The sequence below is a fragment of the Rhamphochromis longiceps genome, linkage group LG17 (assembly GCF_057381845.1).
Source record: "Rhamphochromis longiceps isolate RC_006_pf linkage group LG17, R_longiceps_female_GT1.1, whole genome shotgun sequence".
NCBI lineage: Eukaryota > Metazoa > Chordata > Actinopteri > Cichliformes > Cichlidae > Rhamphochromis > Rhamphochromis longiceps.
In genome coordinates, this window is record NC_140573.1 from 23,706,821 (window position 1) to 23,778,909 (window position 72,089).

Sequence of the window (72,089 nt, forward strand, 5' to 3'; positions counted from 1 at the left end):
CAATATCACAGCTAAGTGGTGCAGCGGGGTTGTGGGTGATCGGAGGAGGGGGGCTGAGGTGGAGGGATGGAGGATATCTAAGACGAATTAGAGAGACATGATGAATGACGCAATATTTTCATGCCAGAGGGAAACTATTGCACTTCAAATTAGAGGGGGTGACAGAGAGAGGGAAGGAGGCAGAGGAGGAATGAAATAAATCCGCAGGAATAAAGGGCTAATGAGAGGGGAGAGCATTTTTACTGCTGGTGGGGGAAATAAAAGGGGTTGGGAAATCAGAGTAATAGCAGTTTACTAATACAAATATTGGCCTTTTACTGAAATGTAACGTTTTTTGTGAATATTTTCAGTTTCATTGTCAATATGACAGACAAGACATAGCTTGACTGACAGGAGAGGTATTAGACTTATTTGAGGGCTGGACAGTTGGACAGGTAGAGTAGTGATTGGCCAAAGCCATTTTCCATCTTGGATGAAAAAAAAAAAAACAGTATCTGGGGCCACTTATTATTTTTGTTATGTGTGCAAGTACAGGGTTAGACGTGCACTTATCATTAATAATAAGAGACCTGACCTTGTATGGTCGATGTTAAGAATTGTAGGAAGCACCAATATGGAAGTCTCTAATCCCCTTGACAGCAGATTTCTGAGCTAACAATCTATCCTGGTGTCATTGTCTTCCTTGTCCTCCAGGTGCCTCTTGTTCCTCTCTGTCTTTTTCCTCTATCAGTGTATATGAAGGCATGAGCGGCATTAACCAGTCCAGCCATTCTCAAAGTCAAAAGTACTGCAGCTCACTTAAAAACCAAACAATCCCGTGGGGCTCACCCGATCTTAAATCTTCAATCTAACCCAAACACAAGAGTAAGTGATGTGTTTCCTTAAAATTTGCATTCAAAAAACATCAACAACACAGGTTGTTGGCTATAAATTGTTAATGCTACTACTTATATGCAAAGTGTTCAGGGCAGTGTGTGATCAACCTTAAACTGGGACACAAAGATCAATACAAAAACAGGAAATTTAAGACAGGATAATGATTAATAGTAAGTAACTAATCAAGCCACCTTTAATATAAATAAAGAAACCTACAGTACTTTCACAGCCCGCCAGGGGGCCTGGCCCACACTTTGGGAGTCAATTGACCAGTCTGTTGCAGTGGTGGACATGGCCTTGGGGAATTTTCAGAAGGCACACCTTCTCTGTCTTTGGTCAGTGCAGTACTCAAATCTGACTTCCACCATCAAATTCTTTGTAGGTTTTACATGTCGCCTGTTTGCGGACTCGGTTAATCCTTCCTAATCTCTAAGTACGTGCATATTTATCATGCTTTCTCCATTTAGATCAAACAATGTTTATATTGAACAAATATAGGTTAAGTAAATATGCAAGTTTTTAAATTGATGTATTTATGACGTATTTATGCGAACTTGTCTGGCCTGTGTGAAAGAGTGTAAAACTAACACAGCGTTTCTTAAAAAGGACATCATAGTCAAACATGGTGGTGGTGGTGGTGTGATGGCCCGGGCTGCTTCACTGTTTCAGGGACCCGATAACTGTAACTGATGGAACCATGAATTTTGCTCTCTACCAGAAAATCCTGAAGGTTTGTGTTCTGAAGCTCAAGAGTAATTGGGGTATGCAGCAGGAAAACGATTTGAAGCAAACCTCTAAATGGCTCAAAATAAGAAAATGTAGTTTTTGCAGTGGTCTTTCAAAAATCAGATTGAGAATTAGATCGAGATGCTTTACCATGGCCTCAAACAGACCGTTCATACTTGAAAATCCTCAGATGTTGCTGAATCAAAACAATTCTGCAAAGAAGAGTGTAACAAAATTCCTCGACATTGATGTGAAAAACTCGTTGGCGGTTATCACAAATACTTGATTGCAGTTGTTGCTGCCAAGGTTGACACAACAAGTTATTAGGTTTAGAGGGCAATTACTTTTTCACACAGAGCAGGTAGGTTTGAAAATGAAATCATTTAAGTGATACTTTTTGCATTTACTCGGGTTGTCTTTGTCTAATGCAAACATTTGTTTGTCTGAAACATGTCAATGTGACAAATTAGCAAAAAAACCTAAGAAATCAAGTTTTTATGGCACTGTACCTGAGCATCGCTCTAGCCTATGATCGTGCCTTAGATAGTTGCCTGAAAATACTACCCGATCTCAGCTCCTGCAGAAATATTTACTATGATGGAATTAGGTATTTTCTGTTCTGCAGTTTGCCCTCTAGTGGTTGTTTTGTGTATTTTACTCTGCAAGATCTAGCCTGGGGCAGTTTCACCTGTGTTAATCTGTTGCCGTCCATGCCTTCACAAGTTGATAAACAGCATCATCTCATAATACTGTTTGTTATCATTGAAACGACTTGTGTACATTATTATTTGTTAGTTTATATATAGTTTGTAGTTTGAGTCTAATTTGAATGGGTGTTAGCTCATATGCCATGTGGTTTCTTTAAAATTTTGATCATAAGCATGATTTCATTTGATGTTTTATTCTGGGACTCGCTAAGCAAATAAATATTGTGCTCATATTTTTGAACATGTGACTTACTGCTGTGTTTGTTTAATTGTATATTAATGCAACATTTTTATTGGTTTATTTCTGGTTTTGTCAACAGTTTTACACTATTTCCTTATTAAATCATCCGACTCAACACATCGGCCTGTTCCTTGGATTTTGATTAGGAGAGTATTTAGCTGTCTGTATAGCTGAGTCTACTTTCATGAGGACAACACTTAGTGAGGACAGAACATTTACTGTGACATACATTGTTGTTCATCCTGAAAATCCTTTTCAACTTTGTCCTTCATTTTGAGTCCCTCAGGTTAACCTTGCCACAAAATATCGTCCAATGTATTGAATTCAAATTGATTTATATAGTGCCAAATTGTTACATCAAGGTGCTTTATACTGTAAAGGTAAACCTGTCAATAATAAAAGTAAATCCCCAGCAGTCAGAAATGTCCGTCTGCCAAATCCAAAATGGGAGCTGATACCACAGCAAAGAAGCCTGAAAGCTGGAGGTTCCACCTCCCACTTTTATGCTTTACTTCCCCATATGGAAAAGATATATATAAATCTTATAAAGTTTGTATCTGTCTTGTGTGAAACTTGTATGAAAAGCATATAAGAGTGAAAACAGATATAAGATCCCTTGAAAAATTATATAATGAAACTTGTATGTTTTGGATACTTCCCAAAACAATATATGAAAGTAATGAGAAAGTGGCCACTTTCATGAGTAAATCTTGGGTCAATAAATACTAAACATACATGTGTGGTGTGTTTATAGCCTTTCAACTTGAAAAACAAAATAGAGGTGTATTTTGGAAGGAGCTATTTCTCAGGACAAACAGTTCCTTAAGCAATACTTCTTGTTCCCAACCAGCAGTGTAGATCCACAGTTAAGGCCAGCGGTTCTTAAACAAAAATAAACTAGAGTTTGCTGAAGCTATCGTGCTTTGATAAATATCCATTTTGGTCGTTTTTCTTGTTAATGATAAGAATTGTGACGTGGGAACCTTGATCTCCTTGGAGTGGAATGTGTTAGAAAACAATTGAGACCTAGTTTAAGCTTAAATCACCATGAAATTCCAAACCGAATCATCAGTCCAAAAGATTAACAGCTGTGTTATAAAATGTCCAGTTCTTTAAAAGGTATAAGTCTCTGCAAAAAGAAAAAATGGGCCATTAGCAACAACCAAAGCTGAAAATCATGCTGCTGAGCATTCTGACAGTTCAATCCGTAACACAAACCAGCAACTGGTAATTGTGTTTTGTGATTGTCCAATGTAGCACCTATAGAATAATATGATTTCCAGCACACCACCTGCAGTTTCATCAGTTTGTCTTCAGCTAATGCTGCTCTCAGGAAATACCTGGAAAGTTTGGGCATTTTTATGAGATATTATTCCATTTGACAAAATGCAGTTGGATCATTTTTCAATAAAACCTCCTACCGTCTTTTATGTATTTTTTTTATTTTTCCAGCCTGTACTACTTCTTGTAACTTTTATGAAACTCTGAACAAGCCCCCCCAAAAATAAAAACCCTTTTCTACCTTAAAACAATTCCAACTAAGATTCATCTCCAGTCTGGCAAAGATGACCTTTTTTCACCAATGGTCCTTCACACCAGCAATTTTCATCCAAATCAAACAGAAACAAACAGACAACTATATACTGTAACACAGGTGGAGAGGTGTGACGGGTAAAAAGCAACTGAAGAAGATGGGCATGCGAACGAAGATGAAGAGAAAGCTGTCAGACATAAGCACACACACAGACACACAGAGGTCTCGCTTACACATGCTAAGATTAAAGTACTCCTCAAGATGAGCTGTGCTGTGGATTATTCAAGCTTCCGGACCGCTGATCAGCCAGTCCAGGGGTCCAATCAGACTGACAGCCAACAGTCCATTTCTCCCTTGCTCTCCCCCTTCTCACTTCACTGGTTTGATTGCACACACATGGATATAGACAGATGGATGAGTAATAAATTAAAGGGATTTAATAAAGGGAAGGGACACTATTCTTTCAAAAGACGGTTTTTCAAGATGCTGGTAGAGCGCCCTGTCTAATATGCAATCTCTCACAGATAAAACACATCAAAACATTTTCATAGTCATTAAACCATTCAGTGCCCACCTCTGTTCACTTAAGGATGGGGGCATTGTCATTCTTGAAAAGACCACTTATATCAGGACAAAAGTGTTGCATCATAGCACAAGTTTTTAATGATATTTTATTAGCTACAGACTCTGTGGATTCTGTTATTTTAATGCTTTTAGGTGCTTTTGATACTGTTGACCACAATATTCTTATTTCTCGCATTAAGCACTGTGTGGAGATAGCAGGCACAGCTTTAGAATGGTTCAGGTCATACTTGTCAGAAAAAAGTCTTATGGTCAGTTTTGGACGCATAAATTCTGCTTCTGCACTGCACCTATGTGGAGTTCCACAAGGTTCTATTCTGGAGCTCTATTCTTTTCTCTTTATATTTACTTCCTCTAGGATCAATTCTGAAAAGATACGGCATCTCATTCCACTTCTATGCTGATGATTCCCAAATCTATTTGTTCCTGAAAGGAAATGACGGCAGCTCATTAAAGTTTTATTAGAATTAGTGCTGTCAGCGTTAATCTCGTTAAAGCCATAACCGCATTAATGCAGCAAATCTCCGTTAGCGAGTGAGCGGATCGCCCCATGCGTGGGGCTGCACAGTGTCAATGCGTTAGTGTGGTTAGCTCGTTAACGCGTTAGCATCATCCACGGAGATTTGCTGCGTTAATGCGGTTATGGTGTTAATGTCATTTTAACGAGATTAACGCCGACAGCACTAATTAGAATGTTTTCATGACATCAAAGCCTCAATGGCCTTGAATTGTTTTAAACTTTATTGAGAGCCAGACTGAGGTCATGATACACAGACCCAGTTGTTCCAGCAGTGCTCCAAAATTGGATCTGGGCCCAGTGGATACTTATGTAAATAACCCTAGTGTAAAAATGGGCTGTGACTTAAATATGGACAAGCAGATTAATTCTGTTGTGAAGTCAGGTTTTTACCAAACAAGGCTTCTTTCTAAGGTCAAGCCCTCCTTATCTTTTAATAATTTTGATAGAGTTATGCATACTTTTATTTCAACCTGACTTGACTCTTATAATGCCCTTTACGTTGGTATAAATCAGGCCTGTTCTAAAATCCTGCAGCTCGCCTTCATAGCAAAATCCATTTGTAAAAGATGTAAAGGAAATAGAAATTGAATGAAAATATGAACTGATATGTTTTGATAATAATGACCAGCTAGAAATAGGAACTGAATCTCTGATTTCAATGAAAAGAGACTAATTGCAGACTAGTAATCAAAAACTAAAGAAGAGTAGACGCAGTTAAAAGAATGAATCATCCCTTGAAAGTTTTATAAAGTGACCTGATTTGGGAGAAAAAGAGAATTGGGTAGGAAAAGATTTTGTCGGCTTGTTAAAATGTGGCACCTTGTCAAAAATTACCCTTAAGTGAGAAGAAGAGGAAGTCAAGACCTGACGAACACGTTTCTTCCCCAAACTGTCTCTGTCTTTCTTATCAGTGCTTCACCTTCCATTTCACCTACCTGACTGACATCACAAACCAAGACAAGGCTCCAATTGATGTTTGAACCCAATGTACCACGTTTCACTTCCCCATCCATTTCACTTGTAAGATGGATGGTAAAGCTCAGGCCCATTACCTCCAAAACTGTCCCCCAGGACAAGCCTGAATGGTCCGTGGAGATCAAGTTTTTACTTAGGTGACCAAAACATCTATTTTCTGTTGGGTTAAAGAGCATGATTCTTTTTTTTACATTTTGTAAAGAAACTATGAATAGAAATCACTGAAGCAAATACACACTCATGATGAGTCCTGAACAAATGTGGCATGACCTGCAAACTGCAGTTGGTGGATTGGGGTTTCTGTTCCCTCCCAAGACAATTCTTGTTTGTCTGCACAAGTCTTTTCCTTCCGTTTTACCTGCAAGAGCCAGGTCAGCATCTGTTTTCCCATGGTGAACGTCTTGTTTCCAGTGTGGTGGGAAAGAGAGAGGAGAGGGAGAGTTTTTGATGCAAGACAGAAATGGGAACAAAATGTAAACACGGCAAACGCCCATTTCCCCCTGGGAAATCAGGCCTTGTGAAGACGGGGTGTCAGAACATATTCAAACGTGGTGTATTGCTTGCCTTGGTGTGCCTGCTTTAACTTGTAAAACATAACAGCAGGAAGAAGGGGAAAAAGAAAATAAATTGGAGATATACTCAAGAAATAGAGGAGGAAGACTCAGTTGTACAAAACAAACAGATGGAGAGCCAAACAAAAGCAAAAACCTCATCAAGTTTTAAAGTGAATGTCAGTAGCAAGGCGCAGGCATTTAGTGCTTGTGACAGCACCTTGAGGTTTTATTTTCTCACCAAATGCTGTTGTGCACGTTGAAGAACTTTTGCTGTTGCTTTAATACCAGCCATGTGCACATTTTCCTTCTCACACTGTAGCAGCGCTTACAAGAAAGAATTTACAGCTATCAGCGTATTTTTAAAAGCCAAAATCTGCAGGCGTTTTATTAAAAAATTAGCATGTTATTATTATTTCAATTTGTAATGTGCAACAGTAATGGTGCTTTAGTTTAGAGCAGGGCTATCAAACATAAGGCCCAGGGACCAGAATCGGCCTGGTAAAGACTCTAATCTGACCCACTGGAAAATGTATAGGAGGGCACAGACTAGGACTGGGCGATATATCGGGTTTTTTTAAAAATATTGATATATTTTCATACGAGATATAAGATGTGACAATATCGTTTATATCGATATAGTCTATGTTACATTATAATTATACTTGTGGAGCCGCAAGTTTGACTCTTTTTCGTCCACTTTTGTCGTCACTACGCAACGTTACTCTGTCTCGCCTCTCCTTCACTGAACACAACTCCCCCTCCCCCATAGCTTCACCTGCAGGCAATGACAAGATGGACACGGCAAATCTCCGTTAACGAGTTACCGCGGATCGCCCCGTGCGTGAGGCTGGACGGCATCAACGTGTTAGTGAGCTAACCGCGCTAACGAGCTGACCGCGCTAACGACATGACGTTCCTTTCATTTTCTCAAAAATCGACAGTGCGCCTTATGTATGAATTCTGGTTGTGCTTAATGACCGCGAACCGATTTTATGTGGTACACAGTGCTCAGAAATCTGTCAATAAATATTTTAGTATGACTTTGGTAAGCTACGGAGCTGCACCGCTTGATGGATTGTCGGAGCATTAAGGCTACCGTAGTCAGGAGCCTTGCGGAGTAATACGCACTGTGCTTCAACGTAATATTACCGTATTGTGTGTGTATAAGGACCATAAATGGCACCTGTTAAGAGACATGGTTACGAAGCGGATTTCAAACTCCAGGCTATCAGTCACACAGTAGAACTTGGGAACAGAGCAGCTGCAAAATCTGTCTGTCTTTGTTATTATGCTCGCCGTCTTTTAGTTTACATTTTGACTGCACAATTGTGAGCTTTTTGTTATGCACAAAAACAAGATTGTTTTCTTTTATTTATGGAGCATTATTATTTAATAAATGCTGATAATTTATTTTTGAGTAATTTCTTCATGCACATCTACGCTGTATGTTAATAAAAGTGCCTGTGTGACATCTGGGATACAGCTTTGACTAAAAACTCTCTTTTTGCTCTTACTTTATGGCTTTAAAAAAATATATCGAGATATATATCGTATATCGCCATCCAGCTAAAAAACATCGAGATATGAATTTTGGGTCATATCGCCCAGTCCTAGCACAGACTTGTTAAAAGGAGAATGAAGCTTGATGTTTTACAGTTTTTCCTATATGGAACCTCCCCTATTGTCATTCACACCAAAGTAATTAATTAAAAGGTAAACAATAACAACTGAAAAAACAGTTTTTTTCCCCACTATCTAATGCAGATATCGATATTTCTTACAATAGGCCCATATTTCATGGATCTGTAATTTTAGACATGCTGAGAAATGTCTTCCATTTACTACAGCAGCATTTCTTTATCATTTAGAAAAACTGAATAGGATTAAAGGTGTAGTTAAACGTCTTTACTCTGACAGAATGAGTTTTGGCCCACTTTAGATAAAAGTGTGGGCTGTCATCAAAAGAGAATCTTTATATACACAGTAATACTATTGTTGAGCAGTGTTTGTCCCATGATCATGTTTGTGTGCGCTCATGCCGAACCATATATCCAGTATATGTTACGTTTCTCTCCATAATTATCTCAGCGTAAATGAAAGCCACCTGCAAAGCTGAATCAAATAAATTACAGTGTACCCAATTTTTTGATAAAGCAGATGTTTGTAACAGTTGGATCACTTATTCATGATACCACTTTTGCTCTGTCATGTAACATTTCTGCTCATTTTCCTTTAAACTTAATATATTTCATAAAAGTGTTACACTTTCTGCTTAAATTGATCCCGTAGTGTAGTGACGGAGAGGCAAAGGTGACTTTGCCTGAAAGTCAAATCAAATAACCTGGAAGAAACCGTGTGAAAGGAATGGAGGATAGAAGGAGGATTTCAGTAGGTGCGAATGGCAAGGTTTACAAGATGGTAGTGTGACTATGATGTTGTGATGTATGGCTTGGGCATGGTGGGACTCATTGGGAGTGAGCAGGATGGACAACATTAGATATAAGTATATCAGAGGGACAGCTCAAGCTGAGCGCTTTGGAGACATAGCCAGAGAAGGACACTGGATATGTAGGCCAAAGGATGCTAAAGATGGACACATCTACTCAGGATTTATTGTAATCAACAGTTTGTTAGATTCTGCTACTCTCTCTCAGTTTTGGCTTATCCACCGTTAGCTACAGTTAAAGAAGCATTTTGAGTTTATAGTGCAGGGAAAGTGGTTACAATGACCAAAATTGTCTATATATATTATTATAGATAAGGTAAACCTTTTAGAATTCAAGTTTAAAAGTCTAAAATTACTCCGATTTTTTTAAATAACTTGGTAACAACGGTGTAAGGTTTTAGCAGTGCAGATAATACTTTTGGTTTCGCTCACATCTTGTGGCTGGACCCATTACACTCCTCACTAGTTATCCACTTCTTCCCCTCCAAAAGGTAATTTATTTTTCGCTTGGGATTTAAAGCGGGTTATCTACTTTTTAGAAGGTTGGTGGTTGGATTACTTGCTCCTCAACTCCATATGTTAAAGTGTTCTTGGGAAAGATACCCACCTACCCCAGATTCATCCATGTGGGTATGCCTCTGTGCATTGAAAGTGTATCTGTGGATGCCACTTGCAGTTTAAAAAGTGCTTTGAGTGTGAGGTGAGAGTTAAAAAGTGATATATAAATAACAGTCCATTTAACATCGACTAAACTTGGAGAGGGTAGCACCCAGACAATAAACAAAGGGAAATAAATTCTCAAAGAAGATTAAACACAGGTGATCACTGCTGTGAAACTCAGCTTGAGGCTTATTGATGGAGTATTTAGATCAGTTACATGATTAAGCCAATAAAACAAATAAATGGGCAGCACAGGCTGGTGCAATGATCGCCTTGTAGAAAGCAGGCTCTAGGTTTGAACCTACACAAACAACTGCTGGTCAGGTTAATAGGTCAGTGTAAAGTGGGTGTTTATGTTATGGTCTGGGGTGTACTCCATATCTCCCATGAATTGGATGAGAACTGGCAGCTAAGAGAGCTGAGCCAAGGTTACAGGAGCCTTCATTTATGAAATACTTGAAATTTGTGAAGATGGACCTGAATAAATTGTCCCTGTAAGAATGTCTGAACAAGCGCTATTAAAGGGGTCAAAGGGTAATCTCTTACAGACCACTCTACTACTGGACTGGACTACTGGAGGAACATGTGACATATGTCATTGCAATTATCCTAAAGATGCTCAAAAGAAGTTTAAGTTATAAGTGTAACTTAGTTATACTTAAAAAAAACTATTTAAAAAGTAAAATCTCTATAATTTATTCAGTGGTTTAAATTATGCAATAAAACAGCTGTTTCCTGAGATGGAAATGATGGCCATATTGAAAAACTTTGAGAACTCGGGGAAACTCAAAATAATGGCTCCAGAGGGACAAACATACATTTTTTTATACTTATATCCACTTTGGAAAGATTGCTTCAGTTCAGTTATGCCAATCTTGCAAGGATGTATTTGGGTCCAAAACCTGTGTTTCAAGACACGGATGAAAGGACCCCACAGAAAACATGAAAGACTTCTGAGGTGTGGTGTTTTTATTAGGTGTAGAGTCAATACTGTACTGATTGAACATGGTTATTTAATACTTTAAATCCATCCATCTTTAAATCCATGTGACCAAAGCTATTAGGTCGGTCACCTAAAAGCCATTGCCGGCTTATTTTTAACCAACTTGCCAAATTAATTTAATTGGAACCAAACCAAACACCCCTTCACCTGGGTTGGATTTAGGGCAGCAGAACCACTGCCAAACGTACATTTTGATTTATTTGCTAACAGAAAACGTATAAAATAATCATGGTTGTTCTTTAAAATATATTATATTCTGTATTTTACAATGATCTAAATTAAAAACTGAAGTAGCAAAGTATGAAACCCAAAATTTGTGTACTGCCAAAACATTTAAGCACATCTACAGCCTGGCCAAAAAGACTGAGCATTTGACATCTGCCTCTGATATTCTTCTCTGTTACTGCTTTAAATGCACTGTAACCATTGCATTCATATAAAAAACTATTTCAATCTGAAGTTTTTTGCTGACTTTTGTGTTGTATTAAACAGATTGGACAAAGACTCTGGACTGATAATAACCAGATCTTTTTTAGATTTGAGGGTACTTGATTATGATTCAGCACTACAAAACACATCTTCGGCACCTCACCTTTCATAACTTTAAACATGCGCCAAACCTGAATGTGTGCCAGCTGGGTCGTGATTTCTTTGAGACACTGAAGGACACCAAATATACTCTGACAAGTTACAGTGGGGCAAAAAAGTATTTAGTCAGCCACCGATTGTGCAAGTTCCCCCACTTAAAATGATGACAGAGGTCAGTAATTTGCACCAAAGGTACACTTCAACTGTGAGAGACAGAATGTGAAAAAAAATCCATGAATTCACATGGTAGGATTTGTAAAGAATTTATTCGTAAATTAGGGTGAAAAATAAGTATTTGGTCACCTCAAACAAGGAAAATCTCTGGCTCTCACAGACCTGTAACGTCTTCTGTAAGAAGCTTTTCTGTCCCCCACTCGTTACCTGTATGAATGGCACCTGTTTGAACTCATCATCTGTATAAAAGACACCTGTCCACAGCCTCAAACAGTCAGACTCCAAACTCCGCCATGGCCAAGACCAAAGAGCTTTCGAAGGACACCAGGAAAAGTATTGTAGACCTGCACCAGACTGGGAAGAGTGAATCTACAATAGGCAAGCAGCTTGGTGTGAAAAAATCAACTGTGGGAGCAATCATCAGAAAATGGAAGACATACAAGACCACTGATAATCTCCCTCGATCTGGGGCTCCACACAAGATCTCATCCCGTGGGGTCAAAATGATCATGAGAACGGTGAGCAAAGATCCCAGAACCACACGGGGGGACCTGGTGAGCTGGGACCAAAGTAACAAAGGTCACCATCAGTAACACACTACAACGGCAGGGAATCAAATCCCGCAGTGCCAGACGTGTTCCGCTGCTGAAGCCAGTGCATGTCCAGGCCCGTCTGAAGTTTGCCAGAGAGCACATGGATGATACAGCAGAGGATTGGGAGAATGTCATGTGGTCAGATGAAACCAAAGTAGAACTTTTTGGTATAAACTCAACTCGTCGTGTTTGGAGGAAGAAGAATACTGAGTTGCATCCCAAGAACACCATACCTACTGTGAAGCATGGGGGTGGAAACATCATGCTATGGGGCTGTTTTTCTGCCAAGGGGACAGGACGACTGATCCGTGTTAAGGACAGAATGAATGGGGCCATGTATCGTGAGATTTTGAGCCAAAACCTCCTTCCATCAGTGAGAACTTTGAAGATGAAACGAGGCTGGGTCTTCCAACATGACAATGATCCAAAACACACCGCCCGGGCAACAAAGGAGTGGCTCCGTAAGAAGCATTTGAAAGTCCTGGAGTGGCCTAGCCAGTCTCCAGACCTCAACCCCATAGAAAATCTGTGGCGGGAGTTGAAAGTCCGTGTTGCTCGGCGACAGCCCCAAAACATCACTGCTCTCGAGAAGATCTGCATGGAGGAATGGGCCAAAATACCAGCTACTGTGTGTGCAAACCTGGTAAAGACCTATAGTAAACGTTTGACCTCTGTTATTGCCAACAAAGGTTATGTTACAAAGTATTGAGTTGTATTTTTGTTATTGACCAAATACTTATTTTCCACCCTGATTTACGAATAAATTCTTTACAAATCCGAATTTATTTTTTTTTTTTCACATTCTGTCTCTCACAGTTGAAGTGTACCTCTGGTGCAAATTACTGACCTCTGTCATCATTTTAGGTGGGGGAACTTGCACAATCGGTGGCTGATTAAATACTTTTTTGCCCCACTGTATATGATTACTCTGCACACTCTGCCTTCTTTAGCGCTTCTTTGTGGCTTTGTGTTGGAGGCAGTCAGGCCCAAAGAGGAGGCAGGCCTGTCACCACTCGACTAATTGCTTACAAAGCGCCCACTTAGCTCCCCGGCCGGTGTGGCATGTTTAGGTTTGTTTCTGGGTTTAATTTCCTTTTGTTAAAAGATTTAGTCAGTGTATATTTTCAGTTTAATTAAACTAACTACCCGTGCGGCATGTCATAGAACACCACTGGTCTATGTGTTTCTGCTAAGGGTTTAGCAGATTTTCACAAGGGGATGCGTGGAGCGAGGCATATATTGATAGTATTAGTAACAACGCTGGTATTGGAGTGATACTAGCATGATGGGATCTATACTTTGGATTATCGTATGTTTCTCCTGCTCATGAGCAATTAGACATGTCTGCGTAAACACTGCTCATCTCATCCAGGCATACTTTAGATGTCTTGAAGTGACATAACTCAGTGCAGAGCAGAGCATCGGGTGGAGGTACTGTGAAGCTGTAATTGAAAACACTGCAAACAGAGATCCTTCTTGGCAAAAATGTTGGTAAAAACTTTACCCCGGAACGAGCAGCAAGAGAAATGAAGAGGGGAGGAAGGGAATCCCTGAGATGGAACCAGGCCACAAATGTTTCAGAAAATGTGGTGTTTTGTTTGTTTTTTAAAATTTCAGATATTGTATAACAAGACAAAACTGAGAACGTGAATGCATTCCCCCCCCTCACTCTTAACTGAAGCCTTTCATTGAACTACAAATTGGTACTTTCTTTCTGGTCAGACATGCGGCAGCACTTCTGCTATCATTTTGTTTGTATTTTTAAAAAATAAAAATGCAGACATAAGTGTACACATTAGTTTTTGACTGCTAGTGAAAACTGTTTTCTTTACAAATAACTCTCACTGAACTACCAACGCCAGTCCCTCAACATGTTTGTACTCTCTGCTCATATTTCCTTCACATTAAATTGTCAGGGCTCTGTGTGCGGGCAGGCGGAGAGGAGGATCCAAGCGCAGGACTCGAACACAGAATTGTGAATCAGAACCTCAGCTTTATTGTTGACATGAAAACCAAAAATTGAAGTGACCACTGAAACCGGAGACCAGGAACACACAGGCATAATCTGAGGGTACGACGCGACACCGAGCATGGGAAAACACAGGGCTTGAATACACAGGGTAGTAATGAGGGAATGGGCCACAGAAGGGAGATCAGGGCTAACGAGACGGGGGAAACAAAGCTGCACACACTAACATAAGACAGACTTTCACAATAAAACAGGAAACATGAATCACAACTCAGAGACACGGACTCAACACAGAGAGACAGAAAATGACACATGGAACTGAACTATACATGAACCCACAATTCCTAAAATATGGATAACAGAAACATGAAACTCTAATAATAATAATAATAATAATAATCACCACAACCAAAAGAGAACAAGAAAACAATCCATGATGCAAAATTACACCAAAACATAATAAACTCAAAATACTGGGTCCAACGGACCCAGAACCGTGACATAAATAACTTTTTGCTTTTTAAAGAACTTATTTGAACATTGCTCTCAACAACAAAAAATCCTCCCTAACCAAAAAGTTACTTAAAAATACACAAAAAACAACAAAGTTTTTTGTTGTTGTGGAAAGTAAAAATCACACATATGTAGTGGTCATTAACCCTTTAAGACCTACCATAGAACCAAGTCCGCCAGAGCTTATATTATATTTTTACATGGTGTGGTGCCATTTTTGGGAGCATTTCAAGTTGCTATACATCAATACAACAATTATAGCCCAGATTTTAATAATATGTATTCATTAAGTGCATAGTAATTACATAAATTGCAAAAAAGTGCAATAAACTACAAAAAAAATCATTTTTGCTTTTTTAACATATATTTCTAGTGAGAGAAATTTAAGAGGCTTATCCCTCAAAACTGTAAATACAAAAAAGTTGCACAAAATAGTTTCCTACCACAGGAAATTTATTTTGAGTGTCTTCATAGTTTTATTTTTGAAATACAAAATTTTTATATACTGCAGGAAAAACGAAAATAAATATTATACTGCAAATTTGCAAAAAAGCAGCATATGCATCAAAATAAACTATTTCCAGCAGTGCAATATGAGTCCTAAGCATCCCAGAAACGACACAGAAAGTCAAAAAGTCAAACATAACTTTTAAAAAGAGCAGTATAGGCCCTGAGGCCCTGATGGTAAAAAAAAAACTACATTTCCGCGAAAATGACGTCACTTCCGGTTTCGGGCAGGTAATGGCGGACATGCAAAAGTTCGCGCTGACGTTTATTCCAACGTAGGAAGTGTTATGAACAGCTGATCGGATCGGCAAAGCGTGTTTCTGGAATATTATGTTTTTGTTGCTGCAAGTGCTTTTTATGCAGTTTTTGCAAAGCTATATGTGGAAGGAAACCGTGACCTAGGACAAGCTGATGGCATAACATGTAAGTACAACTCCTCTGGTTTCATATGCAAAAAAAATTATTGCGCTAGCTTACGTGGTTGCAGAGCTACCGGGATTTAAAAATAGTTACGCAAAACAGAGCGTGCCCACTCTGACCAGCTCTAAAGGGTTAAATTACTCAGATTTGGGAAATTGATAAGTCATCTGATAATGACACACTCCTCTCTCCTACATTAGCTGCTCCTCATGTTCCACTGTCATACAGCTCCTTTCCTCATGGTGATACAGACCGGTGGACTCTCACAGCCCCTCTTGCATACTGGTTCATCATCATCTCTCGCCTCTTTGTGGAAAATGCTTTTTGAAAGTTTGTAAACTTTCACCTGGACTAACTCTCACCTCTCCCCGTTTAGCCTGGTCCTCTCCTTGATCTTTGCGTTACTCAGATCCCGCACGCTTCCCCACTGCACCACAAATCCTCTAAGTGTGAAAATAAAGACTTTTGAAACATCGCCATTCTCTGTCGCTCTGGTTTGGTTTCTGCACTTGAATTCACTTGTCACCAATTTTGCTGGTTTGTGTGATGGTCTCCCAATTTTGTCTGACCTTTAAGCCCGTTCATGACAAAACACCCTTTTTCTCAGACTTTTTCTCAGCTGATGGAGCACAAAACAATGAACTATTGAGTCAGCTGTTTAACTGTAAGATTGCCTTGACAACTGATTAAAATTGCATTTTCTTTTCAAATACACAAAAATCATTACCTGGATCAACATATCATTAACAGTTCAAGTCCCCTTGGCAGTGGTCAATAATGTACCTACCCAGCAAGAAGACAACATGGAACACAGCCGGCACCAGTTCAGGGCGTTATTCTAAACAAACTGCTCATGATTAATGCAATGGATCACCACAAGAATGGGAATTATCATTCTGCAGAGCTGGGCAGCTGATTGGAGTAATGATTAGGGTGGAGAGACAGAAGGGGGTATGTGCGGGTGGGATTGGAGGTGAGGGGGGACACGCCAACGCCATGGTCCTGATTTCTTTCTAGCAGGGGGCCACTGCTCCAGTAGCGTGGCACTGAGCCAAACACACTGGATTTAGTTTGTTATTGAGGGAAGGCAAAGCAATCAATCTGGAGGCTGGAAGGAAAGGAGAGTGAAGAATTATTTTTGATAAGTCGTCTGAGGAAAACATAATCACGGCTGTGCGGTGTGAGCTTGTGATGGGCATTAAAAAAAAGAAAAATGATTTTTGTTCCCTCCATAGCTTTTCAGTTCTTTATTTTTTTCTTTCTTTTAGTACGGTGTGTGCTGAAATTTTCTGCACTTGTGTGAAAGCCTGAAAGGTGTTCCTTCCTCAGCTAGTGACAGATGTGTCAAAGCATGAGACAACATGAAGATCTCGAGGGACTTCTTTAAGTGTCACTGAGTAGCTTTACCGCACAGACACACACACTCACACTCACACACACATATATATATATACACACACACAACATTTTTTTCATCAGAAGTGCTGAATAATAGTGCTGTACTAAGCAGACTGGGCCAATTAGGCCCGCTGGGACTGGGAACAGGCACCAGCCTATTCGTATGTATGTGTAAGTGTTGCATGTGCGCACGTGGACTTTCCTTGAGTCGTACGCAGACAGCAGGAGTGGATGTTAGAATATTGTCATCTGCCTGCTACTACACACACACATGCACACATATACCTACATATCACAACAGCAGGGGAGGAAGACTGAAAAAGAATGGCAGGAGCACTGGAACAAATGAATGTTTAGACATGCTGCTGTGTAGACAAGCTTGTGAGGATGTGACCCAGCAGCTGTAGAGTCAGCACGCTGTTGCATATGTTTTCTAACTTCCCACACATGGTCTAACAAGGAGCTGTGAGTGATTTGTATAAAATCTGAGACTGTATAGAAAATATGTTTTATTATAGACAATATAATAGCTTAAAGGAAAACCTGAACACCGAGAGTGAGAGGATCCAAGGGCTCGTCATGCTGGTATGGGTTCCCTTAGAGGAAAAGGGTCATTGATGAAATGCCAACGGCACCAGTATATATCAAGTGCTGAAAGTGCTTTTTACACTACATACAGCTTTACTTTAAGTGCTTATCTATCATGCACATACACGGATGGATAAATCAGCCACAATTTGGAGTTCGGTATATTGCCCTTGGTTGCTTTGACACACAGACTGAAGGAACAGGGTAATGAAATCACTGAACGGTTGATTAGCAGGCAACCCGCTCAGTCTCCTGAGCAATGATGGGAGTGGTCTCCTCACGCCCCTGGAGTATGTCCCGAGGGTTTGCTGAATAGTTTGATGAAGATGAAAATGATATGAATCATGTGCTATCACAGTCAGCAGATCTCAACCCAACCTGTTGGATGTTTTGGACCTGCACAACATCAAAACACCAAATGAGGGAAAAGCTTCAACGCAGCAAAATCTCCAGTGTTAAATTAACACTAGAGAGTGTCTATATGGGTCCACACCTCTGAGTGTTAAATACAACACTGTTGAGTGTTAAATTAACACTTTTGACAGTGTTATATGTTTAAAAGTAACCTAGTCAGTTTTGAAGATTAACAATGGCTAACACTGAGCAGTGCTGATTTTCTAACACTGGAATATTTATATAACATTTTGAGTTATTTTCCAGTTTCCATTTCTAGATTAATTTTTATATTTCTTGGAGTGATTGGTGGCTCTTGTCAGATTTAAATGTATGCCACGACTCCCAAGCCTGGAGAACCAATGTCTAGATGTGGCCTTGGTTAACTGTTATTTTAAATATTTGTTAATTTTTTTTTGAATTGGAGCTTTTTACTACATATTGCATACTTCTAATCAAAATGACATGGCTGCAGGTTTTAGATCCCTGTGTTCATGTGCCTGTCTGATTCATATTGGACTTCCTGCAGTGTGTCATAATAGTCTTTTATGCTGATTGTCAGGACACAAATAAAGTCACATGGATGCAAATCTGGTGAATAGCAGGTGGAAAGAACAAATGTGTCAGTGCGGGCACTTGGATTTTCAAAGTGATCTCCGGTGGAGCACAATGGCAGTAAAGCACATACATCATTGTTCTGTGGGGAAATCTCTTTTCTTGCAGTAGAAGTTTGCATTGAAAGCCTCACCCGCAGGATGAACCCTTGGTGCACAACACTCTGAATCTTGCTGGTTTGGTGTCTGCCATGATGCCATCACTGCTTTCAGGTTTGTAAAATATAAATGCTTGATTTGTAAACTGTTTGCTTGGTTGTAGCAGAAATCCAGCCACCACCATTACTGATTCTCTACATGAAATTCATGTCACTTTGAAAGAGAGAAGTTGGTGTGTGCAAATTTGAAGTGAGTGGTGATATTGCTCATACCTGATGCAAGAAAATCAGCAGGAGTGACGTGGGGATAGAAGGAGAGAGAGCGGAGGATAAGAAATGAATGACGAGAATCTGTCAATGAAGTAAAATGGAAGGTAAACGTAGAAAGAAGTATCTAAAAAGTGGGACAAACATGGGAAAGGTTTGTCCAGAATGATTAGTGTTAGTGGACTGTTACGACAGTCCAGTCATATACAACATTTATGTTTCTGTTTATTATGCTGCACTGAGCTGTGCTCACCACCAGCCACTCGCCTCCAGAATCCCGTACCTGTAAGGACTTACATTTCTTTAGTTTCACACTGTCTCCTTGCTGAAAACTGGTTGCTTTTTAATAAAAAGCCAAAGCCAAAGTGTCCTGAGTCTGAATCTAGAGTCCAACTTTGACATTAATATGACTGTATTGGCTCAGTGATGACTTCTGTCATTTCCTGCTCTGTGTTATGTGCTGCATGGATTGTGGGTGCCAGCTAGAAACACCAGGACCCTGTGCTCACAGTCTTTAACACTTAAACTATTGCTGGTACTCTTTCTCTCACTGTCCTGCCCAGGAACCAACTGTAGTTACACCTTAGTTATTTCTATGCTTTGATTTTATTGCCTTGCTTCTCATGCACATCCTACAGTGTTGATTCTACTGATCGTCACGCTCCATTTGCTTTGTCCTTTAAATAATCTCTGTATGTTTTATGAATTATTTTTGCTTGACTGTTGAAAATGGCTTCTCTTCCCCAGATTTATAAGCTTCTTGTAAGGAATTCACATTTTCTGTTTTTTTAAATAAGCGTCACATACAGAAAAGAGGGATTTAAAAAATCAAGGGTAAGATTAAACAAAAAAAAAAGTAGATAGCATTGACTGGCTAGAACGAAGGAGATTAAGGATAAAATATATGGAGAGCTGCTACAAGCAAACCAACAGGAGGAATGGAAGGATAGAAGGAAAGAGAATTATTGGAAGTGGGGGGAGGAAAAAATAAATGACGAGAATCTGGCAATGAACTAAAATGGAAGGTAAAAGTAGAAAGAAACAGAAGTATCTAAAAAGTTGGGGACACATGGGAAATCATGGCTCTCATGGAAGGTTTACCCAAAATGATTAGTGTTTATTAATAAGCTCTGGAAGGCGCAGTTGCCTGTTGCTACAGTCCAGTCATATATGAGGTTTTCCTCCAACACTCCAGAAGGTTCCACCTACACAACACACACCGCCTCACACATCTACGAAGGCCCGTCTGTGAGGATGCACACGAGCATACAATACGCTCACAGACACACATATATTGGACAGGCTTCTCTGCAAATCCATTCAAAATAGACTTCAGGGGGAAAACAGTGTGTTCTTTCACACATTGCAACTCATTCTGAAGTACACCTGTCTGCTCTGTCGCTGAAGGACGGCAACTTGTCTATGATCACAACATCCTGATATTTACAGTCTATGGCCAATAACAGTTTTTCACAATTCTTAAGATACATTTCCCGAAGCCTTCTCTCTTTTTCCCTCAAAGCTGTAAACACCAACCCCAATGGATAAAAGTACATTCGCCAAACCTCTGACTCTTCTGGTTTTAGCTCTGCTCAGAACCAAACTGTTTTTCAAATCAAATTTAGTATAGGATATTTTATACCCTCCATCCCAGAATTTCCATGTTCATTCAGACATACCATAACATGAAGACCTCTGTCCGGGTAGTATTTCATTCATTCATTTCAAATTCATTTTGTTTTCTTTGCTCTTTTTAAATGTGCTTTAAGAATTTTTTTGGTTCAGTCAAAACAAGCGCAGAGTGAAGACTTTTGTTATTTTCCCTGTTCTGACCCTGTTCTGAATGTACTTGACATGATTTTGAGGACAATTATTGTTTTTTGGGGGTTTTTTCATGTGCCTGTACCATGTACCATTTATTTCACTGAATAGTGAAATTCTTTTAAATGTTAGTAATGAAAGTGAAAAAAAGTTTTGGATTACAATGTTAGTTGTTATTTTTTTAAATGAAATAAAATAATTATTCAACATATTTTACATAATGGGTATCAAACTCTTCCGTATTTAAACAGTTATAAGCTGTTACTGTTATGTACATGACAACTCATAATAAAATGATAATAAAATTTTATTTTTACATTTTATTTTGTAATAATATTTAGAATCCCATATATTATTACCTAGCTTTATATTCTGTTGTTCTCATTTTGACCATCAGCTCAATCTATCAAACTTAAAGGAGAGGTCAGAGGTCAAATGTGACATGATATTTGGTATTTTTCTACACACAGCATCCTACCAAACACTACCAAAAACATACCCTACTTGGCGTAGGCAAATATAACTGATGGTGTAAATGTTAAATATGACTTAATACAATGTTTTGAATTTTTATCAGCAGCCTATGTTGACACTACAGCTGAACGTTGAAAACTCTGCCGCTGTAATAACGTCTGCTTCCTTTCAAGTTTTTGCCTTATGTGAAGAACATAGATGTAGCTCCCTCTACGTCAGCATGCAGCAGTTATATATAATGTTGCACTGCCAGCATTTAGGATTATGATTATATTATTTTTTGCATCAGGCCAGATGGGCTCCATGTTTCCTCCCAACCATCTGTGTGAGCACCACCCTGGATGGATGGAGGGAATTTTAATTCAGGCATAGAAAGCCGTAACAGATAAGAGGAAATGAGTCACTTTGGCTCATCTCTCCAGCATAAGGAATGAGAAAACAAGATTTGTTTTGCTTTGTAGCTTGTATGCTCATTTTTCTTTAAAATTCCAAACGTAATAGTAAAATGAAGTTTTTTATAAAACGTGCTTATGATTCATATGACCTACATGAACCAACCTGGTAAGAAGACAGCAGACCGAAGTAAGATGTGAATTTTGTCGTCTGTGATCTGGACATTGTAGCTTCAATATCGCAGAAATCCGCCATCAAATTTTATTAAGGATCCTAAAAAAGTCCTTATGAATGGTCCTTGACACCTTTCCAAAACTGTTAATACACATGTGTGATTGGACACAAGTGAAAACAGATACACGCTGCTGAGAAAGTATTGAGTGTGGAGCAGACAATCACAGAAAAGGAAAAACAAAGGAAGCGAAGCAACCAGAGATGCATGAAGATAGCAGTTACTGAAATAAAAATAAGAAATTTGTAACAGAGAAACAAAGTAAACAGATAAAGATGAGGAAATAGAAGAAGCGTGAGGAAAAGACAAACACTAAGAAATGCAAGAAAGGATACTTAATGAAGACAAAAGCCAAAGCTCAAACTTCACACTAAACCTGATACAAGGAAAAATGATGAAAACATGTTTTATATGCCTTTTGCAACTTATGCCTCAGTTGTGAGCAAATGAGCCATAAGTGGTACAAGTTTCATATATTTCTTTCGCAACTTAATTATACGACTTAATTATAATTAAATTATTTATTTTCTATACTCAAAATGGTCAGTTTCTGCAGTAAATCTCATCAGATAATGTCAAAAGACAAATGCAAATGAAATGAAGATATTTATCAATGGAAATGTCAGTAAATTGCTATTTTTCTCGAACTCTTTTCCACATACTGTCGGTTTTCATATCGTGAGAAAGAACATAGCCTATCACAGGTGATTAAATTTCAGTAAAAGAGATCTTCCAATAAGCTTTGGTTCATAGGATTTTCTGTTTTAGTGTATTAGATAAGCTCCAACAAGAGCCTGTATAGAAGGCTCTTCACAAGAGAGATTCTTCCTCTTGACCCATGTTCAATAAAATTATATGTCTTTATGACAATCAGGAATGTGTCAAGAGGACTGAACTGGATTTGTTCTTCACTAGTCTTTCACATGTGTGGTCTGACCTCTGTATAATAGAAATCAGGCAAGTGTGGGGCACAATTTAAGAAAAGAGGACCTTTAAAACCATTTAAATAATAAAGGCCTCCATTAGCAAGTCTTAATTGGTTTTGGTTCATCTCTGGTTCCAGAAAACAACACAAAGTACCACCTTTTAAAAACACTTTCTTGCCTTTTCCCTCCAATCTCTCTCTTTATGCCTCTTCCTCTCCTTTTCTTCTCTCCATCTCCATTCTCAGTCAGCCAGCTTCCCTATGAGATTGTTAATCTAATGCCACTAGCACAGGAGTTGATGCTGCTCATCTGATACCACAAAGTCTCAGATGACACACTCGCACTCAGGTACAATCAGATGGGGACAGGCCCAGGAGCCCTGCAGCTTCACTAACGTTTTTTAGCACTTTCGGAAGCCTTGGTCCCAGAGTGGATCATTAAACTGGAGAATACCAGTTGCAGATGAACCAAAGGCGCAAGAGCTTGTTGGATCATTCCCAAAACCGAGTTGGAGAAGAAAAGGAAGCAAAGAATGGGATGAGAAGAAAGTTCTCCCTTCGTCTAAACACCGCTCATTAGCAGAAACAGGTATGTCGCCGAATGAATGATAGTGTGAATGGTTTAAAGAAAAAAAAATGTCATGGGAAGTTGGAAGAAAGACGCAGGGGTGCTGACAATGAGGAAATGACAGTTTCATGCTGAATAGGCAGGAGTGTCTAATCTATTGTTAGACATCCGCATCAAAAAATGTCTCTACTCCAACAACTGTTCCGCTTCCTGTCAATTAGGCGCCAGGAAATTGCACGCACATTTGTCCAAGCGGCAAAACACACACACACACACACGCGTACCCACTGCATAGTTGAAAGCATATGCACACACACCCCTGCATGCAACACACACCTCATCAAGCTGCAACGAGCGCGCCATGATTAGTCTATCCGGGGCCCAGCATGCAGCGCGTGTGGCTATGCATTTGCTTGACAGAATGTGTGCGTGACACAACTATTCTCTATAATTTGTTTGACAAATAGAAAGCGAAGGCACGGAAACCATAATTACACTTCTCGAGGTCGGAGTGAATTTTGAAAAAGTAAAAGGAAATAAAGGTTAGGAAGCAGCAAAAGTGAGGCCTTTAGACGGGGACGCGGAGGACCAATGTTACCAGAATATTGATGACAAGCTGAAATTATCAGGCATACAGAGTCGAACCAAGTGGAGAACTACCATGAGCTGGCAATTAGTACCCACCATTCAACAACACATGCTGCTAGCCTACTTTCATGCCATTCTTGTCCCCAAAAAAAATTGGCCATGACATGTGAGATTCTGCTGCTGGTGTCATTTTCCGAATTAAACCTCATTAAGTTAATTCTGGCAGAGGCAGACTTCAGGTACATTGCACGTATTTTGATGGCAATTATATCAGTGTGTGCTGGAGTTTGTCGCTGCCCTTTGCTACCTCCTCAGCCCTAAACACCAATCTGCCATGTTGTACTTAGCCATAACAAGCTCACTGAGAAATGCTGCAACTTTTCTGCCACTTACCTCTCTCCTGCGACATTTTTTTAATGAGGTAAAGGGTCAGTGTCCGATTTTTACCTCAGGATGTTTGTATACCACAGAAATGATATTTGTATAGGAATGCTGTAGCACAAGGAGCCAGAGAGGCAGACGTGATGGAGAATGATGTCAGAGGCAGGCGGGGGGAGGATTTGCAGACTTTTTTCTGCATGAGCTGACTGGTTGCGGCAGTAGAAGGGTAGACGCTGTTTATTTCATTGGGCGCATGTTAAGCGCAATGTGTTGGATAGTCTGTTCTCACCGCCTGGCTGCTCTGATCTCATCCCCTCACAGAGGGGTTTTATATAAGCCTCAACATCAACATAGCTCTCAGTGATGATTACTTCAATGAAGAGAGGAGCAGGAGGAGAGGAGCAAGAAAAAAGCGTGACTTGTGTAAGAGAAGAGGGGCAGTGATGACAGGAGGCGAAGGGGTAAATGGAAAAATATAGGGGCAGAGAAGAAAGGTGGAGAAGGGAAAGGGAGGTAGGATGAAAAATAAGAGGAAAGAAGAGAGGGGAAATACGCAAGGAGTGGAGCAAAGAGAGTGAAAAGGAAGGAAATGAGCATGATAAAGAAAGAGCAGTGAGTGAGGTGAGGAAGTAAAGAAACTTTACTAAATTAGGGGAGAAATGCGAGTGAAGATTAGACCAACAAGAAGTTGAAGAGTGTTATGGCCCGTCTAGACGTGGCCAGACCATAACATAAGGGTGATCCATCCCAGTCCGACCCCAGGCAGCACATCACACAACTAATCCGGTTTTATGGTAGTTTATTTACAAAGAACAAATGTAAAATAAAGGAAGGGAGGAAATTAAAACTTCGGGGTGGACCAAAGGCCAAAGTAACAAACAAAGGGAGCCTATGTCAAAGATAAATCGAACTTTCCTATTCAAAAGAATTAAAAATGACAATGACTTACCTCCCTAACTAACAAAAACAGGAGAAAACTGTAATCAACAAAAAGGCGGTCCACCCCTACATGCTCCAGTAGCAACAAGCATTAGGGAACACACACAGTCTGCCGGCTGGGATGGGCCGAGGATGAATGCCGTCCATAGCGGTGTCTTCTTATATGCTGCCTCCTGGTCATTAGCCAATCGGTACGATCCGTCCCCCTAGATGCACCAATCATGGAGAGGCACCTGCACACTCAGATTTACATATTAAATAAAATTACGACAACAGTCGTGACAAAGAAACATTGAGAAAAGATCCTAAAGAGAAACAGAAAGAAGACAGGAAGGAGGAAAGAATGAGGAGAGGAGCAATAGAAGGATAGGAAATAAGAAGATAGAGTAACATGAAACAGCCAAGAGAGAAAAAGTGGAAGAGAGAGGATGAGGGGGGGAAAGGCTGCAAGTAAAAAAAATAAAATCAGGAGAAAAAGCAGTAGGGAAAAAATAGGCGAGGGGAGAAGGAACGAGTGAAGCAGAGGAAGAGAGCTAAAGATGCAGGAGGAAGAAAAATGTAAAAGTAAACGGAAGGAAAGGAGAGGAAGAGATGAGCAAAGGGAAGAGGGAGGAGAGGAAACTGAGGATAGCAGGATGAAGAAGACAGACAAAAGAAAAAGAAGGAAAGAAATGGTTCCTTTAGCAGAGGGAGGAAAGAAGAGGAAGGGCTGGATCTGGAAACACACACACATACTGTACTCTGCCTAAAATGTCAGTCAATCATCGGGAATACTCGGTGTTCTCTGTGTTCCTCTTATCTCCCCTGACAGAGTTGACAGTTTGTGTTTGCTCAAACAGCAGATCAGGAGGTCGTCATCAAGAGACTATTGACTCCCTCCAAGTGCTTAAATAAACACATATCTGCATGCCTGCCAGCCATCCAGAGTCTGGAGGATGTGCCGTAAGAACGATCAGAGACCAAGGTGTTTGAGTCAGGAGGTTGTGCACACTTTCAACCAACATGTTTTTGAAAGGAAATACTTTGCTTTTGGTATAACGCTGATTTTTGCACTGATAACTTTAAAGGTGAGACTTAATGCGGTGAGACTATGGAACATGATTTGTATTACAGCAGTGCTTTTATGCAGGGTTAAAGTAGGCTTTAGCAGGTGGGGGAAACTGGGCGTAGCAGTGTAGCACGGGGGAAAGAATTGAAATAGAATTGAAAAAAAGTCCCATAATAATTTGTTTTGTGAGCTTGAGTAGATTTTTCTTTGTGTACAAACTGTGATCATCTGACCTGTGTTGCTACTCCAATATTCACTGCTCTTGTAGCAGACGCTACACAGGCTATCTGCTGTGTGACGGCTGTGTGCGGACAGGAATAGGACCCAAGGTGCAGACTCCAGAGACAAACTTAAACCAAAACAGCTTTAATGCTGAACTCAAACATAACATAACTGGAAAAAATCAAATAAACTAACACCGGTGGACTGACAAAACACACAGCAAAATAAACGGTAGATCACGACACTGACAAACTGAAACACGGGGCTTAAATACATAGAGGGAGCAATCAGGGAATGGGCAACAGGAGGGAGACACAGCTGGGGCAAATCAGGCCTAACGAGACAAAGGAGAAGCAAAACCAAACACATTAACATGAGACATGGGTCGTGTCCAAATTCATGGGCTGCATCCTCCTGAGGACCCGGCCTTCGCGGTCTACGTGGGCCGGGTCCTCAGAAGGTCGGGTAGGCCGGAAGTAAACGGCCGTGAAATTGGACGGTCTAGCCTTCTGATTAGTGTCACCGCTGTCTCGGTGAAGTTTAATAAACTCAGCCGTCTGCTCCTTGCTATCTAAAATATAACGGGACACTGGCGTAAATTCTCGACTGTCTCATACTTCTGTTTAATCAGTTTTCTGTTTGACGTTTAGTCAGCTGTGTAAAAACCAAGGAGGAACCCACCCGGGGGATTAATAAAGTTTTATTTTATCTAATCTAATCTAATAACTTTAATCTCAGCCAAACCGATTTACTCACGAACAAACAAAACACTGAAAAAAGCCCAACAATAACATTTTTAGGTTGTCTAAGTGACATATCTTACGTTTAACCTGAGCAGCGAAAGTCCGCGGTGATCTGAAAATGATGTGCCGGGAGTTGTGCCGTTCTCGGCCGCATCAGTAACCCTCGAGCTCCCGGCTAGCTAGCGAGCTGGTGGGTAGCAGACGCCTCCGAAAACGTCGAAACACTTTTGCAAATATGCGATATCTTGATAAACCGAGCAGATATTTGATGTTTACACAACTACTTTCTCGCCTGAAAATATGTTAAAAGTTTATTTTGTGACCCAGAAAGATTAGTAAGAGTAATTTTAAAACTTAGTAGCGGCCGCCATTGTTGGAAACTGGAGTTTGGCTGGGCCGCGCTATGAATTCTGGGATATGGTAGGCCACGAAGGACACATCCGACCCATCCTTCAAATTCGGGGAAAAGGAGGACGCATTTGTAGGCTACATTCGGAGGAGTCTACGAATTTGGACAGCCTTCGGCGCGTCGCTGTGACGTAATCGGTCTACAAATGCGGCCTCAGGAGGATGCAGCCCATGAATTTGGACACGACCATGGACTTTCAAAGTAAAACAGGAAACCCATAACACAGACTGAACACAGACTCACATGCAAGCACTACAACAGAGGGAACAGAGACGTGGGACCAGGGCAGACACAGACACTGACTGGACACGGGGATATAGCAACTAAGGATACACAGAGACGCGAACTAGACAAGGGGATACAGCTGACAGGGGAGACAGAGACATAAACCATAAAACAGAACTCAAAGAAACCAGAGACTAGAAATAATAAATAATATAATATACTCAAAAACCCTGGGTCAACGACCCAGGCATCCTAACACTATCTGGCTGATTTTTAACCCCTAGACAAGAAAAATTTAGTATAAGAGATATAATTCAGTGAGTGAATCACTTAACAGCATAAGCACTTAAATATAAATTGGTTTCGGCTACCCTTGATGTAACCTAGCAGCAGTATCCTGGATCTAACCAATCAAAATAGATTAATCTGCACTAAACTGCCTTGTATTTTAATGCAACATTTAAATAACACATTAGTCTTCTTCCGTTTGTTTTGCTTAAAGATTCACAAAAACAGTCCAACAAAACATCATGTATAGAGCCAATATGTTATTTAAAACCTCTAAAATAAATTAGAACAGTGTATAAAAAATTACAGTATATAAAATTTCACTTGCTGAGCAGTGCTTACCTTTAAAAATAATCTCTCATCTTCCTCTCTATTCCTCTATTGGGTTGCACATTAATGTTTTTTTTTCATCTCCATGGGAAACACAACATTAGCTAGCGGACACATTTTGTGACGCATTGTGCAGAAACAGTTTTTGTGTTTGGTGACATTTGTTGAGGCGTTGAAAAAAGTTGCATTTGAAATCACTTGGCACTTTTAAAAAAAGCCATTATTCTTTTTATGCTCAATGTTTACGTAGTGTGACTGCAACTGTACATCTGAACTCATCACAGGGATGAGAACGCGTTGAAGAAATAAGGGTCCATAGGATGTCATTATTTTCTTATTACTGAGCAAGTATCTCCATGCTGTCACTGGAAGCAATGCCAGGCTGCAGCACACAGACAATTAAACAAATTCAATGATAATATGCATTTATCTGTCTATTAGATTTAATTACTCATTAACTGAAAGTGCCAGAACACTGTTGTGGATAGTTCTGGCCCACTTTACTGCCTATTTCTACAGGTGTTTTACTGAATAATCGCAAGTGCAGAATGTATTTCGATAGTGAACACTGTTGATTTTCCTGCTCTTTCAATAGTTTAAAGAAAAGCCTAATTTGAAAATAAACCACACAAGTTGGGGAACCCACAGGTAAGACTCAGCAGATGCCATGACAAAGACTAAAGGGAACGATTTGAATATTTATACACATATGAGGCGATCTGGGTCAGTAGAGACACAGCTAAAGACAATTAAGACAATGAGACCAGAGGATTAAAAACTGAAAAACTAAACACAGGTGACAAAACTGCCACAGGAAGTCAGAAATGATAACTAAACACAGGAAATTAAGACACATGAACAAACTTCACAGCTAAAGAATCAATATACCAAGAAACCATGAAAATGTAAAACAGATAATAAGCAAACTAAAAATTGAACAGGGAACATTTAAAAGTCCAAAAACTCAACGTACTGAGTCTGAGACTCAGCAATATTACAATACCAGTAAATGAGCAGACAAGAAAGGAGAAGAACTACTGTAGGCGAACAAATGGAAATTAAAGTTAAATGCTTGTTTCAAGCTGGCATCATTTGTAATATATATGTATATTATATGTAAGAGAGATGAATTTACCATTTAAAAGTTTCAGGTCATCTACAAAAGGCTTTTTTTTTCATAAAAACCTTTCCTTTTGGTTTTTTCAGTAAAGATAAGAATATAGCGATAACACTGAAAAGGAAAGCAATAATATAGCATCTCCTTTTAGACTTTTGTGTCGAACAGCAGAATACCTTTGGAAGTATTTGTCAGTTAGTAAATATCTATTGTTTGAGGGAACTGTGATTACTTACAAGGTCGACTGGAATTCACGTTTAACCTATACAAGCTTGTTCTCGTTCCTGGAGGTTTCAAATAAAGGCATTCTGTTAAAGATGATGGCATCTGAGGAACATTCAAAAGCTGTCTTTGGTGTTGGTGCTGTGATGCATCGTGCTGTGATGTCGTTGTGAGACGAGTCTCGTATGTGAACAATTGTAGTTGAGGCTTGTTCATAACCCTCTGGTGTAATACTTAAACTTAATGTGCATGTTTACTGAAGGAGAATATTTTAAACTATAATATTAACTAAATCTAAACACACTCTACTTCACCATCCTGAAGAATATGAAGGAGAACATTGATCCCCAATGACCTGAACTTTAGAGCATGTCAGCATCCGCTAGCAAAGACCAGGAGTCTTTTGGCCACACAGACAGAATCATTGCTCACCATCCGCATCACCAGATCTGATGCCCTGTGGCTTCTCTTCTCCAAAATGAAAGCAGATAAAGGACATTTAATTTTGAAACTATGGTACAGATCCAACGCACAATGCATAGAGACATGTGTAAATCATTGGAACAGGAAACCCAATGACAGACCCAAACGATCAATGACAGGAGAAAATAGCAAACCTGATTGTATTTACCAATTAATTTCCAATCAGTTTGGATGGTATTTGAAAATAGAACAAATGTGTCCTGTCAAAAACCATTTCTTTCAGGATCTGCCTAAATAGATTTATTTCTTCACCGTTTAGTGCAAGGCAAGTAAGAGTGTTCCTCATGCATGTGTGCATTCACTCCCCAAGACTGTAAAGTAGCTATAGCCATTATCTCAATTTAAATGGGGACATAAGGTGAATATTGAATATGGAAACACACAAATTGTTCTAATATTGTTCTAAAAGCTAGTGAGAGAATTCACATAGAAATTCAGTTTCATATTTTGGGTCCCTTGTGGATAGTATAGGGTTCATCATGTAGAGCTGAATAATGCAAACTCCATAGATGTGAGATTTATAAGGAAAATATTTTAAAGGATGTAGGAACTAAAGACACATCAAATGTGTACATGAATAAACCACACACACACTCACTTGGGTAGTTAATAGTTATCAAGCCACTGTGATCTTGCAATTGATCAGTGTGTAGATCAAAGCAAGGAGCATGGCTGCAGAAGCGTGTTGGCTAATTACCGGGGCCTGTAAAGGATTTCAGTCTTTAAGCATGGCCTCTGGGCCTCACTCCCATAGCAGGGATCCTGTGATCAGGGCCACGGAAGACCTGACAGCCACGGAGATGAAGCCCACGATTGTAAACACTCAGCTGGCATATGTTCACCATGACTGATTGGCCTCAGCCCTGTTAGACTTCAGTGCTTCCCTGCAGAGGAAGCATCTGCGAGCTGCAGACTGATGTTTCATGCAGTTCACCTCTAAAGCGTACATCTCTTTTTGATTCATGCCTTTTTTTTAATAGTGGAAATGATCACAAATGATGGCATTAGTGGATCAAGGGTAATGACTCTAGACTGTATATACTGTAAATGAACTGAGTAGTCTCCAGGTGGGAAAGGTAGGGGGAGACATTCTAATTGGCCGAAAAGGGCTACTCCTTTAATTGCAATTTTATTTACATTTTATGATATTGATGAGAAGAAGAGTGTAGCAAATTAGGGCCTCTAAGTCCGCTTCTAAAAGTTACAACTCTAATAGTCCCATTTTTAATTATAAATTTAATTGCTGTGGGAATTATGTTTGACATATTCTGCCAGTCTAGGATATTTGTGTTCAACATGAGAGCAGTTGTAAGATCAATGAGCTTTCGAAGCATGGTTCAACTTCTGAGTCCCTGTGAGTTTAGATTTAGGCACCCTAATAAAGACAGTGGCTCTATTAAGCAGTGGAAAACTTGTAAAAGTGGAAGTGGAAAATATAAATCTGAGCTCTGAGTTAAATTTTATAGTTCAAGTGTAACAAAATCCTATTATGATTTCAGAATGTGTTTTTGGAAATTCTGATCGTGGCTTAAATCCTATTTGAGATCTCATTTAACTCACGTGAGAAAACCTGGTGATATGTCAGCTTAAAAACTACTATTTGCATGCTCAAACATGTTAACGGGATCCACGAAAAGCCCGTTTGAAAACAGCAGCTTTGAGCTTTGACCTGATAGTTCTGGATTCAGCCCAAGTTTAAACTGTCAAAAGATTCAGGTTAAAACTGTCAACTTCTAGTCGCTTTCTGGGCTTCGGGCCTGAATCAACTAGGTCAGTTTGGATTTGGGTTGAAGTTTCAGCCCCCGTGCAGTTTTCGTGCAGCTTAAAAATTCCAGTCCAGCTGTGGTTTTCTGCTCCGTACCGACGCAGAGGCTGAAAGGATCCAGGCCACACTCCACATTGAAGGTCTTTTACTTGGTCGACCTTATCACAGTGCATAAACCTAACACAGAAAATGTTTCCCCGACAACCTGTCACACATAAGCACTTGCCACAAGTCACGGAGAGCTAGCCTGTGAGTTGTGTATGTGTTTGTGGATGTTTCTGTGTGTATGCTGCCTGGCAGAGCACCAAGTGCACCCCTACCTCTGCTGTCAATCTTGCTCTCACACTGGAACAAACCGGGGCATGTGGCCTCTCCTCTCTCCAACAGTACACCTAACACACAAACACATAGCACTCTGCCACCCACTGCGCCACAGCCACTGATGGACACAGAGGCTTGCCCCGCAGCACGCTCCTAATTCAATTACTCTGGCCCTCTCTTTCCCTCTCTTCTGCCCCCCCCCCAATCTTCCTTGGCGACACAAAATGCACACCTTACTTCCAGCAAAGGTTTATTTTCAACTTTTGCTGTAATCTTCCACACCGCCCATTTTTTCCCCTTTCCTTCAGTCAAAGGAGGATTTTCTCTTTCATCCACGGACCGCCGCCGCCGCTGTACTAAAACTGATGGGCTGGGGGTAATAAAACGGAACAAAATGAAAACCCTACATCTACTACCACCAACAGCAAAAAAAAAAAAAAAAAAAGGTCGAAGAATAGAGAAGTGACAGAGGCTCTGATAGCCACTCATCCGTATAATCACATCCCGCTATTAGAATACTGCAGCTATCTGATGCCATTTGTTCTATCAGTGGATAAGCATTAGCGCTCATTAGTCACATGCATTAGCTCCTGAATTGGGCCTGACAGAGGAGTTGGTGCGGGATTAATACAGCAAAACAGGCGACGGCGTGGAAGAATGATATGTAGACAAAAGGATGGGTTGATGGATGGATGGGCAGTCAGAAGTATTGACTGGTGGGATGACTGACAGATTGTTAAGAGAATGGACATGTATGTGCACAGACAGAACACAAATTGATGGATAGACTGGATGGATGGGATGATTTGTTAGTGGATACACGGACATGTGCTCTGCGATTGACAAAAAGTTGCAGCCTGAAGCCAAATGCTAATACGTTTGACTTGAGACCTCGGATAATTATCAGTAAATCAGTAGCTTTCATCAAAAAGTGTGGAAAAAACACTCATGCTGAAGCTATCATTTAACAACCTTTAAGAGTGAATAATGTTAACCATGCTACCATGTTTCCTAACTATGTGAGATGTTGTCAAAATAGCCTCTCTGTACATAAGAAAAGCTTATATATTCAGCTGCTTCCCCCCTCGACGTTGGGTTCTCACATATTTGAGCACTGCTATGTTTGGATTGCTCCTTTGAAGTCTAATTCTTAAGACATTTCCCAAACTTTGACGCCCAAAACAGGAGTTTTGGGGTGTTTATGTGCAATATTCCAAACCTAAATAAAGGGGTGTTAGCTCAAATGTTGAACCATTATTTTCACCACTTGGGTTTTGCACAATGAATTCGCCCCCTAGGGTCAGACTGTTCCACAAGTGCTTACATTGAAGTGGACAGAGATCAGATTTATCCAAATGTTTTTAGTTTTTTGGAGTAGCTGTTGTCCATGTTATATACTGTAATGGTATCACCAGTGTTGGGAAGGTTACTACTTAAAATGTATTCCACTACAGATTACAGAATACATGCCCCAAAATGTAATTTGTAACGTATTCCATTACGTTACTCAATGAGAGTAACGTATTCTGAATACTTTGGATTACTTAATATATTATCATGCTTTTTACAACTACATGAATGTACTATTGCTGTGATTTATTACTGTTACTGAAGGTCCGCGGCTCCGAACCCGTAGTAAAGGGACCTCTGACTAATACGGCGGGTTCCGTGTCGAGCTCGTAGCTGAAAAATAGCTTTACTTTGTTGTCTGGGTCAAGTTTGCTAGCGAGAGACAGAGAGAGGCGTTGAAAGGCTGCTCCAACTTATTGTTTCGGAGGAAAACACGAACACGGTGTACAGTCGAGTCTTAATAGCTTACTTACAATTGGGCTTGTCAGGCACTCTTCTTGGCTGCAGTGGTTATTATTATATTTACATGCTTCCAGCTCCCGTTTCTGCTCGATGATAACTCGTGGTTTTCCACTCTCCTTTTTCTCCCTCCTCGCGCTCACAGACACGTAACGGGTATGGCAGTCCATTCTCCCTGCAGCACGGACTACACTGCCCATGAGGCTACATTCTTTAGGGCTATGCCTGTAGCATTCTGCCTATTAGCTTAGCACAAAAACAACAACAAAAAGGCGTTCTCTCACCCAGGAAACACACAGTCGCAGAGAGAGAGAGCGTCACCCTGTAACCATGGCAACCATAACGCTGCCGCCTGGAACAACAGAACATAGCTGTCAAACAAAACCCAAACAGTCCTGACCCACGACAATATGAAACAGGAAAATACCGCAGTGTAATCCATTTATTTCAACAAAGTAACTGTATTCTAAATACCACCATACAGTTACTCATATCTTGTATTTTAAATGCGTAACAGCGGTACATGTATTCCGTTACTCCCCAACACTGGGTATCACTGATCCACCATGTAACTACATCTGCTACAGTTTTCCTGAATGGTATTACCTTGGTCTCCAGTGACACTCGGAGGAATCTCAGAGTCATTTTTGACCAGGATATGTCTTCCACTGCTCATATTCAACAAATATGCAGAACTGCTTTCTTGCAATTGCACAGTATGTATTAAATTAGAAACCTCCTGTCTCAGAGTGATGCTGAAAAACTAGTTCATGCATTTATTACTTTTAGGCTGAGCTATTATAATTCATTGTTAGCAGGCTGTCCTAAAAACTCCCTGTAAAGCCTTCAGTTGATCCAACATGCTGCGAGAGTATTGACATGGAACAGAAAGAAAGAGCAGATTTCTCTCCATAGTGGCTTCTTTTCACTGACTCCCCGATTAATCCAGAATTGAATTTAAAATCCTTCTCCTCACACACAAGGTCTTGGATAATCAGGTCCAATCTTATCTTAAAGACCTCATAGTACCATATCACCAAAATAGCGCACCTTGCTCTGAGACTGCAGGCATATTTGTGGTTCCTATGGTATTTAAAGTTGAATAAAATATCCTCTTTTGTGAAACCAGCTCCCATTTTGGATTTGGGAGACGGACACCCTTTTCGAATTTTAAGATTAGGCTTAAAACTTTCCTTTTTGATAAAGCATATAGTTAGGGCTGGATCTGGGGGCTTCCCATGATGCACATGATGAGTTTTTCTTCACTTGCCTCTTTTTACCTTACCCATAAGGAAAAGATATATATAAATCTTATAAAGTTTGTATCTGTCTTGTGTGAAACTTGTATGAAAAGCATATAAGTGTGAAAACAGATATAAGATCCCTTGAAAAATTATATAATGAAACTTGTATGTTTTGGAAACTTACTAAAACAATGTATGAAAGTAATGAGAAAGTGGCCACTTTCATGAGTAATCACATATAAGTTTTTACTATTTCTTTTCCATATGGGTATGCTTATACACAACTCTCCATTTAACCATTAGTTATTATTAATCTCTGAGTCTGTCTTGCCATATCTACCTCCCCTCATCCCCAACCAGTAACAATATGTCTAACATTTTTTCCTGTTAAAAGGGAGTTTTTCCTTCCCACTGTCACCAAGTGCTTGAGGGGAGGGGCATCTGAGTGATGGTGTTTTCTCTGTATTATTTCTTTACTTTAGAGCTTTACTTACAATATATATTTGGCTGTATATAACTAAAACTCAACTAAATTGACATTTTGTCTATGATAGACACACTACAGGAATCAACTCATGTTGATTCCTGTAGTGTGTCTCTTTGTCTTTGAGCCGCGGCCTTTTGGACATAAAAATAAGCAATTAATGTTTCAACTTACAAGTTTGTACTTCCATGTACTTCCAGTTCCAAATCACAAATTTAAACAAAAGCTGTCCGATTAATCAGTAATACATAGCAGACTCACTTGAAAATGTCTGCTTTACATCTCTGCCTGTGTCTTGGTGTATTTGTTTGTTCTGTTCCTTTTAAATTGGATTCTGTGTCACTCTTTTTTCAAATAACAACAGTCCAGTTACCCATGGGTATCATTAAAGTTTAATCAAATCTGAATTAATCGTGCATGCTTGTGTAGAAGCCGATCAAAATGTCTCATTAGAATCAATCATTCGGGTTAAGGACTTGCCATTAAAATAAAACAGCAGTGCAGATGAGTTCTAAAACAAATACGTCATCAAACAAACACGCTGTCACATCGGGAGAGGCTGATGGTGCACTGGGCGATATCCAGCGATTTTACTGAAGCTTGACTTTCCTGTTAAGACCTGCAGACAGATGACAGATGTAATTCTTGACAAAATGACAAATGGTCTCCCTACATGTCTGTCTGTCCTGTCAGCAGGGGGGTAAATGTTAATCAATAGCACATCCCTATTAGAGGCAAGCAGATGCCACCTCCACCTCTGTGGCGCTTTGTGTCTGGTCTAAATGAAAGCCTGGGTCAGGACCACAGCTGTGGCAACCACACACACACACACACACACACACACACACACACACACACACACACACACACACACACACACACAGAGTGAATATTGGATGAAAGCATAGACAGAAGAAAGGTTAGGTTGACTGCGGGAGTAAAAGAAGTATGTTAGTTGAAGGTGGCCAACACGAATCAGTGCAGAGTGGGAGCCACGGTGCTGCTGAACTGGCTAAAGTAATGAGGCCGGCATAGCGGGGAATATGGCTAATATGGAGAGATCAAACCACTGGTACACCTCTAGGAACAAGCTCCCTGGGATCCCTGCACTTAGATGTGACACCCCGCAGGCCCAGACACAGGCCCACCCACACACAGACTGTGTGTGTATTAGCTAGCCTTCCTGTTAAGAACATTTTATGAGTCATGATGTATTGACTTATGAGGGATGTGTCGAAATGGCAGAATACCAGGTAAATTCATAAATACTGGAATGTGTTCTTACTTTTCTTTCAAGACAGAAATATCTTGCTTATAAAGATGGAAATATAGCAGATAAATAGAAGAGAACAGAGCATCATGTGAACAAATTTTCACATCAGTTCACAGGTGGCACTTCTGAGAGTTGTTCGATAGTTTCTAACTTAGCTTTCAAGTTTTAAGGTCTTATATTTTGTGTTTAATTAGCTGATGAAATTTTAAAACTCTGTTTTTAGTAATGGTTTGCACAAAGAAAGCCAGGTGCTTTACTTGATAACACTTTTTGTCTTTTTGTTTAAGATTTTCAAAAGTTTCTTACACTTTTGAAAATAGTGTAAAATATACACTTTTGTGAACCTTAAAGAAATCTTGGCAACAGCAGGGGGAGGCTCTTTAAGCTAACGAAAGGATTAGAGGCATAACCTTAATTCATGATATGAAATATATAACAAAAAACAGATTTTTTATTTTAGCTAAAGCGAGTTTGATGTTACATGGTGAGGAAATGCTACCAAAGCTAACCCACTATGGAGGTGAAGTTAGAACACTCAGATCTCATTAGAGTTAAAAAAAAAAAAAAAGAAAAAGAAACTTCAATGAGGCATTTTAATGTAACAAATTACCTTTTAAAGGTACTATTACCCATCAAAGTCTGTTTGACAATGCTTTGCAGATAAAGTGTTAAAAGTTGCAAAAGTATACCAACATTCTCATATTATTCTGGGACTTAAGCACATGACCGGATCCATGTAAGCAAACTTGGAAAATTGTTTGAATGTTTTGCAAATTAGCCAGGCACAAACTGGCAGTCACAAAGAAGAAAGCATAGAGTTGTAAACTACAGCCCCGACTGCTGTGAAGGACTGGGTGCTAACCTGTTTAAAGGAGGACTCCAACTTTTAAGCAAGTGATAGTGGTGGAGCAGAATGGGTGCAGAGTTAAGTTGGTTAGCGCCATTGATGTCATGTGGCGGAAAATATGGATTATGGGTATAACATTTTTCTAACTGACATATTTTAAACTATTTGTCTGTCCTTGAGCCAACCAAGGAATACGGTCCTTGTTGCAAATTTTGACGAAGGGTAAAAATAGACAACTCAACACCCTGCTTCCTAATAGCCATTGATAATAGCCACCTTAATGGTAAATGGCCTGTATTTGTATAGCGCTTTACTAGTCCCTAAGGACCCCTAAGCGCTTTACATATCCAGTCATCCACCCATTCACACACTGGTGATGGCAAGCTACATTGTAGCCACAGCCACCCTGGGGCGCACTGACAGAGGCGAGGCTGCCGGACACTGGCGCCACCGGGCCCTCTGACCACCACCAGTAGGCAACGGGTGAAGTGTCTTGCCCAAGGACACAACGACCGAGACTGTCCAAGCTGGGGCTCGAACCGGCAACCTTCCGATTACAAGGCGAACTCCCAACTCTTGAGCCACCTAAATGGCTCGAATAATGACCTTTCTCCAAAAGTCATGGGGGGAAAGCCATAGGTTTTGTAAGAACATTTTTCATTGAGATTTAAAGCATGTTCAATTCCTTAAGATGTTTCTCTTGTGCTACATGTACAGAGTGCAACAGAGAAGCAAAAATGTACTATGTGAAAATAGAGATTATAATGTGTCCAAACCTCTGTGGCAGAGAAGGACGGGCATATGCAGGGTGTACTCTTTGGTGGTGGACCCATACCAAGCTTGCGTCCAGGGCCTGTGGCCATGATAATTTACTCAGATTCATTTCAAACAAGTGTAATTTGGGGATTTCAAGCAACATTGTCAAATATGTCCCACCTTTAAAGGTACAGTCAGTAATTTTTTGAAGTTATTTTATAGAAAAAGTGCACTGTACTCATAAAAATGAATAGATTCGTGTGTAATTATTTCCCTTCCAACTAATCCTGTTTTATGTATGTGACCAGAGACCAGCCACAAAACACTAAAGATGGAAGAAAAGAAGGAGAACAAAGAGAAACATTTATTATCAGTAGATTAGACATACCACCCTCCCGTCTCCGGGCAGCCGACGACAGCCAGTTCAACAATTTATTTCATTTATTCATTTATTTTATTTTATTTAGAAAGAGGGGCAATACATATTAATGCACATTTTAACAAATGTAAATATGCCAGATTATAGCCTGGGCTAATTTCCATCTGCAGACCCTCTGGTAGGTTGGTGTTAAACACAAGTTAGTAAAAACATACAGAGACACTATTTACAGGTCATGTGACAAGGACAAAACAGTGATCACATTATACTAGAACAAACAATGACAAGGAGAGTGGACACAGAGTAAATAACGGAAACACATCAATCATATTGCACAAACCCCAGTATTGCACATGCCCTGACTGTCCTGATATTGCACTGACCCATTACACTAATAGTTGTTTCCCTTTTTGTAATACACTAACTTTTTTTCACGTCCAATATAAAGCATGATTATTAAACATGATCACATGTTTGTGTGTCCCTCAGCCACCCTTTTAAGTGACTCTTAAAGATGGGTAGACTTGTACTTTCCCTCACTGACAGTGGAAGACTATTCCAGAAGCTCACTCCCTGATATGACAGAGCATTCTGTGAAAAGGTGGTGCGTCTAAATGTCAATTCACAATCACCTCTAACAGTTGCTCGAGTCAGTCGAGACCCGACAACACTGCTAGATATTTGCTTAATAAAATCACTCATTGGTGGAGGCGCCAGACCATGTATAACTTTGTATATTAGACAGGCAAATTTAAATAATTTGAAATTAGTAAAATTTAGAAACTTGTATTTATCTAAAATTTGACAATGGTGATATGAAATAGGTTTTTTATCTAATATTTTCAATGCTCTTTTGTAGCATACTTCGATTTGCCCAATAGCAGCAAAGCTTGTATAGGACCAACTTGTAGTACAGTATTCAACATGAGCCGGTATCATAGAGTGCAGGAATGTAATCGCTGCTGTGTCTGTTAATGATGTGCGGATATGTCTAAAGTTCTATATATTAACATTTACAGTTTTCACTACTTTTTTAACCTGTTTTTTAAAGGATAATTTTGAGTCTAGTAGCACTCCCAAACACTTAAATTCCTCAACATTAATTAGTTCTTGTGCACCCAAGCAAACTTTTACTGCAGCCACGGTTGTTTTAGATGTACTAAAAAACATTGATACAGTCTTTTTAACATTAAGGCACAGGCATGAGTCATTCAGCCATTTTTGTAAATCATGTAATGCCAATGAAAGCTGATGGGCTGCATCATCAGCAGTTTTGGCTTGTGTAAAAATTACTGTATCATCAACATACATAATCGTGTCCACATTTTTGCATACATTGGGCAAGTCATTTACATAAAGTGAAAATAAAAGGGAGCCTAGAATTGAACCCTGAGGGACACCTTGCGTACAGTAAAGATAGGGTGACTTGCTATTCTTTATTTGCACGCATTGTTTTCTATCTGATAGATAAGACTGTATCCATTTAACAGTGTGATTACTAAAGTTAGATGTTGACAGTCTAGACAAGAGCTTAAGATGATTCACAGTGTCAAATGCACGCTTGAAATCAAGAAAAACAGCCGCAACATAACTGCTCTGGTCTAAGTAAGATTTCACTCTCTCAACAAAAACACAGACAGCCGTTTCAGTTGAATGAAGAGTGCGAAATCCGAATTGCATAGGGTGCAAACCCGAATTGGAGTCATTAAGATGTTCGATGATTGAAATAACAGCTGGTTTTAGGCTAACATTATGCCCGCTAATGTTTCACTAACAGCAACACCCACTAACAGTAGCAAGAACCTCAGAATGGCTGTCAAAAGTGAGCTTCACTGACCTGCATTGTATCCTTTCACAAAGTTTTACGTATGTGGGGCAACATACTTGTCCTACAGCAGCCACTGTAGCTGGGATTGTTCCCTTGAATTGGGAGGAGTGAGAAAACAGAACTCAACTCAACTCAATTTGAAATCTACTGACACTTAACGGTGAAAAATTTACACGCTGTAACTTTAAAAACACATACGAGCACAAGGCCCAGTTTAGGAACAGGAATGTGTAACACCAACACCTGTGTCAGCGGCAGTGGCAGCAGCCATATAGCAGTTCCTCCTCCTTCCCAGAATCCTCCTGGCCTTCACACCTGTCATTACAAACAAAATGAGTGTGAAATTATGCCAAACATTCGTCTGTACTGTTTATCTGGCTTTGTGGGTTTGTCAGTGTAAAAAAGCCACAAAAAAAAAGCAAGATTGAGCGCGACGTCGGAAATAAAACAAAACTGCTTTTTTTCCCCCGGTGAAGGACGCACACAAAGAACACGCTGAGAATACAAAGTAAGTGCTGTAACGGCACCCGAGGGAGGCCTTGTCAAACAAACAATGAGACACGATTAAATGGCATTATTATATGAAACTAGCTCAAGTCATCAGGGAGAGAAAGAGAAACAGATTCACATTTGCATCCTTCATTAAGTAATGGAGTTGTTTGAATGCTGACGCGCAATGTCAAGACATGTTGATGCCACGGCAGACATTTATGTTTCCCATGTACAGCATCCCTCTCACTGAAACTCTACAGGCCTGTCAGGGCTGCCGGAGCGAAGCAATCACTCACTCTCTCACACGCATACGGTACACACACAGACACACACTCGTACAAAAAGAGGCTGTATGCATTCAAGCATTCTCTAAACTAATAAACCTGCCTATGGACTTAGCCAGTCTTAGTCTGAAGTGTCATTAGAAGTGGCAGGCAGCTGTGGCAGCCTGTGAGGGGCTAAGAGGCTTAAGCTCCCACCGTCTGTAATCCCTGCAAACAAAGTACACGCCATGGTGGAAAATAAATATATAAGCGAGTGAGACATGCAAACACGATGCCACACACACACACACACACACACAGTTTTACAGTAGGTGATGCAAACATACGCTCTCGAAAACTTCAAAGCAGTGGTGAAAATGCAAAGTCATGTGTACGGCAATCCGACTTAAAAAAGTAATCTGACACCCTGATGGAAACGTGAAGAAGCACGTGTGAGGTGCACGGCTCCACCTACACCACCCCTCAACACACACTCTTGAAAACACAATTGGCTGGAAGACACACATGTGCATAGAGATTGCTAAGTGGTAATAAAGGCCAAGGCTTATTAATGGGACAATCTGACAAGCAAAAGTGCTGTGCTGAGGATTCTCTCTCTGCCTCTCTCTCTCTCTCTCAAACACACACACACACACACACACACACACACACACACACACACACACACACACACACACACACACACACACAGGCTCATTCCCGATAACTGTAAGTTATTGGAGAGGAGGTAATGTTGCTGGGTAGCATCTCCCTGTAGTCACATTTCCACTTGGAGATGAAACAGCTAATTGGAGATGGGACCCTCTCAGCTCTGCAGACTCCAGTAATGGATTTGGATGTGGAGAGCCCCCCACCCCCCATTCACCCGAGCTATACTTCACTTTTTATAATCCTCTGTTTTAACTGCTCCTTTGCCTGACCAAACCCTCGCAAAACCGGTTTACTCTCCATTTTAACTTGTGGTACAACTTACCCATGTGTTCCAGGCTAATGTCAGGTTAAATGGAAATAGAGGATATATTTCATAAGAGTTTTGCATAATGATCATCAACAAACTGAGGTCAGCGTAATAAAAAACGGTGGGTCACTTTTTCTTAATCACTGCACAAAGACAAAACAAGTTTTTCTTCCCCTCAAAAAGAAATCCGCTGGTCTACTCACCTTTCTCTTTTCAATTCTAGCTTGCTGTGAAGCTATTGAGGCGTTTGAGATATTCTTTCAAAACACTCACTGCTATTACATCTTCCAATGTGTAAGTGTTTATCTCCATCTCCGTCTCGCTTTTTCTTCTCCCCGTGTCTCTTTCTCTCTGCTGCTCCTGGTGTGAGTTTCTCTTTGAAATGCTTTCTAATTAGCACGTACAACACACAGCCAGGGTTAAATTAAATTGCTAAGATACAAGGAGGTGGAGGTCAACGGCTCTGCAACGACTGTCAGCACAGATAATTGGGAGATATACTTTTCTTTTTCCTCCTTCTACTTTTGCTAAATATCCATGATCAAAATGACAGCGGATGGCGTACAGACAGTTTGGTAGGGTGGCAGTGCGCTGAGGCGAAGACGCTTTATGAAATATGAATTTATTTTTAGAGATAGAGGAAGACAAGTAATTAGGAGTGCAGAGAGAAAATCACTTTCATGTCTACTCTCACTCTGTCTCTGCCCCAACGTTCTTGCACCTGGGAAACAACTTCTGTGAAGCCAATATATAAGGGCCAGAATTGGCTTTATGAAATATATGACAATGCAATTCTTTAGCTGCATAATAACGGCGATAAACTCCACACTGGCTGAGTAAAGGAAGCATTAGAAGATGACTACTGTCTACTCTGATTTAAGTATAAAGGTTTATATTGGTTTTCAATCATTAGTGCATTACAATAAGCAACTCAGAGATGAACCTGGTTCATTGTTTAAATTGTTGATCGTGTCGTGTTTATGAAGGCAAATAGTTGCCTGTAAAATCTCCAATGGTTTTGTCGCTAGAGCCAGATCTGCATCTCAACTGACCCGTCACAAAGACATTGGTGTCGCACAAATGCTGTTAATATGAAATTAATGCAAAAGAAACAAAGGAAAAGGAAACACTCCTTTGTGGACCAATGTACAAACAAAATGTTTGGTTTAAGTCACTCAGGTCAAACCTCTGTGGAAGCCGTCTTGTCTTGCAGATAAAGTGGAAGCCTGCCACAAATGCAGGGTTTTTTTGATAGGATGTGAGCTGGTAAGAGTAGGAATTTGATTGGTTGACCATTTGTAGAAATTCTAAATAATTAGGGGAAGTGTGAAATGACTTATACATTTTGCGTGTATACATGACATGTTTGCTTTATATTCCATTACTGAAAAATGATTGATTGTGTTGTGGTTATTTGTGAAAATTAATGTTGTTATTCTTTTCCGTATCTACAAAGATTATAGATAGACCAGTTTGAACTGAGAAGGTGGGGTTTGAAAGTATATATAGGAGGACTGCTGGATGTGACGGGGCGATGGATGGGTGGCCATGTTGGTATTCGCCATTAGTGTAACTATTAGAAGGCTATAAACTGATGTTGTTTGATGTTCAGTCAAGTCAGACTACTACTACACCTTTCTGTGCAACATTTGTTTTTTTAAACCAGGCTCAGTTTTTCCAAACTGAAATAAAAAAAAGATGGATACAAAATGTTGCGTTTTTAAGAGGACGTGAACCTTAAAGTATGCGTTTACTGAAGTCAGAGGTGCTTTGTTTGCAGAGAAGATAGTACTGCGTTAAAGGATTACAGTTTGAATCAACATTACAAGACTAAGAATACAGAGAAGTCCAAGTCTTGCATAGTGGGAATGGACATCTGCACCTTTGCTTGCAAAGCTATAAAAGCAACAAGGACTTTTTACCAAGCTTGTTTACACATCCAGGGATGGAGCAGTCGAGACCAGCTTTGGGAATTTCTACCAAATTGCAAAGGACAGTAAGCCATTCTCTGATGAGGAGTTAGCTCAAGGATTGTTTGGTGGACTCTCTCACGCTAGTATGCTATGAGAACAAAGAAGCACTTGAGAATGTGTCCTTCTCCAGGCAAATGGCAAAAAGATGGGAAACTTAAGCTTCAGTTGAAAAGCAAAGCTGACAATTTTGCCTTTTTCTCATTGGCTCTGTGATGTCCGTGACACAGGTAACTGCAAGCTTTGAAAGCAGATCCAAGATAATATAAGTGAAATGAACTCAGAACCGAAATTGGTATTTTTTGCATTGTGCTACACATCAGGAGGTGTTGAGTAAGTCAGTGCTCAAAAAAACAACTTAATTCCATCAGGGTGAGAGCACTGATTCACAGAGTCTGTTACCCCTTTGATGCACCACTGGCAGAACACTTCACTGTTGGAGTTTGATTCTTCTCTCAAAAATGAGAACTTTCTACACATAAGAAGTCATACTCAAAGGGCATTGGTTGTCTTTGGATCTACCTTTATACATGAACAAATATTCTGAGTGAAATTTAACAAATTCAGATACAGGCTGTCTCTCTGTGACAACACTGAGCCTGACTTTAATCCACTCGTTCAATCCCCAAAAAGAAAAAAGACCTGAAAACTGTAGATGAAGTCATTAAACTACAAGCAGAACAGCAATAGCATTCTGTATAAAAGTAAAAGACTTTGAAATTTTGCAGAAATTTGAATAGTTCTTGGAGGCGGGCATTGACTAATTAGCTGCCATTTTTACTATGCCTATTTCACACTTTCATTGCCTAATTGGAACATCTACTCTTACCACTCTTACAGTTTACAAAGACATAAAATGAATATTGAGCAGAAATGGGCTTATTGGTGCAGTCCCATTTTCTCAAGTGATCCCTTTGGAAAATTAATTGCCATCTCTGCTTTGAATGTTTTAAATTACTTTGCCTCCAAATTTATTTATCTAAATTTATTTTTTCTTTTACTTTGCAAGATCCAAATCACCACTGGCTAAAATGCCTACCCATGACAGAGCCTCTGCCATGTTTTACAGATGACTGTAATAAAGATACCTCTTTACCTACTCCCCATTTCATGTAGGAACTGTAGTTTTTCCAGGCCTGCCACTTCTTTTGTCCTCCACTTGTCCAGTTTCCTCAGATTTCTTTTTATGGAAACACAGCACACCATGCAGTGATACGCCAAGTTTTAAGATCTTTTCAGACAATTACCTCGTTGGTGAAAAAGTACTACTGTTTGTGGAACTGTGTTTTATTTCTCATTGTTTGTAGATTCAGCTAAAGAAATGGGCACAAATCATATTGTTTGTGACTGGCTTTTTTATGCATCAATGACTCATAGGTCAGTTCGAAGTCACTTAACAAAAACAAAACAAAAGAAATTCCTTGAAAGTGGTCTGGACTTAAAATGAGTGAAAAAGTTGCAAAAGACCTGCAGAAATGGTTAAGACTTTTGCATAGCAGCATGTGATATGATATGCTATAGTATTATATACTAATAAAGATACTGATACTTGGTTGACTGCTTGTCTAATTGCTCGGCACAGCTGAATCAGTGCACAATTTTTTATTGTTGGCTCTTCAGAAACACTTCTATGGAATCAAGAAAAAAAAGGGGAAAACATGTTAACAGAAACCACTGTTAAGTAGGAAATGTGATATGTTATGTGTATTAGATATGTATAAATGCATAACACATTTACATTCACTTAAAGGGAATCAAAGTGTGTTTTGGAACATACATAAGAAGCTTGAGTGATTTATTAAGAACGCAACCCCTGAAAAATAAAACAAAAATCAAATGTGAACACACACGTGCCAAACCCAAGTCTGAAATGAAGTAAATAACGGAGAAAACAAAAGATGTATGAAACATGGGGAGAGTGGGGAAAGGGAGGGGGTGCTCTGGGAAAATGAGAGAGCAATATGTCAGCATGGTAACACCTCTAAAAGTCACCGAAATGCCAGGTCAGCCTGCTTGACGGGAAGAATCAAACCACGCTGCGAGTGTGTGAGAGCACCTTGCATCACACGTTGAGCTTACAGCATCTCTCTAATACGCACACTCTGAAAAACAGAGCACCGGCTGATCGCCACTGTTGCTGTCAACAACTCTGTCATCTACTGCATGTGATTGCTTTGTTAGAACTGTGCGACAGTACTTTTTGCGTCGACTCTGTGATGATTATGGCTTTAGCGACGCGTTTAATGCGGAAGGATGATGCGCTTGCCAAATATGGGTGGGTCACAGTGACTGTGTATGTGCCTGTGCCTGTCTTTGTGCTGTATTGTGAGTCGCTGGCACATTGTCTCACACAGAGGTAGGTGGGAGGATGATGAAGAGAATGCACGTTAAAATTTTATTTCGTCTTCATTAATATTTCACGCAGATGGGTGCGATATACAAACCGATGACGACACCTTGCTCCGGAAAAAGCCTCCCACAACATCTATTGGCACGACCCGCTGAGCTTTGTTTTGCTGCAGAGTAAACAATGTCTCCTCTTACCACGGTTTCCAAGTGTAACTGTTTGACTTTGGCTCTGACACAAACTTGAACTGGGTTCAATTCCCACTCTTCTCTCTCTCCCCGCCTCGTCTTGCTCTCACCGCCATCATATCGTAGCGATCACTGAACCTTGAAAAATCTCAAAAGTAGAAAATTCTTGGTAGGTGAAATATGAGACGTTTGCAGGGATGTAATGCTGGAGCTCACCCACTGACTACCCGAATCAGACAGATATTGTGTATTAGGAACCTGCTGGTTTCTCCAAAAAAGTAATTCACAAGAAATCTTAACAAAGATGAAAGAAAAATATCAGCGCTTGTAAGAACAATATCTTCTTTCAAATGATTTCCTTGAGCTCAGAGGCTGGAGCGTGCAGTGTGGTGCACTTTGAAAGTTTACCAAGGCAGCCGGTGAGTCTTTGCTGGTGTAATCTCTCTGCAAGGAATAATCCCCGCGATTGAATGACTAGGATACTGATTACAGACATGTACCTCCTGCGTCCTGCATTATTAAATACACAAACAAAAAGGGCTTGTTTATTTGTGCATGTTTCATTTGGGGTGGGGGGCTGAATAGAATAAATGTTGCTCTAAGGCGCTATAAGCCAAAAGAAAGTTTTCAAAAAAAATTTGGGAGTTTGAATTATGTTCTCATTACAAGAGAAAATGATAGTGTTCCATGTTTCACTTGCTTGTAATACATTCTGTAACAAAACTCCTTTGTTTTGTTCCATGAGTGGAAATTCATGAACATAGATGGGATGTTTTCCTATGGGGTCTACCAAATCAAAGACCAAACATCATACACAGCTTGGGATTAATACTTGTCTATTACATAAAGTATCTGATAGATATTATTAAAAATTAAATTTAATTGTCACCATCAATTACAAACACTGTATATCTCATGCATGAGGGCTGTGCTTTCACAAGATTCTCCTGTGAAAAACTAAGTGCACCCTCACTGCTTCCATAGGTAATAAAAGGATAAATAGCAGCCAGGTGCTGCTAATCAAATGTACCTTATTAAGAGACCATTAGCAAGTATGATCATATCTATAAGTCACAGTTTGCAGGTCTGGTGAATTGAGGTATGTGTTAACACAATTTAACATTCTTTTCAGGACTGAACATACCACTAACTTTATCCCAAGGTTAGCCATGCAGTACTCAGAGAAACTACCATACCCCAAGTGCTCCATCATAACGCATAACTCAGTGTGCTGACTTAATGACTGTCAGGGTCAGTGCAGGACGACCCACTATCACAGCAAAATGTTTTGTACAAATGCCAGCCCACCACGTCCATTTCATGCTTTGCCTCTCCAAAACGTGAAATGGACATGCATGCAGAAGTTTGGTTATTGCATCTTACTGCAACTTACTGCACTTTGGAGAGGCACAGTGTGAAAAATAAAACGGTGGATGGCGTGTCTATTAAGTGCTTTGCCGTGATTTTGACTTGAGCAGTAATTAGGATAACTGTAGAACTCAGAAGCACAAAACAAAAATCTAAACTTATATTGAGGTCAAATCAAGAAACGATCATAAAGCCCCAAAGCAAGTACACACAAGGCTGGGGCAAATCAACAATCTGACAAAGGGACACTGCAGCTAAACAGCATACAAAGTAAGGACATTTGTACTGGGTGGTTGATTTCTTTGTTTTAACAATCCTTGTACCTTTGGAAACTCTTTTTATTTCCCTTTGTAGGTTCAGCAGCAGAGTTCAGTATGTGGGTTATGGCCACAAAAACTTGCCAGATGTTCTCTGCCAGTGCCAAAAAGCTTGCTTTGCTATTTACTCTTGTCTAGTGTTGTTTATTGGATTGGATGATTAAAGTCTGAATAAACAAGATACATTGTTAAATGAATAAATTGCTAAACAGGGGTCTCAGTAGCATTTGGAAGAACCATACACAGCCACAGTAGCCTGGCACCACCTCCTCATGCTAGTCACCACTCAGTCATGCACTCCGCAGGGATGGTATCCCATTCTTCAGTCAGCATTTGTCACCAGTCAGCCACTGTGGTTGTGCTGGTCACTCTGGCACAAACACCACGCCCAAACTGATCCTGCAAATGTTCAGTGGGGTTGAGGTCAGGACTTACAGGCGGGACATTCCATACTCATCACTCCCAAATTCTGGAAGTAATCTTTGAAGACAACACACTCTGGCGGGGTGAGTGTTATGATCTTGGAGGATAGAGTTTGGTCCCAGACCAGACTGGGCAGGTTTTCTAACAAAGAGATAATCAACCAAACACAAATGTCCTTACTTTTTGTGCTAAGACTATAAATACACAGAAGGGTAATTAGGGGAGAGTGGAGACACCTGGGAAAGTAGGCACAGCTGAACTAGATGACACCTGGGGAAATAACACTAAACACAAGACCCTAGAGACATAACCTAATGAAGTAAAAGAGGAAATGATTAACTAGACACACCCAGAAACACAAGGAAAAGATAGAGGGTGACTAAAGGAAGCATAGAGGAAAAATAGTAATGGCATTAACATATAATTAGAACTGAAGACTCAACACATTATGAAAAATGTAGAACCAAAAGTCATATATAAGAACAGAAGGCTCCTATTAACATCTATAAACATTTAAAAAGCATCCAAAACATTCAAAAAATAAAACAGTAAGGTAAGTACAGCTTGTGTTAGAAGAGTTGCCACAAGAAAGACGAACACGGCTTCTTGTCAGGTGCCCGAACCACCTCAACTGGCTCCTTTCGATGTGGAGGAGCAGCGGCTCTACTCTGAGCCCCTCCCGGATGACTGAACTTCTCACCCTATCTCTAAGGGAGAGGCCAGCCACCCTTTGGAGGAAGCTCATTTCCGCCACTTGTATCTGCGATCTCGTTCTTTCGGTCACTACCCACAGCTCGTGGCCATAGGTGAGGGTAGGGACGTGGATCAACTGGTAAATTGAGAGCTTCGCTTTTACGTTCAGCTCTCTCTTCACCACGATAGACCAATCTGTCTGTCGATCTCCGGCTCCCTTTTCCCATCACTTGCGAACAAGACCCCGAAATACTTGAACTCCTCCACTTGGGGCAGGAACTCATCCCCGACCCGGAGTGGGCACTCCACCCTTTTCCGGCTGAGAACCATGGCCTCAGATTTGGAGGTGCTGATCGTCATTCCTGCTGCTTCATGGCTGCGAACCATTCCAATGCAAGCTGGAGGCCATCACCCGATGAAGCCAACAGAACCACATCATCCACGAAAAGCAGAGATGAGATTCTGAGGCCACCTAAGTGAAAGCCCTCTGCCACTTGGCTGCGCCTAGAAATCCTTATGAACAGAATCTGTGACAAAGGGCAGCACGTTTTAGAAAAACCAAAAACGGAATATCAGCACAAAGTCCTCAGACCAACTATAAAGCATGGTGGTGGAGGAGAGATGATAAGAGAGATGTTTTGGAGCCCCAGTAACCTGAACACCTTACACTACTGAACTGACCATGAAGTCCTTTATTTACCAAATTAGCTAATCTGCAAGAGAACGGGTGGAGAAGAAAAGAATCAAGGTGTTGAACTGGTCCAGTCAAGGTCCAGACCTCAGCCCAACTGAAATACAGTGGTGAGACCTCAAGTCAGCTGTGCATGAACAAATACACCCAAACCACAATATGTAAAGAAGAGTGGGCCAACTTGCTCAGCAAATAATAATGTCAGAGACTTATAAGTCACACAGAAAACAATTTGTTCAAGTTATTCCTGACAAAAGTGTTTCTATAAGCTACCCAATCACAGGGTATATTCAATTTCACAGAGGACACCACAGAGTCCTATAAAAACATCATCAGTTTTTCTGACTCAGATCTGTGTCTGCTGCACAATATGACAAAACAGACAAGTAAATCAAAACCTTTTATATCTAATTTAGCCCATTTTAATGCCGGCTTTCTTCATTATTACTTCACTAATCAATGACTCTTTCATCTGAATATTTAAAGAGCTGATGATGAAACAATCGAAAAATAAATCAATTCTTAATCAACAGACTCTCAAAATCAGCTAATTACTGAAGTCATTCATCAAGCAAACAGGACAACATTCACTGGTTCCATCTTGTTACATGAAGTTCATGTTGCTTCTCAGTAGTTGCCATAAACAAAATCCTACCATATGATGTCAACCAAATTCTTTATTATGATGTGTTACTTGTTTTAATTTACTTACAACAAAACTTCTGACATTCTAATTTTACAAATTGTTCATCAATTAAAACATATTTATTAATTAATTAACAACAATAAAATTGAATTGTCGCCTCAAACACATTTCGCAAACAGAAAATATGTCGTATACGCTTGAAGATTTTCTTTCCTTTGTGCTCACACACATGAATTTACATATACAGAGCAACTTACAAAAGCCCCCAAAGACATAAAACCTCAAAGATTATTTACTCTGCGTGTGGCTCTGATGTGCTGGAGTGGGAGAGAGTTCAATGGTAGACGGTGGTGGAGTTACCAGGAGTAGAAAAAGCATAGCTCTCAGTGGAATCAACCTTCCTCATTACAGCAGCTGAAGAAGAAACTTTGAACAACAAATGTGTTTGGAGAGAGAAACCGCAGTATGGAGTTGTCATATTTAATTAAATGACATCAGTGACACGGGGAGGAGAAGGCGGGGGGGTGTGTGCAAAGGAAGGGCTCGCCGGAGTGGCAGGGAGGTGTGTCACAATCATACCAGTATGTATATTTAACCAAGCAGTGAAAGGAATGTGTTACATTCACTGTGTCCATCAAACGTGTCATTAAACACCTTCAGAAAATCTCCACTCTAACCAAAGCTATAGCTTTTCTATTCAGCATCTTTACAAATAGTGATGAGATGACTGAGCATTAACAAAAAGTGATATAGTTATAGGAACTTCCGAACATTTAACAGTTACTGTAGCCAGCGCAACAGGACACAGCTCTGCATTAATGCTATTATATTCATATGTATGGCTGCATATGGCTACTGTTAGAAAAAACACCGAAACAACCTCACGTCGTGTAGGTGTCCTTTGTGCCACCATAAATGTGGACACAAGGCACTGGTGGAGTCCTGTGATGTCTGGCACTGGGACACCTGATCAACAGTGAACCACCTGCAATGTCCTTTGAGCCATTTCTGAGCAGTTTTTGTGATTTGGTGAGGCGTATTGTCCTGCATGGGGAGACCACTGCCAAAGGGGAGTGTCATTATAATGGAAAGCATAAAGAACATATTCTCTGAACCAAACTAAACACCAGATTATAGGCATTAAACTTGAACTTAATGCCTAGCACTTTGTTGTGGCTTCATAAGACATGCTGTAAAATGGCATCGGTCATATAAAAATAAACAGTTGCTAATTTGACTGAAGATACGTCCTGTTCTTACTCTCAGGGCATCACATATGGATCTCACAGATACAAACAAGGTGTAGCTTTACCTCTGTATCACTGTATCACCTCTGTATTGCTTTATCACTTCATGATAACTTTACTTTATGGCAACTCATCAAAAAAAAGGCATCAAATGTAAATGCAATGGGTATAATCTTTCAACGTGCACAATCAGTATGTATCTGAATGGCTTGATCTTTGGCGCATTAACATAACTAAGTAGTGAGTGGAAAAGTACGAACCAAAAAGCTTCCTTCTTAGCTGAAAAAAAACAATCCAATACTGTGACTTCTACACCCAATCACAACCCCAAACTCCAAATGTGGGCTTTATTGCTATTTAAAACAGGACTGTTATATTCTCGCAGAAGTGCCTACGCCAGTGAACACCTCGTGCACATCTCTGTGACATCTGACAGGAAAAAAACAGTATTTAACACCACAGGGTGAAAAAGCTCTGAAGTTATTAAAAGCGGTATTTTTAACCAAGAAGTTCCATTTCCTCCCTCCTTTGTGCTTTGGTATAAATGATAACTATTCTAATCGAATCTGTTGAGATCTAGGCCGATTTAAAATGCCAAACAAGCGTAAGGACCAAAACTGTTTCTTCTTAAAAATGGTTCTAATAAGACATTTTGATGCCACAAAATGTCATCTTCAAGAGACAAATTTAACAAGATATTCTCCATCTTTAGCCTCCTCCAAATTAGTGATTGGATGACTCACATTTGGGAATTATGGGAACGTTTTTTTTGGACTGGTATGAATATAATGGAGTTTCTGCAAAATGTGAACTGTCAGCACAAATGACAGGCTGCTGGAAGTTGTAATGGTAAAAAGTGGCAAATGTTGCACAGCAGCTGAAACACGCCTTACACATACATGCACGGATATTTATGATTGTGTATGTTTTTCATGTTCCCGTGCAGACAAAGGGTGCAACAGGCTGCTTGGCCGCAGCTCCATTCTCCTCACTAACTTGGCCTTTGAGACTGGGAGAATTCTAATGAGTTTCCCCCTCTAACTCTCTCACTTGCAGTTTCTACACACACACACACACACACATGCACACAAATACACACACAGTTTAATGAGTGTGCCTTGCGCTTTCCTCATTAGCCACACAGTGTCTTATCGCAGGCATCAAACGCAATGCACCGCCACCCCTGACAGGAAGAGAGAAAGGAGGAAAGAGATCTTCCTTCTCCTCTCCTCTCCTCTCCTCTCCTTTCTATTTTCCCCTATTTTCTTTTCTATCTTGCTCTGAGGTTAAAACATTTCCTTATGTAGCCACATCTGTACTTTGACTGATGGCAGAGAGAAAGACAGACCCCAAATGCACTTATATATCCCACTCTCTCTCTCTCTCTCGCTGTGTCTCTAAGATGTTGACTAACTTAGATCAGAGCCAAGATCTTCCCTTCTCTTCTTTCTGTGGGCTGAGGGAGGCTATTGTTGCTATGGAAGTGATGCATATCTTGCCATGTAGAAATGGAAAGGTGGTAGGAGTGAGTTGACAGAGAATAAGAGCGCGTGGCCACCTGCTCTACCTCTCACAGTCAGACTAAACTCAATATAGCCTCCTGGTGCAGTGCAGAATCTGTGAAGCAAGAACCAAAAAGAGCACCTATATGAGAGCTCCGGGTAGGATGAGCTTCTCAAAGAGTTTCAAGTGTCAGACATGAATGCCACAATAGTTTGAGTCACATGGTTGTTTTATGACAGGAACGTCAACATGACAGCAGCCTGTGATGCACAAAGTCTGTCATTGTGATGCGGTGGCGGCGGTGAGGGGAGGCACTGGCAGGAAGAAAATGAATGAGACCAAGGCAATCTTTTCATTTTGTTTTTCACAGGACGAGTTTGTCAAAAAAAATTCCTGATAGACTTAAAAAGACTATAGAGAGGGCGGAATAACGTGCGGGAGTGACTGAAGGGTCTGAAGAAAAGAGGGTTCGTTTTTCAGTGCAAGACGCCTAGAGCCACTGCAGAGTCATTAGAGAAGATTTGTCACATTAACAAAGGAGAAGGAATCGGCCCTTTTTAAAGGGGGAAGATAAAGAAAGACACAGACGTGGAAACACAAAGAGCCAGGGTGGGGAAAAAAGGGATTTCAAGACAGGAGGGAGGAGAACAGGAGGCAGGGAGTTAGATTGATGGAAGGGGGAGAAAATCTGAATGCATGTATGGATGGAGCAGAAGTTTTTTTCTTGAGGAAAATCGCTTCATCCCTGGATTTAAAGGAAAACATCCACTTAGAGTGTTGAGTGTTGTACTTGGACACCTGGGCTTTTTCAGGGAAGTTATTTTGTCATTGATTATAACTTCATCTACCTGTCAAAGTACCATGATCGTGGCAATTTATAATTACCTGTGCACTCCTGAGGGAAGGACGGGATTAGAATAATGGGTTAGTGAGGTCTGTTAAACCTAAAGCCAAAATGTTTCAAGGTTACAAAGGTGGCTCTTATAACAACATGCTAACTGATGCTGGACATGTGACCTGTTCCAGAGGTTCTGTGAAAAGGTTCTGATGGATTTTAAATAATCTCGATTTAATTGTGTTCCTGTGAATAATTACAAAAGAGTAGGTACCTACAGACATTCATTTGGTGATTTACTGCATCCATGAATCTTCTCTCTGCTCTTCCTCTTTTCCTCCTGGCCGGCAGCTCTAGTTTCAACATGCTTTCATTCCTCTTCTTTCCAGAGCATACTTCCATGTCTCCAGGCTCTCTTCCACCTCCTCCCTCCTGTCTCTACAGATGACAATGTCATCTTTGAACATCAAAGCATGTTGTCTCTTTGCTGTCCTGGGTTTTCTCCAGGTGCTCCAGCTTCCTCCCACAGTCCAAAGACAGGTGTTCATTCAGTTTGTGATTCTAAATTGACCGTAGGTGTATTTGCGTGCACCCTTGTCTCTCGCCCAATGGGACAGAGACCAGCAAAACGGATAGTGGTGAAAGCAAAAGAGAGATTTCTTTTCGCTGAAGACAGTTTAAAACTTACTGTCTGAGTTTTTTTTCTCCTGTATTACCACATTCTAGTGCTGCTGCACCACAAAGGTGTTGGCGTCTCATGTTATCTTGATCCTAAAATAGTTCCAGAAATGCACACCGCCTCATTGTGGCAAAGCATTTTTCCTTACACTGTTTTCCCTCAGAAATTCTCTTTGACTAAGTGAGAATATTCATGGGTATTTTACAGACTGCTGACAAGGGTGGCCTGTGCAGAAATTTGTACTTTTCTCATAATGCCCATAGTCACTTGCGACAAACAAAAGAGAGTCTGCCATTCACATATTACTTTTGGTTTACATGGGCAAAACTTTGGGGACTTACGTATCAAACATCAATCCAACGAGATTTACTGATAAAGACAACCTGTTGGCACTGACAGGAGAGACAGAGGAGGGGTAGGGGAGACTGTCTGTATTCTTAACAATGGCCCTCTTTCTGTCACTTTACAATAAAAATGTAGAAAGTAATTCAATGACTCAAATTATAAATAAATAAAAAATTACAAAAACTAAAATAAATGCAGATATTGTGGAATAAGGTGGTAAATATTACATAGGAGGTGTTACATAACAGTAAAACAGATCAACGAGGTTCTCCTCCTCATACTGCCCATCCTATTCTTCATGATTCCAGGCCAGATATCTTTTTCTCTACCTGTTAAGATGTTAAACAGTCCTGGGGTTGCTTCTCCATCACCGCTTTGATCCTTTAATGACCTGGTCATGCAAAAAAAAAAAAATAAAATAAAGAAGAAAAATGCAAAGAGGTGGACTTGAAAAGAGAGGATGAGGAGTATGTCTCAAATAATACAGCGCAGCAGATGGATTTGATAGAGTCTCCGAGATTTTTTCCCCTTCTGTGCAACCCTTTGCTCTCCTTAGAGTTGCATTTGTAAAATGAATCTTGTGGCAGAGGAGGTAGAAGGGTGAAACACATTTCAGATTCTGAGGGCTTATCGTGCTGGCGCCTGATTACAGCGGAGGCTGTTGTTTCCCCTGGCTATATTAGGATTGCAGGGTTTCACTTACGGCTAAAATCATGGAGTATTTCTGCCCTTTAGGCAGATTTAGATGAAAACCTAAAGCTAACACCCTATATCATACTGTGAGTTTCAAACGTTCTATGCCTGCTGCGCCTCAGCCGAGGATTTGTGAAAGAAAATACCTTGAGCCCCCCGTGTCTCTTCCCCACACACATAGAAACAGCTGATAATGATGACATAGCTTGTCAAAATCTGGCACCTTTAACCTCGGTTATCAGCGTTATTGCTTTCTGGTGTTAACTTCAGCTGCAGATACAGTATGTGGTTAAGTTGCCATCATGAGCTAAGAAGCAGCTAGAATCTGGGATAAAGCAGCAACAGTATCTTTGGCATCTCTGACGAGTTGTGTGCGCATGCACACGAGCGTCCACGTGAAGCCAACTTTCCTTAAGAGCAGATGTATCATCTTGTGGAGCCTCACCAGGCAGCTGCAGACACACTAACTTTCCGCTGATGGAGGGCCCCCTACCCTCCTAATAGATTCATTTATTCCCACTAATAAAACCCAAATCATCATATAAATGACACTAAATAGGGAAATTGCGATTTAATACATTAAAAAAAAATAGATTTCAACCACAAAAAGTCGTTAAAATAATTTGATGCGGCAGGGCAAAGTCAAAATAATTCAGGCACTTGAATTAATGTTTTTTCTAAACGTCTCCTCTTCTGTTAGCAATTAAATTGGCAATTATGACTGTTTATATGATTGATTCCAGAATAATACCAATTCATTTCATCTCAGCTTCCTCTCATCATCATAACAACAACAGAAAAAAAAATCTCATATGCTGGCTTGCCTATCCATGGGTGAGACAACAAACTTGGAGCAGGAGGTTAAAATGTTTGCCCGACCTTTCATTATGCTGTGTCACGTTGCCCCTTTTTGTCCTCAGTTTGAAACTAGTGTACGAAATACACACAAACTCACACACGCACAAAATACAATCTGGTTCTTGCAACTCATAATCACGTTAAAGCCCAATGGACTTGGTTTCTCGGTTTCCTCAGGTTTTTTTTGGCTATCACCACTTCAATTATGAATGAAGACGTTTGATTACACGAGGAAGAATAGAGCAGAGATTAGAGGGATCTGCTATATTGTGAGTGTGTGCGCACGTCTGTACAATCAGTACCTTGATGGTGCAGGTTAAAATGTTGCCGATTACACTGGATGAGAGAGGATATGGATAGAATACAAAGAGAAAAACACTTGTTAGCCATTTTTAAATGGATATAGATTAAAACTATAAAGCGGTGCAGCCATTTGTGGAGATGGAGATGAAATGTGAATATTGTATCACATGCAGAAACCTGTGAAAACCAATAATAGCCATTCAGCGATGCCAAATTATTCTCCCAATATGACTTGGACAACCTAAAATTTCCTTCCTGAATAGCGCTGTATTCGAGGAAATCAGGAAGCCTAATGACACATCAAAGGATGTGTACACTCTATGTTCCTGTGACCCAGATTCGAGCGATGTAGGCTCAATTATTATGCTGTCAAAGGTGTGTGTGTGCATACATTTCTGCTCATGTGTGTTTTTTGCGTAGGTGTGCAGATATGAGCTCTCCTTTGTGTGTCCCGCTGAAGTCACTGCTTTAATTAAAGCATGAAGAGATGTAAAATGCATGGCCCCCAGGTTCACTGTGCCTTTTCTTTCATTATTAAACCATCTAAAGCCAATGACAAATGGTAAACAAAAACAATCCGTCTTTGGGCTCATTATTTTTCATTTTTCCTCTGCCGCAGATAAACTTATGAAGAGACAACTTTGTGCAGAAACTTGACATTCTGAAGAAAAGCCTTTTTAGACTTGAAGACTCGGTCACACTCGAGTCTTCACACACCATGATGGCACCGGTTCTGACATAAACGGTTCTGACCGGTTCTGACATAAACGGTAGTAACCAGGCCGAAAAGCAGCATACATTTCTGTGCTTTTTTTTTTCTGAGATGTGATACACTTTAGATTCTAGCCAATCATTTTACGTTTCCGAGGATAGTAGGTGGGCCCATCTTGTAGAGCAGAGCTACAGATTAAAAATGCCCAAGGTGAAGCAGTCAAAAGTCTGGCTGTACTTCACAGCAAAAGACTCAGCAGCCTGCAACAAGTGGTTTAAGGTGATACTGTGATACTGTGCAAAGGAGGTAACACCTCAAATCCGATGAAACACCTGGCGACGCATAGCGTTTTTTTAAAAGCCGAGGAATGCGCCGTATTTGATAGCTTGCTGCGAGACCTCACACCGGGCACATCTACTGCGGGTGTAGTGCCTGTTATCGGACCCGGAGTTAGCAACATCCCCCAAAAACCCGAAGAGTAGAGTCCTGGCCCCTAGCCCTGCCAGTGTAGCAGAAATGATGACGGATGATGATGCAGCAGCAGCCGTTCTTCTCTGCGTGAGTCGCTTAATGTTGTTCGTGTGTAATTTACGTTGAGTAGGCTAACCACGTTATTACATTAATGCACGTAAGGTGAACTAGCAAACACCGTTGTAGTTACATGCGGCTGTCTTCTTGTTTGATGGCAGATACTCCCTTCACCCTGGCCAAAAAGGCTAAAATGACCAAAGAAAAAGTGGGAAACAGATAAACATGAGAGGTTTTTGGACAAAGTTTGTGTTTTTTCCATTGTTTAAGCACTGCTGATGTCACGGGGCGGAAAGGGACAAGTTATCTAAGTATTTTTACTGTGCATGTTTTTGTTGTGTTTTATCTTTTTAATGTTTTAATATTGTACATTGGGTTATTTTTATGAGTTTTACTGCATGTTTTAATGGTATTTATTTGGTGACTTGTCCTGGGAAGACTCCGCCCCTACCTGATAATAAACTGATCACACCTGCGAAAGATCCCAGAGAGGCCAATAAGAGGGCCTGACAGACCACAGGAAGCGGTCGACCGAGAGGCAAGAGAGGACCGAAGCATGAAGGCACCGATGAGTGTCACGGGAACCCACGAGAGTCTGGAGTGACACGGAGGCTTAAGAGATGAGGCCTGAGAGGCCTGACGTGAGGCTTCAGGGTGAAGTCACAGAGGCGTGACACATGGCGTGGGACATGAGGCCTGACATGAGGTTTGAGAGCGACACGAAAAGAGTGACACATAAGACTGTTGGAGCTTGGCGTTCCAGAGTGCACGATACAGCACCAGCGACTAGGGACGCGGAGCGAACAGTCGGACGGCAGTAGCAACAAGAGCCCAGCTTGTGCACTGCGGGAGAGCAGAGGCGGCGAGACAGCTGGTGCCGATTTGCAGTTTTAAAGAAGCGGCGGGCGGAGTTGAGAGCTCTGCCCACCCGGGGTAAGTCTTCGACTTATCCCCTTTTACGAATGAAAACTGCCTGAAAAGAATAGCGACTGCCGCTCCCTCCCTTTCTTCAGCGTACCGGGACGCGGAATGCGGGGAGGAAGGCGAGGACTCCGCTGGGTTTCCCTTTTACACCACTTCGCTGGATTTCTTAGTTCTGTAAATTAATGTAACCCTTGGCCAGGGTTGTTTTAATTCATTTTACATTTTTAACTATCCATCCATCCATCCATCTTCATCCGCTTTGTCCGGGGCCGGGTCGCGGGGGCAGCAGCCTAAGCAAAGAGGCCCAGACCTCCCTCTCCCCAGCCACCTCCTCCAGCTTATCCGGGGGAATACCAAGGCGTTCCCAGGCCAGCCGAGAGATATAATCTCTCCAGCGTGTCCTGGGTCTGCCCCGGGGCCTCCTCCCGGTGGGACATGCCTGGAACACCTCACCCAAGAGGCGCCCAGGGGGCATCCTTGTCAGATGCCCGAACCACCTCAGCTGGCTCCTTTCGATGTGGAGCAGCAGCTGCTCTACTCTGAGCCCCTCCCGGATGGCCGAACTTCTCACCCTATCTCTAAGGGAGAGGCCAGCCACCCTTCGGAGGAAGCTCATTTCTGCCGCTTGTATCCGCGATCTCGTTATAATAAATTATATTTTAATTATACAGTTTTTTAATCGTGTGCTTTCCCTTGGCGGCTCCACTGCTCTGTCCGTTTGGAGGAAGGTTTCCTTCCTTTAGAAAAAACACTGTGGAAATAGAATCAACTTCCCTCCGTTACACTTCCAGCCAAGAGTGATACCATATATGCCCTATAGCTGCAGAAAAGGCTAACATTGTTATCTTTTTACAAAAAAAACAGCTGAACATGAGAGGTTTTTGGACCAATTTTGTGTTCTCTATTCTTGAAGTACCGGTTTGAGCACTGTTTAAGCACCGGCACCGTTTCAAAAGTACCGGTTTTGTACTGGTATCAGATAAAACCTAAACGATACCCATCCTTAATGGTGACTACTGATTCCAGTAAAAACTGTTTTTACTGTTTTTACAGTGGCGGGTCATCAAATACACATTAAGCTATCTTTACTGGGGTTTGTTTCACAAATATTGAACCTTCATGATTTGAAATCTGTATTCTATTAATGCATTTGTTATGAAACGGCCTCTGCCAAATTTATGACTTTAAATTTAACTTCAGACCCTAACTCATGACCAGCCTACAGAACAGGAAGTCTTGGTCCTGGCATCCATTATAACTGCAAGAGGCAAACTCATTAGATGCTAGTGTCTGCCACCTCTAAGGCAGGATCTGAGACAGACTGGTTATTTGACACAAAGTGGTTTTGAGCAAAGATTCAATGCAAACTGTTTATGGTCTAAGAAACTAAGTCAGCCAGGAGGGTTGGTAAGTTACTAGATTTCTATGTAGGTTACTGTGGAACGATGGTACTGAATTGATTCAGAGAACAGTCTGAATTGGAAGAGTTGAAGGTGGAGCAGGTCATACCAGTGAGGGCCACTTGTTTGGTCCTTGAAGCCAGGGAATGATGGATGGTTGACAGATAGATGTGGACAAGATCCTGGGATCTTAAATGATCCAGGGATCACAACTTGACCGGGCCAGGAGAACAAGTCTGGTTGCAAGGTTGGCCTTCAGCTACACAGAAAAGTCTGGGAGATAGGAGAAAGCATACTTAAGCACTCAGAAAACATTAAAAAAAACAAAATAGCATCTCTTCACCATGATTACCACATTGAGGAGGGTGAAAATCTGGAAAGAAATGGGGGCTTGAGTTGGTCCATATATATGAGGCTAAAGGGAAACAGGTGTGGTGGCTGAAAAGCAGGAAACCTAAATCTCCATCCAAGACTGGAGACAGGGCCAGCCAACCCAGCCTGGAACTCAAACAACAAACCAGTGCAGGGCTATGATCGTTGCCCAATGGACTACCAGAACTAGTCACATCTGCAGCCTAGAAATATTCAAAATGTGCTCATGAAGAGGAACAAAGGACACACTGGCGGCAGCAGTGTCACGCTACATACTGTGTTACAAAGATGCAGATAACGTGCAGTGATTCAGCAGACAAAATGCAAACCTAAGTCTCCTGTCAACTGATATTTCTGCATTAATGTGTTTGCACCATGAGTTTTAGTAAACAGCATGCTGAAAGCATATTTACTAAAGGCCAGTATTAATACTTTATATTTTGCAGGCAAAGTAGCAGCCTCCCTATGAAGCTAGATTGCAGTTGGGTTAATAGATGGTCCTGCAGTGCAATATGTTCTAAGTGCTCAAATTACTGCATCAAAAGTGAACTTTCTCATGTTGATTAAATGTCTAAGAATGAAGGGCAATGAGGGAAAAAAAGATTATACCAGTCAGCTAATATTAAAACCTTGGGCAGGTGAACACAACTGGTTTCTCACTAAGATGCAAAGGTCTGCACGAATACCTCATGCCCTGGTATTTATGTGAATGTTACTTTGACACAAACCAACAGCCTAAACACCGTCTCAGACCAAACATCCCCCCACCCTCCCCTCTTCTAGTGGCGCTCCCAGATGGCTTCAGTGTACCTGAGCACATCAATACTTGTGGAATACACAAAGAATCCAAGGTGCTAACTCAAATCAACAGATTTAGATAAGTGCCATTTAGTCATCTTTTTTTCTTCTTTTATGACTTTATGCAAATTCTACAATGCACCCATCCTGCATCTACTGCACTAAATCCCTGTGGCACGAACTACAGGACACTGTCATACGCCTATGGATCAGAGCTATTTTAGTATGTGCAAGAGGGAGAAACACAGTGTTATGCAGTTGGTTTTAATGCTATGGCTGATCAGAGTAAGTTACTGACCTTTTTTGTGATAAAACCTGCAAAATGTAATGTGGACAAAGTTACCACCAGTCATGTAATTTCTGGAACATTATGAAGTTCTTGGCTGCAAAACTCAAGGAGCCTGGGAAATTTGATTTGTCGTATTCTCTAGAGAAGTTAGTGAATATAATCAAATAAGACACATTACCGAACCAAGTATATTTTTAACTCCTTCTTGGAGGTCATGTTCAGCTGGATTTTACCGCAGCAAGTGCGGCCGCTGCAAAAACAAAACGGTTTACAAAAAAGGAAGGGAACGATGCATTTGAGTTACGTTCAGAGTAATTTTATATTACAGTAAAGACGGGGCTGTATGTTCTGTTAATGGCATCTCTGGAAGAAAGACAAGCAATGGTTGACACCTGTCACAGAGGGAAAAGAAGAGATAAAGATGTGAAGGGGAGGTGTATAAAAAACAGAAGTATTGTCAGCAGGACGGCATGATGAAAATATCTGCTTTTGGAGTAAAACACTGTGAGAATGAAGTCTGTAAAGAATAAACAGTGAGAATGAAAAAGAAGCTGGGAGTGGGGAGGGTAATTTTCAAGAGGAGCATGTTATGATATCATGTAGTTTTATCCCAGTTGTTTTTATTTGCCTCTGGGGTTTATTATTATATCCTCTGCAAAGCAGCACTGGCACATATGGAGGCTGCCACTCAGTGCTGCAGCCAGTAGTGCTCTGCTTGTAGCTATGAATTCATTCCCTTCCACAAGTAGCTATTCATATTAAAACAAGCAAAGATATGAGAGGGAGAGGACATATTAAAGCCCGACGATGTCTCGCACCCCCGCCCACATACCCGTCCATCCATCCAACCATTCATCCATCCTGTGGTTCTCCTCTCTAGCCATGTGTAGCTTTGGTCTCATTAAACAGGGAGCGGAGCCAAGCTCCAGTCAAATTTGGACGGAGACAGAGAACATCCCTGTGTGCACGGAGGCAACGAAGATGAAGTGAGAGAGGAAAAAGAAAGATATCTGTGGACGGTCCAGATGGAGACTCACTAGCCTTCTCACCTCGCGTTGGGTGTGATGCCTGTGCGTGCGTGTGTGAGCGCGTGCGTCGTCTGAGATCCATCACCCAATCTGCCAGCAGAGGCCGAGCTCAGCTTTATCTCATACTAAAAACTGGCTCCGAGCTCCTCTAATTGGCTTGAACGTTGCCGCCATCCGTCCATATAGTTCTGTCAGCGAGGGAGCTAGTCAAGCATGATCCATTGGCCTGCCGTCTGCACTCAAACCTATGTGAACCTCTTCACATTATGTCGGTGCGATTGGTCCCTCTGGGGGCAATCTTTGAGGCGCCTATAGGGAGAATTAAATCTGAGTTACCCTAAAGTCCTCAAGACTTCACTCTACATTTTCTCCTGCCATTCCTGGGTGCTATCTAGGTTTAGCAGGCCTCTTCCGGCGCCGTCGTCGCTTCCTCTGTTGCTCCGTCGCCTCCTCCTCCCCTCTTTTGCTTCCACGAATCTTCAATCACTCATTCTTCTTCATCCACACATCTTTCTTCCCCCCCCCCCCCCCCTTGATGTGTGCAATCCCTTAATCCTCTTCATCTCACATGCGTTTGGGTTTCTTCCTCCGCTATCATTGCCTCCTTCTCACACCTTTCCCGACTCTTGCTTTTTTTTGCCTCTGTTCTCTCTTGCAACCTAGCATCCATCCCTTCTTCTGTCCAATCACTGTTATCCACCATAGTCTGTCATCATCCAGTCATTATTACCCTGCCCCCCCCCCCCCCCCCCACCCCACCCCACCCCACCCCGTGTCTTTCTCATCCGCCTGTGACCTTTCTTCCCCTCTTCAGCTGTTCTCATCACGGCTGCTCTCCCCCTCCTTTTATCTGTCTGTCAAACATAATCTGTCTTCTCATTCCTTCTGTCTTCTCATTCCTTCATCGTCGCTATTCTCCGCTCTTCGCCTGATCTTTCTGTACTTGTTCATATGCCATCTGAGAGCGACATAACGTGGCTTGATGTTTACCGTCTTTCAACAGGAATCACTGCTTTATTAATGTTTTTATTGGGTGTCATAAACGCCAGTGTTCCAGGATCTCTGGGACAATATTTGCTTAATTATTCGGGCTCAGATATTGCCATTTAATGAAATTTGAAACATAATAAAGAAATCACATTATGGAGGCAAGCAGATAACTGATTATATACTGTAAAGCCTCTCTTCTCCTGTTTGTGGAGACATCACGGAGTTTAAGAACAGTCTATTAAATGCCACTTAATTATATGATAAGACGAGTAAAGAGCACAGACACATACACACAGAGGGTGATGAAGATAGTTATGATAGACACAAATGCATTAATGAGAACGCACACACACAAATACATGCATAAATCATCATACACACTCACACAGAGAGCTTAGTGAAGTCCCTCTGGAATCACTTTCTAAAGAGAGGCCTTCTGTGTCATATTAAAAGGAATTACAAGTAATAATAAGTTATTATAGCAGCACGACTCTGAGAATGGCAATGAACAACACTAAATGAAACCATAATAACTGTAAATATGGACATTTTAATGAATTTAAAATGGATTAAATGGCAGTTATAATCAAATGTGTACCATAGAGATGAAGTCGCTGTAGCTGTACAAGTTAGCACTGCAGGTGAACATTTTAACTAACATCCTTAATTAGTAATTAAATTATTAAAAGTTTAATAAAGCAGTATACACTGGAATATGTGTAAAAATACCATATAAAATTTTTGATTCGATCTGTTAGCTTCGTAGATTGAAATGTTTTTGTTGAGCTGAGTTTGGATTTCTTTTTTGATAGGGCTATAAACATAAAAAAATAATATTGGCAATCAGAAAAAGTCCAGTTAAGGTGTTTTTTTAGGAGCTAAATGTTCTGAATATAGTCAGGAAATTAACAAGTTAGATGGAAGCGCTATGAATGTATTAAAGTGGAGATTTCCACCTCAGGGTATGAGGACAAAACAAAAAGTTGTTTTGAGAAGATGGTGTCCACGTACACTGACTCTTCCTGTAGCTTCTCCATCAGAAGCAGCGGCTGGATCCTGTTTAAAGCACATGAGAAAAAGAAGGTGATCCAATCAGCTGTTATTAACGGCAGCATACAGATACCATACAGTATCATCCACTCCCAGATTTGGTCAATATGCAACCTGTTGAAGGGACTGTTTCACTTATTGGATCTCTCCACACTGCTCACCGGTTGCCTGTCTGTCTCCTTAAACACATCGATGTTCTTTACAGTAGCAGTGGGACGATCAATCCAAATATCGATAGCATTGATACCAACACTGGTATTGGTATCGGATTGGTACTGGCACTCTAGGATTGGCACTTTGCTTCTAACCTCCTCTAAATTCAGTATGTAGCCTGCTTAAGTGTTTTAAATTATTTATCTTATTTTGGAAATTAAAACACGTACGTCACTCACGCAGTATGCCAAATGTCTGAACCTTTTCGTATCACATTAAAACAACAGAAACAGACTCAGTGTGCTTCACAGACACATTTACACTCACAAACCCAGTTTCAAAATGCATGAAAAGTAGAAAGGTGCTTTTTGTTGTGTTAACTATTGTGAAAAATAAAACTCATAGTTGATTTAATTCAGAATTTGTTATTAAAATGTGTTCAGAATTTGCAAATTGGTGATAATTCCTCTGCTAAATCAGTGGTTCCCAAACTTTTTTTGTTAGGCTGCCCTTTGTTTTACAAGAAAAATCTTCGTGCCCTCCCACCACCTAAACACACACACCCATATTTTGTTTTCAAACTGCATTGCGGTTTATGCCACACCTCAAACATTTAGTAAACAATTAAGCAAATACAAGGAAACTGCAATAAATTACAGGTAATAATGAAATACACTACTAACTCTTTTATGCTACCTACACGGGTATTTTTGAAAACGCAGCTGTTTCGTCCACACGTAAAAGGCATTTCGAATCACCGAAAATGGAGATGTTTTAAAACTCAGTTTTTGCGTTTACCTGTGGACGAGGAATACAGAGTTCGTCACGCAACGTCAAAGGTATGTGCCTTTTTCACGTCACGCTGTGCACCACATTATTGTTTACACTACATGATTTTCTACAATGGCGGATAGAGAAAAAATACTGTTACTGTTAATCTGACTATCTGCAGTTTTTACACGCTTACATATACACACGCAGTTAATGTCCCTCTATTTACAAAGGCAGAGGCGTCACGGTGTGATTATTTTACATGTAGTTGTTTTTTTCTTGTGTAATAATATTCAACATTGCTATCAATATATTTTTCAAAAAATGCCTCTCTGTGCAAAATGGGTTCAAAAGCATAAACAGCTGTGGGATACTGTTGGTCCGTGATTTGAACCGGGGGAACAAATCGTGGCAGAATCATCCTGATATTATTTGGAACCTCTGTCCTAAATCATTGACACACTGCTCTTCCCTATATAAGCTACCTTTATAAGTTAAAACTGTTGGTATCAGCAATACTAACCCTGTATTTACTTGGTATCGGATCAATCACGCACACTACAGTTCCACACGTCTGTCATGCTGTTCTGCTCATGCTTGGCTGCCAGCTTCCTCCTGTTGGAGTCCTTGCATTTGAGCTTCACCCTCGGGTCACACCGCACTCCTCCCTGACTCCAGACCTGAAAGCTTACTTCTTTTTATTAAGCAGTTCTGTCAGGTCACTAATGATCCAGGGTTTGATTTAAATGTGCTCTCCGTGTGTTTCACAAAGTTTTCTCCAGCCTGCAGACTTAAATCACCCATGCACTGCCTCCATAGCTTCATTTGTCAGTGAGATGTGATTAAAATCAATTTTAATTACTCTAAAATCACTAGAATGCTATGCTGGGTTGCCAGGTGTGCGACAGTGGAGTGAGTGATATTTCATGCATCAGTTAAGAGACCAGCGCTTGCTTTAGTTTAAGGAAAAATCAGAGCACCTTAGTATTCATTTTTCCATGAATAGTGGGTGGTTGTTTTTTTGCTAGATCATAATATGTGAGGACAGTAAAGTATTAGTTGAAGTATTACTTAATGTTCATGTGTACCATGTAATATTACTCTGTTACAATAATTATTAAAATTATGTTATTAACATTTTCCTTATGTACTTTGTACAGAAATCATTAAAAGTATGCAGATGATTGATACTTGGGACAGTGATTTCTGGGGAAGGTGACTCCATGAAACACTAAGAAAATAAAAAGCTGTTCCTTCATGTAGTTTATAGTCATAGAACAACAGTTTATTCTGGTTTGTTTAAATCATATTGTCCAAACATCTTCTCAACGCCATGTCCTTTTATATTGCAGCTGAGAACGTTCCCACCAACGATAATATAGTTGCACTTACCTCATAAATGGTCTCTTCTCAGATATAGCACCTTTAAAGGTAAAATCTCTATTAATTGGAGCACACTCAGAAGCCTAAGCAGACAATGGTGTAATCAACAGTGAACCAGTGGGGCACCGAAACCTTTCCTGTGAGCACAGACAGGGAGAGAGCCTGGAGAAGGCGGGGGGAATGAAGGATGTTACCTGGGTGCTTGTCTGACAGTTCTTCCTCTCTGTGTCTTCACCCCTGCTGGCAGCACTCATCAACAATATTAATCAAAGTCTGATGCCTGCTCAATTAGACTGAGGCTCTGCTCAACAACAACTAAACAACACAGTGCCTCAGGTGCACACGTATGCACACATACATAAAATTACATGTATAAAGCAAATGTGCACACTCAGTAGTCACAAGGTAGAACCACTTATTACCTCTCAGGCTTCATACATAGATTGTGTTTTGTTATTGTTGTTCAATTGTCAGCAGCTTGAGTGGCAATAACATTCAACTTTTAAAAATTCAAAGACAGCCCAAAATCATGTAACTGCCGGTGGCACAGCGAGAAGAGAGGAACATAGATGCCAATCACAATGCAATGGAGGTAGATCACACAGGGGAGAGACTGGAGGAATCATTAAGGTTTACCTTAACTGGTAGTCAGGGTGAACTAGGAATAGTGGGTTGAAGTCCCTAACCGTATTGTTGTTAGCTCCTATATGTGACCACCAACCACAAACCAAAACCCTACTTTTAGATGGTCTTTTCAATCCTCGGAAAGGTTCTGGACATAGAATCAGAGTGGGCTACGTTCAAAGCTTCCACTGTAGAAATGCTGTTGGATTTTCTATTTTTCCTGTTAAGGCAAAATTCAATAACAGACATGAAGGAGGCTGTCAGCTGAAGAAGGTCCTGGGATCTCATGAAGTAGCAGACAAATAGAGGGAGGCCAGTAGGTCTGTAGCTTTATTGTTGTGGAAGAAAGCCCCGTTAAAGTTTGCTGGAGAAGGACTGAGGAAAATGCCTGATCTGTCAGGAGGTGAAAGGAAGACTTGGCTGTGTTTAGTCAGAGAGCCGCTGACTTTGACTGGGTGCTCCAAATTTAAGTCCACTGTTAAAAGATTTTGTTAGTTGTTGTCGCAAGTGAAGGACTTGAAGTGTCTTGGCTTCTTGTTGACGTCATGAGCATTTTACCACACCGCTTTAACAAAAATGGTGCTGAGCTAGAAAGTAAAGGTTTCAGTTTAAAAGCTGACCTCCATACTCCAAAACTCAGTTCAGTAATATCAAACTTAGAGCCAAGGTGGGCCACTAAGTCCATTTTAAACCCGGCAATACTTAATAGTCTTATGTAAAATAATAAACATAACATTGTTTTTAGATTAGAATTTGGTGAAGCCTTGATTGAACCTTGGGTTTCAGGATAAGGCATTTCTATGACAAATTCCAATTTTAATCAAACCTACCTTAAAGTCCACCTAGCACTAAAAAAACTAGAATTATGAAAGGATTGTGGGAAAATAATATTTAGCTTGTCCTACTGCTGCATCCCTAATGATCCCTACTCCCTAATTTCCCTCGGGATTAATAAAGTATTCTGATTCTGATTCATCATAATCAATCACATCTCAAATGTCATTCTTTCTTGCAATACTCTTAGAATGCGCAGCATTTTGCATTTTTGTCTAACCCTAAAGATCCCAGACAGATCAAAGACCAAATGTCAATTCAGAATGTAATCTAGAGAGAAAAAAATAAGCAGCAACAATGATGCTGCCCTGAGTCACGAGACACTATATTGGTAAGTCCACTTAAAGCCCCGAGACTGGCACAAAAGAGGCAGGATGTTCTGTATGCTGACGTTATTTATCCACCCTTCATCCTTCTTCCCTCTCTGCACACCCCTCTGTTCTGGCATGTTATTAAAAACAAACAGCTCTATACTCTTAGGATTACCGATGTCCTTGCTGTAGCTCACCCACAGCTGTCAGCCTGTGTGTCACACATCTGCAGACTGAGACGCTAAATCTAATCTGGGGACAATATGAGGCTACTTAACAAGTGATACATGTAACTTTGCAGCAATTTTAATCTTTAACAATAAAACCACCTGACCCAAACTTTTAAGACAATGTGCCTGTACAACTACTTCCCTTGAGTCAAGATAAAATGATCTTCAAATGTATTCACAATGTCATCTGATTCTGTCATAACCAGTGTTGGTAAGTTACTTTAAATTAGTAACTTAGTTACATTACTAGTTACCTTTATCAAAAGTAACTCAGTTACTTCAAGTTACTCGTTACTTTCAAAGTAACTAGTTACTAGGGTTTTACTCAGAATTCTCTTGTTAATGTGTTGCTTCCGTAACTGGATACCCAGCAAGAGTGCCAGTCTTCTAGCTTGCTTACTTGCCACAAGTGCACTGTGCCACCTACCAATAAAAAGGAAAAGATAATGTGCATATTTCTACGAGAGAAATCCCACGCCTGGACCGTCGTTCACCGCCGCCATGATTCTAGCCTACGTCACAGCGTTATGTGTGCTTTTTACATCCAACACAAAAACTGCAGTCGTGGTGCTTTCGATTGTACTCAGAACTCGGAAATTCTGCCTTCTGAATAGGAAGATGTAGGTAACACCAGACTGCAGATGAGCTGCATACAGAGCTGGACTGGGACAAAAAATCGGCCCGGGCATTTTGACTGACCAGCCCACCATTATAGGAAAAATCATAAAGCCTTTGAATGAAAACAAACACTGTTGTGACAGTGATGTACACTGTCTTGATGGTATATATGCATCAATCTATCAATCGTTTGTTGTAAGACTCAGATAATTATTTTTTAAAAGCTAGACATTTTAAATGAGAATAAGAAAGTATTTCCTTGTGCCCCCCTCTCCCTGTTAATGCCCTACCTGGTCCCCCTGGCAACACTTTGCTAGACCCGCCCCTGCACAGTTACCAGCTGTCAGCTACGTAAAAAAAGGATCCTGGTGTTATTTGTCTCTCAGAAACAGTTCATAACTTCCCTTCAACTCCTTCATGTCACCTAAAAGGTAAACCTGTTTCTCCATCACCTGTTCAGCTCTGCTGATTCATCTCCTGGTTTCATCTTCATGTTTCCCTCTCACCACATATTCAAACCGATATCATGACCAGCACTTTTTTACAGCTGTGGCTCCAGCAAACATCAGCTGATACTAGAAATTAATATTAAATAAATTCTAACAACAGCTGATCAAGCTTAAATGTGCTGCTGTTGTTTAGTGCGACATCCGCTGGTTTCCTCTTTCTGGCGCGAAGTGGGCGATAAACAAACAAGAGAGAAAAGCCGATCAGCTGATCATTGATCAGTTTCATGATTGAAGTAGAAACAGGAGAGGGAGGGAGAGAGAATGAGAGAAGAAGAGGCAGCTGTGCAGCTCCAGATTTGTGTCTTTTTCATTCTAGCTGAAGTATGGGACAAATCGCATTCCTTTTCACCTCAATATGAAACGTGTAATATTTTCTTTAAATACGGGACGATTCCGTTTTTTAGGGGACGGTTGGCAACTCGCATAATTAACCTTATGAACAAAATAAAGTTCAACATCAGTAACATCATAGCACCCACCCAGCTGTGTAGAAACTCCATCATGCTAGCTAGTACGCAGTACGAAAAAGTCAGCATAACGAAAATAAACTCCACCTAAACTTGGTTTATATCTGACCCAGAAAGACTGCAGGTCATAACCACAGCAATCAGGGAATACTGTTTCCATGAAGAGATGTGAATGATCTGCAACAATGCTTTGATAGT